Genomic DNA, 72089 nt, shown 5'->3' with positions numbered 1-72089 from the left:
GACATGGGACCAAGTCACACATGTGCAAGTCTCAAGTAAGTCTCAAGTCTTCACCTTCAAGTCCCAAGTAAGTCCCAAGTATTTTTTTCTTGGGCAAGTCAAGTCACAAGTCAAGTCCCGAGTCTTAGATTGCCAAGTCCAAGTCAAGTCACAAGTCATAAAAACAGCGACTCGAGTCGACTCGAGTCCAAGTCACTAAGTCTCAAGTCCCCATGTCTGCCGGCAACCAGTTTAGGGTATCCCCTGCCCACTGCTCGAAGTCAGCTGGGATGGGCTCCAACACCCCTGAGACCCTAGTGAGGATAAACGGATGGATGGCTGGAAAAAAACCCAGCAATTCGGACCAATCATTCTCAAGTGCATTCATTCACAGACGAGCTAATGAGTTCCGACAAGCAGACAAAGACAAATTGGCCTCGTCCGGGATTGGCCCCCGGATGCCCCCCGTCAGCAGCGATGAAAGATGAACTCTGACGCAAAGACAAAAGGGACAAAAAGAAACGTTTCATTCCACGGACGCGCGCCTTTTATAAGAGTAAAGCCAGGAGGAGCCTGGCAACACCAAAAGGAACTTGATGTCAACATGTGTGCCTGAAATAAGGAAAACAGTAAACCTTTAAAAAAATGGAGTATGCAATTTCAAAATTATAAAATGAGGGAGTTTTAAATGATATTGTCAAGTCGAAAATTTTTATATAAATCTAAAAATATTTTAGCTGCACATATTATTTTTACAAATTATTCAACAGGTGTTTTATTTCTGGAGGTATTGTTCCTGAAAACTATGCAAGAGTTGACTATCCATGTCTGTCTTAGAAATTGAAATAAATATGCGTACTTTTTAGGAATTTGATAAAAGTGAGGGTCTTACAAGTATGTTTATGTGTTAATGATATGACATTCTGCACCATTTCAATGTGGAATTTCCATTTTTAATTGTATGAATGGATATTTAAAATCATATGATTTATTGTGATGTCAAGTGATCAGCTAAAAATTTCAATCGTGTATGAATCTTGAATGAGAAATTTGACTTTGGGAAATTTTCAAATGGCAAATTTTCAAGACTAAATTCACGGACACGTGTTGTAAATGTGGAATTCCAAGTAAGAGATGTTTTGAGTATTAAATATCAATCCAACTACCGTATTTTCCGCACTATAGGGCGCACCGGGTTATAGGGCGCACCCCCAAAAAATAGTTTTTGGTCCTATATCTTCCATAGATAAGTCGCACCGGATTATAAGGCGCTACAATGGGAACGTCGACAAAACAGTCAGATGATTCAGTCAAACTGATTACCCCCTTAACATTCCCAAAGCTTGCAAAGAAGCAAATCCGTGTCGTAGACACGTGCGGATGCGGTGTCCGTACGATGTCACTCAAATGCATCGTTTCAAATATCATTCGGAAGGTTAAAGTCTTGGGATTCAAGAAATGCCAACCATTCCTTAGTTTCTATTTTCTTTTCCGCTCGCAACTTTACTGTGCATATGACAATCAACACTTGGAATTGAGTTTAATTCACTCAACTCATCACAGCAACATCAAGATCGTTCTAAAACAAGATACCGGGAAAATATAAAGCCGCATAGCTCACCTAAGTTCTCACGTTCAATAATGATACGCAATCATGGTCTTCTTACAACCGTGAGTGTAGTAAATCCAGGAGAGTAAAATATTTACAAATACAGACTAATGAAACATGTTTCTTTATGGCGTAGTTTAGCAAGCTTGCTATTCAGTCATCTTTTTCGGCCAATTGCAGGGTTTGTTTTGGCCCTCTAGCCAATCCGAGGCTCCGAATAACTTCAGCCAATAGCGATCGATTTAACGAATGATTGACACATCTTTTTCGGCCAATTGCAGGGTTTGTTTCGGCCCTCTAGCCTATCCGAGGCTCCGAATAACTTTAGCCAATAGCGATCGATTCAAATGATGATTGACACATTGGTTAGCCAATGAAACGCCGGTATATAAATCCCAGCATACACCGCGGACTACTCCACGTTCGGGGGAAAATCGAGTCGGCAGCTGTTGCGTAAGTTGCGAGACCTTGCGATTTAATATTGAGCCATATATAAGGCGCACTGTATTATAAGGCACATGGTCAGCTTTTGAAAAAAATTAAGACTTTTAGGTGCGCCTTATAGTGCGGAAAATACGGTACTTTAAATACAAGTCAAGGAAAACTTAGTGAAATTTGAAGTTCAAATCATGATGAAATGCCGGGTTTAGCGTCAACATTTGAACATTTTTCTTGTAAAATATATGTCTGATTATATTTTTATATTATGGTTCACAGCCAGGGTTGTCAGGGCACCACTTCCTGTGGTGTGTCTTGGGCAAGGACAGCCTGGCGGCGCCTATTTGTAGGTAGGCATTATTCCCCCAAATATAAAAAATCATAGCAGCAACACTTTGAATGGACCTTTTTTTTTAACTTAATATTTTCAACGGGGAACAGCACGGCGGCGCAGTGGTCAATGTGTGTGCAGCACAGTTCTGAGGTCATGAGATCGAACTTCCTATGTGGAGTTTGCTCGTTCTCCCCGTGCTTGCGTGGGTTTCCTCCGGGACTCCGGTATCCTCTCACATTCCAAAAACATGCATGTCAGGTTAATTGACCGCTCCAAATTGTCCCTAGGTGTTAATGAGCGAGTGAGTTGTCTGTCTCTGTGTGCCCTGCGACTAGCTTGGAACCAGCTCAGGGTGTCCCGTGCCCACTGCCCGAAGATAGCTGGGATGGGCTCCAGCACCCCCGCGACCTTACTGAGGATAAGCGATGCAGATAATGGATGGATGGATGGATTTTCGACGGGCAGTGAAGGTGCCATTAGGCCTATATTGTACCTTCACTGCCTGTCAAAAATATTATTTACCAAAAAAATTCCATTCAAAGTGTTGCACCCATGATTTTTTTTGTTTTGTCTTTTTGATTAATGCCTACCTATAAATGAGCACCTATATGTGCTTTTTTTTCCCTTTCATCAACACGACAAACAAAGAACGAAGGGGAGGGGGGGCGACAAAAGATTTGCCGCTAATGCTAATTACAGTGTTGGGTAAATGGTAAATGGTCTCCATTTATATAGCGCTTTTCAAGTCAATGAAGACCTCCCAAAGCGCTTTACAATGTGCTTCACACTTACCCATTCACACACACACTCACACACCAACAGCGGCCATGCAGCCATGCAAGGCACCAAATATATTGGGGAATATATTCCATGTTCAAATCATTCTTAAACGTTCAGTCTTCATTGTTTGTAGGTGGTGTCCTTGTTTTCCCTAAGAACTATCCATTTTTCCCGATGAATGGGAATTTTAATACCACGTGTGCATTTAATTATGAAAAATCAAAATTACCTGAAGTAAAATGATTATTTTTTGTATTTGTAACTCCGTAATGGAAAATAAACCTTTTTTCCTGTTTTTTGGTTGACACTTAACGTCACACTATTATTGGTGCATCTTCTACAAGACTTCTCTTTCCTGCTCCTCACACCAACGACGGATACCATGACACGTTTGTGCACGGCGAGTCGGAAAAGATTCTCAGCAATTCCCTGAGCAGATTAGCAGATGGCGTGTGTGTGTGTTAGCCCCCCAAAAGGGGACTTTTATTGCAATAATATCATCAGGTCACGTCACGGCGGTTCTCAGGCCCCACTGTGGAAAGCGTTGCGTAATAGTTCGATGGGAAGCACGCGCGCACACTCCTACATGTTACACACAAAACTATAACATTACTGGAAAAAAAAGGTCCCAAGGGGTGTGCAAATATGTAAACACATCAAACTCATAGACCTTTATGGCCAAACAAATGAATGGGAGGTCTGCAGCATTGAATTACAGCCTAGTGTGTTTGTGTGTTTTTGGTCCAATAATAGATCGTTTGAGTTTGTGGGTGTTGAAGAAGACAGCGTGGTGATAATAACGATAAATCGTGGTACACGTGTGCGGAAAAGCCATTAGCGCGGGGTTGAAGAGCCAAGTTTTCATGTATTCGGAATGACTGGTAACAAAAGACGATTCAGCAACTTTAAACACGACTGAAACTTATATAGGGTAAAGTCACAAATGCACATAAAAAAAAAACCAACAGCAATACAGCAGATCCCTAGGATACAACAGTGATCTGTTCTAAAGTGCGGGTAGAAAAGTAAAATCTCTGTATGGCGGGAGGAGATAGAAACCTTTGGTGACTCGCTTATGCCTTCCAAACCCCTAAAACTAAAAAAAAACATTTAAAAAGTACTACTTATGCTTATGTAATACAAGCAAAATTGCCCAGCATTACCAGGCCAGTAAAAGATTGGATTCGGCTGCTTGGAGAGGTCAGCGTTGTGAGCTGAAATACCTAAATCGACCACCAGAAGGCATTAAAGACCCCACAAAAGCAGCTGTTTATCAACTTTGTTTTTATTCATTCGGAGTGGTTTGAACACAATACCTACCTAAAGACACTCACAGAGACCTTAAGTACAATTGTGTAAAGTCGGTTCTGTCTTTTCAAAGCCTACAAGTCACAAACACACGTGCACACCACACACAAATGCACTCGCACAATTTAGAATTTATAAAGTAATTTATATTAGAGATATCATATGTCAATAACATTTATAAATATACATGTAAAAGGAAAAAAATACATTTTATTTTATTTTCAAGTGAACTAACTAGACCTTGTATAGTGGGAAAGCAGGTAATGAAGAGAGGGGAGGTGAAGACTTAAGAGACTTTGTTGCTCTAATTGCCAACTTATTCTTAATAATTATCTAAATTGTCATTTGGTTACAACCATATACCTTAGCGAGTGTAATAAGGGTAATGAGTGTGGCTTCTTTGTATTTCTTGATAATCACAGCCTTAATTTTCATGGTTACCATGTTTTTGCTTATCCCTTTAGCATCACTGCTCATATTCAGACCCATAGCTAATAAATACAGTACAAAAATACATAATTTTATCATATTAACTTGCAAAGTCTTTACAAAGTACACGAGAAAGGCGTCATGGGAGCGCGTTCAGCCAATTGCATATTGCCATCTTCATGATCCTGAGACTCAAATCAATTGCAAATCAGCATCTTAAATAACAACAACAAATAGGAGACAGGAATCATGGAAGGATATTTGGCCCGTAACTTGCACAGACAATACATTCTGTACCTTTGGTAACACCCGAAAGAATTAATCGTATGGTGGGGAAAATGGCCTAAGGAGTAGCCCCCCAATAAATTATGTTTCGCATGTAAAAATAGAGTGCACAATTAAATCTACTGCATCATAAGGTAGAGGCGCCTTAACTTGGAGGTTTACTGTAACAGAGTCAGTGAATTTTTAGAGCACATTGCTAAAGTGTATTTTTCTGCTGGACTGCGTAATGACTTTCGTATGAGGGAGTCAAACCTTTTCATTCTGGTCTTGTGTTTGTTATCCTGCTGCCCATCTGGCCACATTGTATAAGTGTAAGCTCCCCTTCTAGCCTTTAAAAGACATGAAAACAAACACAAGCGGCTTTTGTTAAGACAACTTGGACTTCGGCTAACAATCACAAAATCTTTCGATGATCGCCAGGAGCCATCATATCCATCAGCCCCTCAACTCATGTATGGGCCGTTTCATAAAGTCGTGGACAGAACTAGACCGACGAAAAACTGAGAAATATGAGAAACTTGCTCCAAGTATGGCTTGGTGGAACTTGAGTTTTTTTAATCTTTATAATTTATTCAACTCCCAGTTCCAACATCCACTTCAAGACAGAGCTTATTTTGCAAGATTTGCTGCCACATCCATCTTTAACACCGCAAAGTGGAATATTCTTATTTTTCGTAACGATCGTTATCCAGCTAGCGCATTAGAGCGTTTGTGAGGCGGCCAAAAAGGGATTCGCCGAGTCAGCAAAGAGTGCAGTTTGTCACTTAACAGGATCGAAATGACACACTGGGTGATTTTTGCTTGTCCTGAAAGCGACAAAAGGGGCATTGTGATTACTTGGCACGCGCAAGTTGGAAAATAGCTGCAAAACCCCCAAAAATAAAATATTTCAAGTCGAAAACTAAATTCAAGTCAAAGTTGTTTTGATTTGGAAATTCGAGAGTTGTCCCAGTCAAATTTGTAGGCAGGAAATGTCTTAACTTAAAACAACAACAACAAAAAACTTTGACCATGACATTTTGAGTGAAGACGCCCAATAAAATTCAGAAAAAAATAATCAAAAACCAAAATATGTTTGTGGGAAATACTTTTGAATTAGAGCTTCAAAGTTCCCCATTCATTTAAGTGATGTAGCAAAATACAAACTGTTTTGGACTTTACTCTTTGATTATCTGTTTTTGTATGCAAGAATAATTAAAACATGTGTTGTGACTAGTGTCAATGTCTTGTTAGTTTTTGCAGCAACCTTTTTTCTGTCAGTGGACATTTGGAAAATGTCATCATTATTCATTGCACTCACCTGCACCTGCCCATTTGGCACCAGCTGTTGTTGTTGACTGATTAATTCCCCTCCTATTTATACGCAGTGCGCCAGTCACTCCCTGTCAGTCCGTCAGCGAACCTCTGCATATGCAGGGCAAGCACTTTGACTCTGGCTCTCGTCGGTCCGGTTTTCACCCGTATACCACTCGTTTGTTCCTGATTCCCAATTTGGCTCCGGCTACGAACCGTTTTTGACCACCGACCACGCTCTGATCTTCCGCTCCGGCTAACGACCCGTTTTTGACAACCGACCACACTCTGATCTCCCGCTCCGGCTAACGACCCGTTTTTGACCACCGACCTCGCTCTGATCTCCAGCTCCGCCTATCGACACGTTTTGCCCATTTGACCACACTACGATCTCCTTCTCCGGGATATCCACTTCGCATTGCGATCACGCTCCGATCCCGTGAGCGGCATGCTTCCCTCGTCCAGCGAGCACCGGATCGCTGGCATTTGTTTTCCTCTATATCTCAAGAAACTTGTGAGTAAACGCTACGCATCTGGGTTCTCCTACTGTTCTAGTTATGACAGAAAACAAGACAAAGCTAAGATTTGAATTCGAAAAAACAGTCAATTCCAAGTAAAACCTTGTTTTATTTATAATGAGGGATTTTTTTTTTATGGGGTCTTTCAAAAAGAGTTACAAACAACCTTTTTTTTTAAACAAAAATATGTAAATGTCATGTGAAATTTCAATCCAGTAGACTCCCCCAAAAAACTAAATTTCAAACTTAAACTACCATCAATGGTGAACTCAAATGACAAATTAAAAGGGTAAGAATTCAAATTCAAGTGCTCTGTGATTAAGATAATTTTAGAAACACATTTTCAAACTTTTTAATGGGAATTGTGAAGTTATTTTCATAAGCAAATTTCTCCTGTTTGTCCTCTGTCAGTTTTTACTATTTTAGACAGTCATAGTTACACTATTAGGGCAGCACGGCGGCGCAGTGGTTAGCGCGTGTGCAGTTCGAAGGTCTTGGGAACTTCCTGTGTGGGTTCGAATCCAGCTACCGGACTTCCTGTGCGGAGTTTGTATGTTCTCCCCGTGCTTGCGTGGGTTTCCCCCGGGCACTCCGGTTTCCACCCACATTCCAAAGACATGCATTTCAGGTGGATTGGCCGGTCCAAATTGTCCCTAGGTGTGAATGAGCGAGCGAGTTGTCTGTCCCTGTGTGCCCTGCGATTGGCTGGCAACCAGTTCAGGGTGTCCCCTGCCCACTGCCCGATGATTGCTGGGATGGGCTCCAGCACCCCTGTGACTCTACTGAGGATAAGCGGTGCAGCTAATGAGATGAGTTCCACTATTAATATTTTGGGGTCTGTTTTTTCCACAGGAAAAATTAAAGTAAAGAAAATAAAGCGGAACAGACGGATTGACGGAGCATAAAATACACCAGAATTAATATAAGCAGCACCTTGATTACTCTCCTGTCAGTAACACACTATTTTGTAGTGTGTTTCCACATTACAGCTCAGATGTGCCAAACAAAGTTGGGTGTATTTTAATGACGTGTCTTGTGCTAGTGTATATTTTTGTGTTGTTGAGACAGACGTCTATTGACCTTTTGCACGGGACGTCTTGTTGCCCTCACTGGCAGAATAAGAGCCAAGACGTATCGCAAAAAGAACACAGCACTTGAATGAGCATTTGAGTTTAAACAAATACCAATAACTACGACTTTTTCCCATGGTGATTTATTGCTGTGCACACGGCAAGGTTCTAAGCTCGATTTGGAATTTTATCATATCAGTTTTGATGAAGACAAAAAAAGGGCAAATCACACAAAGGGACTCGCAGCCCTCAAATTATTCCAGAATTTGGAGCAAGCATTTTTTACAACGTACATTTAATGTATTTCCAATCTATTTTATGTGAAGTAGGTTCGAGTGTTGTGGTTAACTTTGACTCGCCTACAGACGAATCAAACTCCACATAACGTGAATGCACACTCGGTTTTGCCTATGCCTCTCAGCACTCCGTTTCCAACAGAACGAGTTTAGGAATCATACTCTTTATAATGTATTTATTAAGGCATATTGATTGGCGTGATCATACAAAGAAAAGAAAAAGTGCAAGCCCGCGTTAAGGAGAGTGAGATTCTGTTAAGAAGTGGAAATTAGCCACAACGAGTCACGCTAAATACACTCAATGTAGTTACTGTAGCTAGAATGAAATTGATAAACGATTTGAGCAGCTTTCGGTTACAGTCGATTTGAGATTTGACGGCACCCTGGATAAAACACATTAGCATACACAGCTAACGTAAGTGTCCTATGTATCTATCCATCTACCTTGGTCATATCCCTCAAGAGGGGTGACCGACAACAAGACAAACAATAACAAAAAAAAATAAAAGGGAAAAAAATAGCAAAAAACACACACAAAAATTTTTGGACCACGGCCAACCCAAATGCCCAAACACCCAAACAAGTTAGGCACCTCGGCACCTAAGTTGGTCATGCTTTCGTCTCTCCAGATGAAACGGGACACAAGAAAGCGGTTGGTCACTCGGGTCAGGGTGACACAACACACTCTTTTGTTCAACACCAGGGCCCTACAGCTTTCACTGGTTTACCCCTGCCACATCATACAGGTGCCCTGCCCATCCCTTAAAACGCGCCCAAACATCCCACTATCCTTTTACAACACCTCTCCACTCATTCCTATCACCAACAATAGCTCTAGCTTTCACTAGATTTAGACCTCTTTCCTTTAGTGCACTCATAACACCATCCATCCACGTCAATCGCGGCCTTCCTCTTGGTCTCCTTCCATTTACTTCTGCTCTGTAGATCCTCTTCAACATTCGCTCCTCATCCATCCGCTTCATGTGTCCAAACCAACCGAGTACTCTCTTATCCACACGCTTGCTCACTTCCACGACTACTCCAGTTCTGTCTCTCAAAATTTCATTCCTCAATCTATCCAATCTTGTCACTCCTAACATACTCCTCCAAACACTTCATCTCAAAAACATTTAAAAACATTAAATGTAATGTAAGTGTCCTACCTTTGCGATGATAAGGTGCCTCTCCGCATCAGTGAGCAACGCGTACCGGTAACATAACCAACTACTAACTGGTAAGCATCCAGACTTTTATAAGCTTTTACATCAGCACCGATGTATGGTGATACTCCATTTACAATATCGTGCCAAAGATCATGTGGACTTAAATTGGGTGCACTGAACAAGTTGTTTAGATGTGTGAATATGTCAGGAAGAAGACTGTATGGGTGTAGTTAGCTCTGCTAATGCTATCCTCTGTTTCTCTAAGCGCTCTTTGTGCTTTCTGACAAGGTTAGCTTCATCCGACAGCTGGACAACATTCGTTGGACTAGTCATTGCCAATGGTGTTGAATAGCATAGCTGTTTTGTTGTTGTTTTATGCTGTTTACTGGCCTAAACTACTGTTTACTACAGTATACTGCTGTCTGTCATGGTGTCGCCACATGGTAAGGTTTCATGTGTGCAATGGATCCATGCATTGGGAAAGTATTAATGAGTGAAGCGGATGACATTGTTAGGTTTACTCAAACTCAAAAGAAGGCGGGCCCACAAACCAATTTTCAACTAAATTTTGTACGACCTTCATGTGGAAATGCAAAAGCGTCTATAACTATTGTAATTTTGTTGCCAGGCCAGTGCAAAGTCACTCAATAAATGCCTTTTTTTAAAAAGGACTGTGTATATTATTTAGCTCTTCCTAATAAAAAACGCCATTTAAAAAATATTGATTGAAATCATGATCAAAAATTATGAATTATAATATAAAAATGCATTATTGTAGGTCAGGAAATTAGCATTTATTTTACATAACGTGAGGCTCACCTAAATGGGCTGACATAATTGTATGCCATCTTACTGCTACGGGTACACAAAAAGGCTGGGCAACAAAATGGGAAGTAAATAGTGCATTTTAGTCACTTTGAGTCTCTGTAGTTTGTATTCTTTCTTGGGCTTTTTAGCACTAGGTTTTGGTAGCACTACATCATACAGCTACATCTAGTGCACGGGTCAGGAACCTATGGCTCACGAGCCATATAGGGCCCTTTTTATGAGTACGTATGGCTCAAAGATAAAATTGGTTCCATGCGTTTATTTTCCATGTCTTCGAAATTTGAATATGCTAAGTCTAATTTAGAGCACACAAAGCATGCCAATGCTAATGTTGATGGTGGTAGGGTCCAGTATATATAGAACACAGTTTTAACTACACTTTACAGTCAAGGTGCAACATGAGAAAAACTCATTTTGGCTGTACATCGCTAATGAATCCTTTATATTGAAGCTCATTAAATAATCCATGTTCACTGTTGAGACACCTTTATAATAAAGAATTGTAGAGCAGGTTTAAAGGTTTTGTTGAATTTTGTCGAAGAATATTTGGCATGGCTCTTTTCCAAAATAAAATCAAAATATTGCGCGTTTATGGATCTTGAGTAAAAAAGGTTCCTAATCTATCCATCCATCCAGTATCTGCACCGCTTATCCTTAGTAGGGTCGCGGGACCCCTGATATAGTGGTAAAATAATACACATTGACCCTTTAACATCTGAAGTCTGAAACGTTTTTAATTTTTTATTTTTTTTTGCGGTTTTGGTCCTACGAGCATTTTAAAACAGTTTTATACTATTCATGCCAACTTAGAATGTGCAAAGAGTGATCGGTAATAACTCCACAACCTTCACGAACCAAAATATTTGGGCCCCCGAAAATAAAGGCTAAATGTATGTTTTTTTTTAGCTCAATGCACCTGGATTTGATATTGTGGTAAAAAGTCGTACCGCAATCAGGCATGCAAATTCAAATTCCACCTTGTACAAAGTACAAGGTCATAAAAGTAGATTTCACATAAATATTGATGACTATCTGCAAAAGCAGAGCAGTGAACCAACATTTCGAGCAGCTTTTCAGGGGAATTTCGAAAGATCTGTTCCTGATTTTCCTGGGACGATATTCGTGGTTTTCCAAGTTCCCCCTGCTTTAAAATTGCTTTAAATTATTAGAGTCAAGAGTTTCCCTTTCACCAGAGAAATAACTGCCCCGTCTCCCAGAGCGGCGTATGAATATCGATAATCCCGTTTTACTTGTAAAGTTACTATCCACGGGCTTCACCCAAGCTCAGGCCCAGGGAAGATCTTTTACTCTACTGTAATTGCAGTCAGTGCTTGAGAATTTAGCCGACACAATGACACTCGTTCTGGAGATATCTGGTATCTAGGGTAGCCTAGCGCTAAAGTTATCAGATCTCTGACAAACTGTAAAAAACTTCACAAACATTCCATTCCCCGCAAATATCAAGAAGCACTCCTGAGACAGAATCATTTGTTCACCTCAAAGATTCGGCAAAAAGACTAACACATCGCATGGTTGCATAATACTGGCCACTTGCAGCACTGATCAATCACAGGCGTTCAACGCAACTTGGAGAGCTTCCCTCGCAGGAAATTTAGGCATCGGACTGCAAGTCACTGACAAAAGTGATAGGAAATTAGCACTTTTTGGCCAAGCTCTGCTTGGCTGAGGAAACAACATACACATTTGTTTAAGAACTGACACAAACAGTTTATTACAGACTTTGACATTAAGTATCTGACTAAATAGTGACAAGAAACAATACAAAAAATGGTTGCTATTAGTAAAACCTAGAATTGCATGTTGGTGGAATAAAAAGACACATAATGCTATCTTTGTCAAGTCAAGTCATATTTTTTTGTAAAGCCCTTAATCACAAGGAGTCTCAAAGGTCTGCACAGACCACAGATTATTGCAAACCACAGACTATTATTACAGCAACTATTAAATTCAAGTTCTTAGCCTGTTTCAAACGGTATCCTTAGCTTTAAACCTATTTTGGAACGGACAGTACATTCAGTTTAGAAGCCTAACATAACATGGTGCTCAAACCCTAGTTCCTAGCCCTAACCCTGTTTCAAACCGTGACACGAGATCTAAACCTATTTTAGAAGCCTACATTTAGTTTAGAACCCTAACATGGAGCTCAAACTCTAGTTCCTAACCCTAAACCTACACCTAACTCAAGCTGTAAACCCTAGTCCCAACCCTATTTCAGCACCCCACATCGATTTTAACACGATATTAAGGAGGCTAAACCTTAGTTTCTTTCCCTAACTCCAATTCTTAATTGGAACCATTGAAAATGTTCAAAACCCTTATTTGAAGCCCAAATCCAAGGTCATCATCTAACCTAAGAAAGCTGCAAGAAAAACCAGTTCACCTAAAATTCAAGGAATTTTCAAACCTTGAAAACACAATATTAAAATTCAAACATTTTCCAGGATTTCAAGCATGTGTATGAACCCAGAACATGCCTTCTTTTTTCATGGAGAAAAAAAAGTGCAGTAATTCTGGAGCATGTTCAGGTATGTTGTCAGTGAGCCTCACATGGCGAAACCATCATCAGCACCACGGTTAAATACATGAGCAGATGTGGCCCCAGAACACGCTTCTCTTGGACTGGAATCGTGCCACAGCTTTCGCTTACACAGCCGCTTTATGACAATGAGCGGCTCATAAAGAATGTGATTAATAGATACGCAGAGTCGGGAGTCCACGACGTCGAGCAGCTCCTCTGATTATAATCAATAATTGTTGGCTAGTAAATCAGCCTGGAATTAATATAAAAAATGGACTTTTTAGTAGTTATTATATGTCAATCAGTACTTTACAGAAGGAAATAAAATCAGGTAATTTCCTCTTTTATGACTCGCAATTCTTGATAGTCTGAAGAAATCTCAAGAAGCAACAGAAAAGATTAGAATCCAGTAAATAGTCTGCCGGGTCAACGTTTGTGTAGGCCAACAAAAACTAATTTGTAAGCAAGTTCAAACCTGAAATCCAAACAAAGAAAAAATCTGTAGCCAGCAAAAAGCAGGATAGCTGTGCACAGGTAGCCTGGCTCCGAAAATTAATGCACTAAAAAAGACAGATACAGAACGTAAATGAAATATTTTGTTCCATATTTTCTGTGCAAGTACATTCCGGCCGGCCAACCTTCATAATTTCCGTCCGTTGCCACAAAGTCCATAAAACCGTCCAGCGATGAAAACCGATCTCACCGAGTTGTTAATTTACTGAACATCCGTCCATTTAAGACTCAAACGCAGAAAGTGGCTAGGTTACGATTTTTCCAAAATCCCAATCGACGATTTAACACTAATGTCCACCATTTCTCAACTTAAAGGATCATGACAATGGAAATTGTAGAACTTGGTTTAAAAAACATAGTCAAAATCGGTTTTACAGGAATGATTATGCTAAAGTAAATCTTCCATCACTAAAGATATGACATTTTTATCCTTTTGAGTTTCCAGGCCACACTGCAGCTTCTTCCTGCTTTTCCACTTAAAGCAAAGTAAATGTAAAATGATAGGAGGCGGGGCCGGAGGACTACAAAGGTAACTGGCTAACAGGCTGCACGGGTATGAAATAGCCGACAGATTGACAGTGAATAGCTTGGAAACTCAGGATGCATACTTTTGGCCTATTTCCTTCCGTGGGAGAGAGCAGTTATTTTTCTGAAAAAACTGGACTTCAGTGTTCTATAACCTGGAGTAGCATTTCTTATACAAGGTTATTTTATCTGTCGTTTTTAGGGAAAGATGTCCTTAGATTACAGCTAAATTGACAGTTGAGGTTAAGGGGAATGTGTATTTCCATTCCTAGCACTTTTGCTAAGCAGCCAAACAGGTAGTAGCCAAGTGCAAAGGACAGAAATGTTGGCTTTGTTTTTAAAAATCAAAAGGAAATTAGATCCAAGTGAAATATGTGTAGCTATGTTATTTGTATTACCATCAGTACAAGTAGTAGTCGTAGTACGAGAAACACTAATACAGGTACTACAGTCCTAATACCAGTTACTACATCACGACTGCAAGTAGCTCTACGACTACTACTAACAGTGCCCTCTAAGAGTTCTACAGGTACTGAAAAAATACAACAAATATTAGTAGGAGTAGTAAACATACTGTCAGCTCAAATACAAGCACCAGAGTACTAATGGCAATACTACAAATGCTGGGTGACAAACTCAAGTATTACAACTAGGAGTACTACAATTACTACTACTGGCCGTACATGGTAATAGTAAAAGTACATCCAACACTACTACAAGTACGAGAGTACATGTACCATTCATTCATTCATTCATTCATTTTCTGAACCGCTTAACCGCACTAAGCTCATCGGGGAGTTGGGACCAATTCCAGCTGACTTGGGTAGGAGACACCATAGACTAGGAGGACCACATTCTACAGAGAAATAATCTCACAGGGGCCGGACTATTAAATTAGAAAGAAGAGAAAGACAGAGAAGAGAGAGAGAAAAGAAAAAGAGAGAGAGAAGGAGAAAATGAAAGACAGAAGACAGAGAGCGAGATAAAAAGTGAGTACAAGAGAGACTGAGAAAGAGACAGAAAGAGAAATACCTGACCTGTTTTTGACCCCGACCACGTTTTGATCTACCGTCCCAGCTAACGACCCATTTTTTTGACCCCGACCACGTTCTGATCTCCCATCCCGGCTAACGACCTGTTTTTCCATCTAAGATCCACTTCCGCATTCGGAACATGATCCGATCTCGTGAGCGGCTTGCTTCCCGTATCCAGTAAACACCGGATCGCTGGCGCTGCCTTTCCTCTATATTTCAATAAACTTGTGAGTAACGTTACGCACCTGGGTCCTACTCCTGTTCTGGTCGTGACAACAATAAAGAGAGAAAGGAAGAAAAAGGGACAGAAAAAGAGAGAAAAAGAAAAGAAAGGGACTGAAAAAGAAAAAAAGAGTCAGAAAGATAAAAAAAAATGGGAGAAGAGAAAAAAACAGTTAGAGATAGAGAAAAAAAAGAGTGATCAAAGTGATTTACGAGTACCGTATTTTCCGCACTATAAGGCGCACCTAAAAGTCTTACCGTATTTTCCGCACTATAAGGCACACCTAAAAGCCTTTATTTTTTTCAAAAGCTGACCATGCGCCTTATAATACAGTGCGCCTTATTTATGGAACAATATTAATTCGCAAAGTCTTGCAACTAACTTGCAGCCGCCGACTAGATTTTCCCCCGAACGCCAAGTAGTCCGCGGTGTATGCTGGGATTTATTTCATTGGATAACCAATGTGTCAATCATCATTTGAATGGATCACTATTGGCTAAAGTTATTCGGAGGTCAAGGGGAGGATCCTTTTTATCATTTACAGGCTGGCATTGGCTTGAACGGCAAAACAAAGCCTGCAATTGGCCAAAAAAGACGTGTCAATCATCAGTTGAATCGATCACTATTGGCTAAAGTTATTCGGAGGTCAAGGGGCGGATCCTTTTTATCATTTACAGGCTGGCATTGGCTTAAACGTCAAAACAAGGCCTGCAATTGGCCGAAAAAGATGAATGCGTATAGCACGTGGCTGACGGCATACAGAAAGCATTTTTTTACTATTTTGTATTTGTAAATATTTTATTCTCCTGGATTTACTAATCTCACGGATATAATTGGACCACGGCTGCACATTATTATGAACACAACGACTTCGGTGAGCTACTCCGGCTATATATATTATCCCTGTATCTTGTTTCAGACTGAACTCGATGTTTCTGTGATAAGCGGTGCAGATAATGGATCGAATGGAGTGTCTATTTATAAATTGAACTAAATTCCAAGTGTTTATCGTCATATATACAGTAAAGTTGCGAGCGAAAAAGAAAATTGAAACTAAGGAATGGTTGGCATTTCTTGAATCCCAAGACTTTAACCTTCCGAATGATGGAACGATGCATTTGAGTGACATCGTACGGACACCGCATCCGCATCTGTTCTCGACACGTATTTGCGTCTTTGCAAGCTTTGGGAATGTTAAGGGGGTAATAAGTTTGACTGAACTATCTGACTGTTTTGTCGACATTCCCATTGTAGCGCCTTATAATCCGGTGCGTCTTATGTATGTCAAAAATAGGACCAAAAACTATTTTGTCGGGGTGCGCCCTATAACCCGGTGCGCCTTATAGTGCGGAAAATACGGTATTTTTTTTCAAAAGCTGACCATGCGCCTTATAATACAGTGCGCCTTATTTATGGATCAATATTAATTCGCAAAGTCTTCCAACTAACTTGCAGCCGCCGACTAGATTTTCCCCCGAACGCCAAGTAGTCCGCGGTGTATGCTGGGATTTATTTACCGGCGTTTCATTGGCTAACCAATGTGTCAATCATCAGTTGACTCGATCACTATTGGCTAAAGTTATTCGGAGGTCAAGGGGCGGATCCTTTTTATCATTTACAGGCTGGCATTGGCTGAAGCGGCAAAACAAAGCCTGCAATTGGCCGAAAAAGATGAATGCGTATAGCACATCGTTGACGGCATACAGAAAGCATTTTTTTACTATTCTGTATTTGTAAATATTTTATTCTCCTGGATTTACTAAACTCACGGATATAAGAGGACCATGGCTGCACATTGTTATTGAACACAACGACTTCGGTGAGCTACTTCGGCTTTATATTTTCCCTGTATCTTGTTTCAGACTGAACTCGATGTTTCTGTGATAAGCGGTGCAGATAATGGATGGAATGGAGTGTCTATTTTTAAATTAAACTCAATTCCAAGTGTTTATTGTCATATGCACAGTAAAGTTGCGAGCGAAAATAGAAACTAAGGAATGGTTGGCATTTCTTGAATCCCAAGACTTTAACCTTCCGAATGATGGAACGATGCATTTGAGTGACATCGTACGGACACCGCATCCGCACGTGTATTTGCGTCTTTGCAAGCTTTGGGAATGTTAAGGGGGTAATAAGTTTGACTGAACTATCTGACTGTTTTGTCGACGTTCCTATTGTAGCGCCTTATAATCCGGTGCGTCTTATGTATGCCAAATATAGGACCAAAAACTATTTTTTCGGGGTGCGCCCTATAACCCGGTGCGCCTTATAGTGCGGAAAATACGGTAGATGTAATTTCTTATATATTAATATCACAAGTACTTTTACTAGTACTTAAAGTACTGCAAGCAATATTACAAGTACTGAATACCAATATTTTTATGTCGGTGTTTTAATGCAAAGAAAGATTCGTTTTTAGAGGGATTAATTGAGAACCTCAAATTCTTCTGAATATGTCAGTAAATGCTCGTGAGCACATCCATGTCCGAAGCAAAGAGGACGCAACTTCCACTGCCCTTTTCCTGACAAAGCAGAACACACAGAGCCTGCTCGGAATGCTCCACCGGGCCAAGCGCAGGAAGAATACAATCGCTCCAGGATTAGCAGTTAACACTCGGGGCAGCTGGCGGGAAAGGATTGACGGGGCGAAAGGCAAGTTTCAGGCACCATTTTGTGCATGACGGGAGATGACACCGGAGGGCGCAAGTTCCTACAATCACAACAAAAAGTGCAAAGGATCTAACCTGCTTTTGACTGCAAACGATAATAAGCCAACGCCAGCCAAAGGCTAAGCCTTTTATTTGAAGACGTGACATCAAAGAGGTTGTGATCGCTTTGCAATTCTCAAACTACCGAGCTCAGCACATTTAAACGGAACTCCGTGGGAACGACCCCGTGGAAGTTTGGAGAAGACGTCCAACAGCGTCACGAGCCAAGTCACGCAGCATCAATAATGCATCGAATCAAATATTCGGATTTGCATGAGGTTTATTTGTCAGATCACTTTGGACCGACTGAAAACGGGCGCTACGGAAGCTTCATTTCCGTACATCCGATGATATCAGCTTCGGAGCAGCGGAGTGTTTTGCGTCACGGCGGCGTGATAAAAAGGAAATCAAGCAGCTGAAAAGATTTAGAACAATGACTTCATCTTGGAAGCGCGGCGCTATGGAGCTGCTGGCCAACTCAAAACCACTAAAGTATCCATTCGCTTTCCGCTTTTGTGAAGACGTTTATCGTGTAAGCTTGATGTTCTTGGATCGTGAAATGTCACTTCATTATAGAGTAGACCTCCGCCAAGGCCCTACGAGTCTTCAACTTAACAGTGAAATCGATAGGATTTTAGGATCAAATAAAATATTGATATTAAATATTAAATCGGCAGCACGGCGGCGCAGTGGTGTTAGCGTGTATGCGGCACAATTCTGAGGTCATGAGATCGAAACTCCTGTGTGGAGTTTGTATGTTCTCCCCGTGCTTGCGTAGGTTTCCTCCGGGCACTCCGGTTTCATCCCACATTCCAAAAACATACATGTCAGGTTAATTGGCTGGTCCAAATTGTCCCTAGGTGTGAATGAGGGAGCGAATTGGCTAGCATCCAGTTCAGGTTGTCCACTGCCAGAAGACAGCTGAGATGGGCTCCATCACCCCCGCAACCCTACTGCGGATAAGCGGTGCAGATAATAGATGGATGGTTATTAAATCAAGATCATCAGGACTGGCCAATATGGTTCTCCAGGGCAGAAGACTAGAAAAAAGTGGGCCAACAGCATCAAGGAATGGACTGGTGCGAACTTTGCCATGACCTAAAAAGGCCAGAAAGTTGTCTCAAGTTGTGTCCTCAGTGGTGCCTGACTAATAATTATTATAAAAAAGAAAAAAGAAACCATACCGGTAGCATAGTGTTGGTGTCAACGTGGGGCTGCTGCTAGGACACGTTTACTTCCAGGTTGTTTAATTTTTGTACACAGTTTTTTTTTAATTCCAAACAGTCAGGTTTATTTATTTTATATTATTTTTGGGTGTGAGTATTTTGGATATCGTATATTTTATGTTGATTTAATGAAGTGCTTTAATTTTATTTACTCGAGTTGTATTAAAGTATATAAAAAAACATCTACTTCCTGGTTGTGTTGCCTTCAGGATGAATCAAGTAGCATAGACAGTATGATTACCCAGTGATCCGTGAACTTTAGACAAATATTCACATTTTAAACACTTATGGCTGACAATGAGGCACTCTAAAGTGGGCAGGCAGGATGTCAAGTCAAAGTTAAAGTGATTTAGCAGTTGTTGTTTTGTGTGTCGTGCATGCACTCACAGCCCACCACAAAGCACTTTGATTACAGAATTTCTAATTTGGTTATATTAAACAAGTATTTACTATGTTTGCCTGAGAATTACGTTATCTGAAATGATAAAGAATGTGCAAAGGTTATCCATTACTTTCATTAATCTAATTGATGTTCAGATATTTGAGATAGGGCGCCCACAGATCCCAAATGCAAATCGTCAAGGTTCTTTTGCAACGCAACTGGAAAATCCCAGGGACTGTTAATTGTTTTACACCATTTGCCCAAGTTAAATATATATTGCATTATTTACTTTTTTAATTAATTTTAGATTTTCTAAATTTCCTCAACATTTTTCAGAAGCAAAATCTTTTAAAGTCAATGTTTTATTTTGTTGTTTGTTTAAAAATTCAAAGAATGTTTAGGCCCAAAACCAGGATAATGTTAAAAAAAACACCAGATTTTTCAGAATTTTACAAATTTACTTTTTGATTTTGGTAATAACTGACAATTTTAAGAATTATGCAAAAGATATAATTCTCAAGAAAAAAATTATAAAATATAACATAATTAGGATAAATCACTGCAATTATATTTTAAAATCAATAACTGAAAAAGGTCATGTATTTAATGCTAAGGTCCAGCTCATCTGTAAAGAGTGGGATGGTGCTTTACCCTAAAAATCAGAAGCAACCAGATGATGATAGTGCTGTATCTGAGTAAAATCTGGAGGCTAAGGGGATCTGGTGGCTCTGGGCACTGCCAGGATGTAGTAGCCAAAGACACACTACAGGAAGTGGTGCCAAAATGACCCAGTTGGTTAAAGAATCCATGAGCCATGATTTCAAAAAGACTATTTCTAACATGATATATGTATATATATATATATATATATATATATATATATATATATATATATATATATATATATATATATATATATATATTATATTATATTATATAGATCTTAGATCATTCTTTCAAAATGCATTCCTTATAAAGGCATGTTTAGAATCCTGAACACACACACATATATATATATATATATATATATATATATATATATATATATATATATATATATATATATATATATATATATATATATATATATATATATAATTTTTTTTTTCCCCTTATCTCTTAGATATTACAGATATATTTTGAATGTAACCCAGCAACATTGAAGGTTAGATTTTGGAATAAAAAAGGATTAACTTTGAAAATGATAAGTTGAAAAACATGAAATTAAAAAATATATATGTTTTTAATTTAAATGTATTTACTAATAGAGTGACTCAGTACTAAATTTTGCTTAATATCTCATCAAAATGCCACTTGCAGCTTCTCAAAAGTAAAAGCTTGAAACTGATTTTAACAGTGTATTAAAATCCTTGGTTTTGTTACATCCTGGTAACTATCAATTACAAGGGTGCAAAGTCTAATAGAAGAGTCACTATATGAGCAAATAGTTTCCACTAAAAGTCAGCATGGATTGCTGACTGACGATTATTGATCAGCTATTTCGAAACGTCCACGTAACGCGCCCATGAGGCTTATTGATTAGATAAGTGCTGTGAATCAGCAAACCTCCGGCCTATTTTAGCACCTTACAAGGTCAACGCGGCCTCACGCCACATGACATTCGTTCGTTTCTTGTCGCAGCAGAGTTCGATTGAACGTTTGTGTTAGTGGGCAAAACAACTTGGATTCGGAAAGAATAGTAAAAAAATAACAGAACTAAAGTATACAATGGAGCCTTCATGTATCCCATAATGCATTACTTTCCCTCAAAATACCCAATGGTACTTGACCACGGCACTGACCAAGGGGTATTTGTTCTTCCTGGGCCAAATATAAGAGTAGGTTAATAAAAGAGAGTTCTTAGCCAGTAACTAGTTTGACTGTGGGGATGTAAACATGACGCCTGTTTGAAACACTCAGGCCTTTCAGCAGGCCAGCTTCATAACAGCCTAATCAATTTCCACACGTGTGGACACTTTTACACAAGCCTGAACAGAACCACACACACTTAAAAAACTAGCTTTTGCTACTTCCCAAAAATGCAACTTCTCTATTCAAGTGAAATAGCCATTTCAGAGCATGTGTTTACTATAAATATATGCATGTTTGGCAAAGACTAACCACAAAAAATATGTAACACATAATCATTCTAATTGAGGTTGTCCAGGTCTGTTAAATAAATAGATCAAATAAATCAGTTTATATATTGCTTATTTTCCTTTTGTCCCCCATAAATTGCAAGTCTAGTATGGACCTTAATCACATTTTTTTCAAATTAAACGTTTGCTTTATTTTGATTTCGGCAGAATAGCCTATAAGAAGCCTGCATCGAATACCTTCCTGCTTTGGGACTTTCCCGAGTGTTATAAGGTTGTGCATCAGCATATCATTTTCCAAAGTAGATGCACAGAGAACACAGCATAAAATTGGATAAGTGGTTAGGAATCAGGCCAAAACCTCAGCCCCAGAAGAAAGATTCAAAAGAAGCTAACAAAATTTATGACGATACAAAACATAAAGGTACATTAAAAGCTTCGTGGAAAGAGGAGTTCACGTGGCTTGTAGCAGGCAACGCAACGCAAACATTACATGAATGAAAATGAGTACCTACAGGTACATACTGATGGCAGATGGAAAACAGTGATGTCATATACATGCAATGAATGTTATTAGATTTATGATAAACTTAATTTTAAAGTTTTGTTCTGTTAGAAGTTGTTCTGTTAGATTTTAAGGTTCTGTTGGTATTATACAAAATCATGCATGGACTTGCTCCCTCTTATCTTTCAGATTTATTTTCCCCCTATGTTCCGGTCCGGAGACTTTGCTCTGAAAACGCTGGTCTACTAGTAATCCCAAGAGCCAAGAAGAGATCCGCAGGTTCGAGAGCGTTCTCCATCCGGGCCCCGGTGCTGTGGAATGCTCTTCCCCCTGAGATTCAATCTGCAACCTCAGTGGAAATGTTTAAATCTAAGCTTAAAACACACTTCTACTCTACAGCATATGAATAACTTATATTTTATGTTGATAATATGTGTATTATTTGCCCTCATGTAGGTTTTAGATGAGGGGATGGTGTCATAATAGTCTGTAGTTTGCAATAGTCTCTGATCTGTGCAGCCCTTTGAGACTCTTTGTGATTAAGGGCTATACAAATAAACATGACTTGACTTGACTTGACTGTTATATATTCTGAGTATCAATCCTTAATACTTTGCAACAATGGGTTTTTTGCAATCAGTCGTCTTATTGTGTTTCAAGTTGTGAAAAATGGGACAGGCGACTTTATGGCTGGGCAGGCAGCTTTACAGAGTTGTCTGCCCTGGTGTCCGGTAACTTTTTGTCATGAGTTTCAGACACTGCTAATGTGGTTAAAACTTGCCTCTGATTGCCTTGCGTCGTTATAACCCGAACTGGTTGGCCAAACACCCCATCACTCACAAACATGAAACTATAAATCTGTGAAAAAACGCAGTGTCTTGGGATTCTACAATCGCACTGCATCACATCGCTATATCCATTAGATTCTGATTACTTGTGCAGCCCTAAGCTATAGTGTATATACTGTAAATAAGTCTGAAGTCTAGATTTAACACTGCACCGAGGCACAAATGGAGACTGTTTAAAAAAGTAATCGGTTATGCTTACTTACTACTTCTTCCAAAAAGAGTTAGTAACTGAATTACTCTATAGTAAAAGTAGCTATTTACTAGGGAAACTATTTCCATTACTTTAAAAAGAAGTTGTATGTCAAATAATTTGAAATTTCCTGAGCAAGCAGGATAATTCTGACTATGTTTAGAGAACCGGCTTTATCAGCTCGGCTCACTAAAAAGATAGATGATCTCTTAGGTCCCAAGCGGCTCTTTAGGTTGGTTTGTTGCTTTATTCCCGACATTACCAATTGTTATGTAACATTGTGCAAAAAGGGAGAAAAATAAAAGAAAAAAAGACAACAGCGAAAAATAGACAATATAAACACATTGCCACTGAAAAACAAAGGAAATAATTAAAATATTTTTAAGTCTACAAAAAGAAGATAAAATACGAAACGATTTTAAGCTTTTTAGGCTTAACAAATTTAAAGACAACAACACAGAATCCCCCAAAATGCATTTTGACCAATCATAAGAGAAAAAAGGCGTCTCAGAGGGACCCAGCTGTTGATTGGTAGGATCCCGGCTTCCGTTAACTTCCAGCGATGTTTCGTTCGCGACTGTCAAATCTCAGCCCTTATTCGCTTTTCCTTTCCGGTCTTAGTAAACACGATATTCATATTCACTATCCAACTATATGGTAGTCGCTATTTTGAATGGTGACATGATCCAAAAAGACACGGAGTCACGTAAAACAACTCTGAGAAGAGCGAAAAAAACTTGCCGCAGAACAGATTGGCGAGGGCACGCTGCCCTTGCCATTCAGCGGCCAAAGCAATGCATGGATTTTGATCGTCAATAACAGAAACCTCAGAGAAAATAAGATTACCCCGTTACCAAAGAAGATAACATTGTTACGTATCAGCGTTACTTATAACAGCGTTATTACCAACACTGGTCATCAGACCCGCAAATTTCTTCTTGACTCTTGGAGTCACAATGAGTCCAAGCAGGAATATTTGGCACAAATAAAATTCACCAAAGTTGTCCTAGTCTTAGGTTTTGCACCAGCTAAAAACTTGTAATGTGAGAGTTATAAGCTTATTCTGTTTATAATCTTGGACACCTGCAAAAGAGATAGCATGGAATGCCAGTTCCTTATTTGGACTTTTATGCACTATTTATACCATCACTATCGGCCAATATTGTTGCTGTTCTTTCAGGTGGTTCTGTTTTTTTGTAATCTCAGATCTAATAAAAAGAAAGGGCTCAGGGCTTTAAGACCAGAATTAGGCATTGTGAGGGTATTTTTGTACAGTCATCTTCCGTTCTCTTAACAAGTTCAAAATTCATTAATGTCTTAATTTTGAGGGTCTACTAAAATATAAACTTATCAGAGATAGGGAGACCAGAGAGCTAAACATTACATTTATCAAGACAAGACAATACATGTGTAACAAACACATGCAATGTAATCTCAGCTGACCTCAGTTTGAAGTAAAATCGGACAATGTCGTCTTATGTTATTGTATTTTCTCGTACTCATTTATGAAATTACATTTCTTACATTATTTTTCTCATTTTAAAGAACTATTGAATTTATTATTTTACCAAATTGTATCTGAATTATTATATTTATAACCCTTTGTCTTATTTTTTTGCTTGAAGCTCAAAACTGCATAGTTAAAAATGTGTTAGGGAGGGGGGCATGGTATTGTCACGTTTGCCATGGCGCCCAATTGGCCCCGCCGTGTGGCGCCAGCTTCCGTCACAGTTGCCAGGGCGCCCAATTGGCCCCGCCCATGGACACCAGCTGAAACTCATTGACGGATTGCTCCCTGTGACTACTTAGACGCTGTCCTGTGAGTCGCTTTTTGTCGGAGCGTCTGCGAAACTCTGTTTTGACACGCCAAGCCCTGAGAATCTCCGTTTTTCCTGTGTTTTCGCTCCTGTTTTGCTCCCGCCCCGACCTGTTTGATTTTGACCACTTCCGCTTTCTGAGCAATCTACTCCACGCAACCAACGATCTCCGGATCGAGTGTGCGCTCCTTTCTCTTCTCCCCAATAAACTGTGAGTAACGTTACGCGAGTGGGTTCTGCTTCCTGTCCTGGTACCTGACAGGTATAAGAGTGAATTGGATAAATATCAAGAATTGAAAATACCCTAAAATAACGAAAATCATCTGCCAATAGAACAATGGGAATATGCCGTTTACCCTCAATTGGGTTTTAGCATTAAGACAAGTGACTTTTCCTTGGGAGAAGTCTATCCATCCATTATCTGCGCCGCTTATCCTCAGTAGGGTCGCGGGAGTGCTGGAGCCCATCCCAGCGATCTTTAGGCAGTGGGCAGAGGACACCCTGAACTGGTTGCCTGAACTGGTTGCCAGCCAGTCGCAAGGCACACAGAGACAGACAACTCGCCCATTCACACCTAGGGACAATTTGGACAAGCCAATTTACCTGGCATGCATGTTTTTGGAATGTGGTAGGAAACCGGAGTGCCCGGGGAGAACATGCAAACTCCACACAGGAGGTTCGATCTCATGGCCTCAGAACTGTGCCACACACCCGCTAAACACTGCGCCGCCGTGCTGCCCCTTGGGAGAAGTCGAATGACTTAAATTATATCCATGGTTCTGTTCATATTGTTGATGTTCAGTCAGACACCTGAATTAAACGTTCTGGCATAAAAATTTGAAATCTGAGCTTTTAAAATGTTAAACAGTTTGTCTCTCTTTAACCCAAAATGCTGCATCAGTGTAAATGGAATGAATCATACAGACGCCTGAATACAATTTCAGGGTATCGCATCATGTAGCACAGCATGGATGCAAAGCCATAGGAAATGATCCGTTCTAGCATGAAAGCGGCCAGTCATTGAGCCCTCGTTTAGGTTGACACGAAAAAGGCTCCATACAGGATTCAGCTTTGAAAGCCGCCACGCTCCAATTAGCGCTTGTGTAATTTGTACAGTAGGAAAATGTCATGTGTCAGCGACACCTCCGCTAACGGAGGGGAAATGAGCTGTTATGGTTTCCGCCTGAACAATCAAATGCAAAAAGTGCATAAGGGAAAGCCTTCAAGTGTACGCCGGCACCCTACTTCGTCATTTAATGTTTCGCTTTACACAAAAAGTCATAGTTAAAGCCATTTAAGAGTAGGGCTGCAACTAAGGACTATTTTAATACTCGAAGAATTGGTTGATCTTTTTTTTTTTTTTCCGATTAATCGACGAATCAGATTCTACAAAAAAAAAAAAACATTTTTAATTTCTTTAATCTTTATTCTAATATTGATGTTTTGGACAGATAAACAAATAGAGCACAAAATAGCATATTGGATAATATACAGGTATATCAGAACCCACACAGACGGAGGACCCCGACGCATAACATTTTCACAGACGCTTTATTTTACTGGAATGGGGCAGTCATACGCGTGAACACAAACGCCAGAGATGCAGCGATTGCTGGGCGGAAGAAGTGAGACAAAAGTCAGAGGCAGACAAGATCGAGGCCGGACAGAACAGATGGGATTGATGCAGGACACACGGGTAGATACTGGACGGGAAGGACAGGATCGATACCGGACACTGGAGCAAGATACCGGACAGGAGGAGACAAACGGGATAGATACCGAAGGCTGGAGCAAGATACCAGACAGAATGAGTGGTTTGTATGTTTTTTCATCCCAGCGTGATGCACAATCCTAATAGCTTTCGTCTATAATCAAATTTGTGATTTTATGTTGATCTTTTATTTACTTCCCCAAATCTCTGTATAATAACTTGTGGCAAATTATGAACTGTACATTAAGTGAAGGTATTAGGTCAAATATATGTATTTGTCTACTCATCAATCCAATGTCTGAACCTTGTATATGGAAAGTTTTTATACAGAACCTTTAGTGAATATTTGGTATCTGAAAAGTGTTATATAAACACATTTTGATTTGGCACTGAATGACCTGGTGAACTTGTAAACTTGCATTTATTGCAGATTTGACCACAGCCATCTCCCCAGTGCCTTTGCCTGACATGCAGCCCCATTTATTAATTAAGGACTGTGGGAATTTTGATGTTTTCGTTTGGCGGTCTTCTTTGTAAATCTCACTGGAATGGAACTAAACAAACGTTCCATCATCATCACCTTGTCCAATGCAGATTCCTGACTCATCCCTGAAGAAACCTTCATCCAGTCATCCAAAGTCCATGATTGACTCTCGTTAGCCCATTGCAGTCTTGTACTTTTGTGTTTAAGCGTCAACGATGGTTTCCATTTAGCTTTTAGCGATTTTGCACAGTTCTGCCACATAAATTAAGTCCAACTTCCTCCCATTTCCTCTTCATTTGTCTTGTTGTGCATTTTCTGTTTTTAAAACATATGGCCTTGAGTTGTTTACCTTTATGTCTTTCTTGGCCTACAGGTGCACTTAACTTTAACAGGCTTCTCATGCCATTTGTATTTGGTCCAAATCTTTGATACAGCTGACTGTGAACACCCTACATCTTTGGCAACCATACGAGTAGTTACCTTCAAGAAGTTTGATGATCCTATTTTTGGTCTAAAGAGACATCTCTCTTTTTAGAGCCATAATTTTGCTAATTCACTGAGTCCAGGATCCCTCCAAGGTGTGATAACTGCCCTTTTTTTAACTGCTGACTAATAAGCAGACTTAGTCTGAAGGTACCCAAATCAAGAAAGGAAATCGACTGGGTGTGTCCTTATTTTCTACTCAAATTGCACTGTTTCTATTTTTTTCCACAGAATTGAGTATCTCCATTTATTTCCCTGCACTTGCTCTATAAAAGTAACATTTCCTGACCATTGCAATGTTTTTCGTACTTTTTTAGTGTTTCTGAATACCAATATGTTGTATTTTGGAATGACCTTACAATTGTTTCATGTTTGTGATCCGAGTTTTTTCAACAGAATAAAATGTGAGGGCTTGCCCAAGACTGGTGATTCCATACTTTTTGCCAGGGGTTGTACAAGCATTAACTGCATTGAAAAGACGTGCTTGAGACGACAGCGAACGAATCGATGATCCAAGTCGTTGCCAAAACTTTTAATAATTATTTTAATGAAATTTATCGATTTATTGTTGCAGCCCAATTTAAGAGTGCAACATTTTGTGACAAAGCCATTTTAGAAATGAATATTAAACTGGTGCCAGTGACAAAGATGAGCTCTTAGCTTCAAAAAGGTTGATGACCCCTGTCTTAAGGAGTCAATTACATTGATGTAAAACAATTCTGATTTAAAACCTGGTTTTGAAATGAAAATATCCGTCCGTCTCAAGAGCAACCACTCTGCTTGTCTGATATGACATCACGGCTTATTTGCGGTATCTGTTTTGATCTAAGGCACCTGCTTAGCAGTGTGACGTAAGACATCAAAAAGGCTGGATTTTGATTTGATTTCAAGTTGTTAAAAATAATATTGAATAGAATGTTATACATTTGTACTCGGCTTACAATTAAATGTAAAAATCATAATCTATAATGTTTAAAAACACAAAGTATTTACCTTTAAATATGTTGCAATAATGCTACCTTGTGGCAAAAAGGCAAACTCCAATTCCCAATAAGGTACAAATTATGTTTTATTAAATCTGTTCCATATCCAGTTAAAAAGTAAACAACAGTTATATAAACATTTCCACTATACGCACAAGTGTAGTGTGTGCATGAAAATGAAATTCATTCAAAAATCACATTAAATTTAACCAAGAGTGGTCTTGAGCACAAATTCTCTTGAAAGCAGTCATACATATTTCAAATTTTCACATAATCCACTTTAAATACTGATGGCGGCAAAATTGTCAATGTACAAAGAACAATTGTCTGAGACATTTCATTTGCTGATATTACAGGATACAGAATGATTGTGTTTAGGTTTGTGAAAAAAAAAATCCGAATTACATCAAAATAGACAATTATGTACAAAGTGTGGTTTTCCCATGTAAACGGTTTCCGTCACAGTGCCACTGAATTAGAGCTTTGCTTCTTGGATTATTGGGCGTGCACACAAACTCCCGTTCATGTTGCCTGATAGTCCCTGTAGATAAGGAAAATGTATATAACATGTTTAAACATAAATCTATATCCATCCATATTATATAATATAATTATACATATATGATTTATCAACACGTGCTATTAATCCATCAACATTTAATTAAAAAAAAATAAGTGTTCAGTCCAATGAACATTTCAAATAACTATGACAATGTTTAGCATGTTTGGGAAATTAAAATGTGCTTCTATTAGAATTAATATCTCAGATATTTAGCTTGAAGAATAACATTATGAAAATAATAACAGCAGTTATCAAGATATATACTTGAAAGAATCTCTCATTTTTATGTAAACAAAATAAATACAAAATGCAAGGACAACAAAACTTTTTTTTCTAAAAATGACATCACAGACACTGTATGGTGGCCATTATTCCTAAATTTAAACACAAGGGCTTTCACAGTGGAGCTTGATTTCATTTGTGCAACCCGTGATTGTTTCGAAAGCGCGAAAAAGCAGCAGCGGATAAAAAGCAAGAGGGATTGGTACATGATCATTACCTTTGCTTCAGCGGGTAGCGCCACGATTTGATGAAATTTGTTTATGGTATGTTTGCGCACAGAACACTTTATACTGTAGGAGGCATCTGCGTTGTGGAGATTAATGCCGTGGTGCCGTAGTCTCGTCCAGAAATCCTGGCCTCCGCCTAAAAATCACAAGCCCATCATTCCTTGCCATGGCAACCGAGCGACAGCTTGTGGCAAAGCGAGACACCTTATGAGTTGTTCCCAGTTCAATGAAATTAGTGGCAAAGAGGTCAAACACAGTCAATCAGACATTCTTGTGATGATTATAAAGAAAGCTTTGTCATATATGCATTGAAAAAGGGTAGTCAGTTGCACGTGCAGACAGGAAGCAAGCGACCAACTTTGGCATTAACTGGTAATTTTAGAAAAATGCATTTCAAGTATTGCAGATCTAAAGTCTACTACTCCAGACCAAACGATTTCAAAGTCAGCAGTACATTCAGTCCGAACTTTCTAAGGATTTCCCACAAAACTAAACTGCATCCAACCCAAATCAATGAATACTGTATAAAAAATGGTCTTAAATGCTCCAAATAATCCTAAATTGAATTGTGACTACGTTTTCTAAGGGGGCAATGGTTAAAAAAAAAAGCAACAAATCAGTTCGAAAAGAGTCCAATTTTTTTATATTTCTTTTAATGTGGACACATGTTTATGCATACCTGTCAACCTGTACGTTTTTGCTGTACAAAGCACTTATTATGCATTTTAAGACATGTACGACATACAAGAAAATCTGTACGGAAAAACGCAAATTTGTCAATCATGGGTACCATGCAGTATACACCGACTATCACGAAACGACAAATCAATCAAGTCAAACGCGTTCGCCGCGGTAGCCTCTATCTCGGTATGGTTTTTTCCATTGCAAACGAAGCAAGCGGTTTGATGCTACTGTGCACACGCTTCTGCCGCCTGGGGATTTCCCATCATGCATCATTACGATCACACGTAAACAAAGCGAAAGCATTACAACATAGTTTTGAATTTTCTTTGGATACAATCATCAAGTCGCAATGGCCAAACCTGAATTAAAACGCCGTAAGTTAAATGAAAGAGGCAAGCATCACAAAGAGTGGGAGCAAATGTCAGGACGATACGAGGGATTGATACACGCTTCGAAGAAAGGTGTGGAATATTCGTATTGAGTTGCTTGCAAAATAGACGTAAAAGTAGCTGCCTCCGGTTTCTATGATTTAAAGAGCATGTCAGAAGACACACTTGTTACCTACTTGCAGGTGAATATGAATTACCCAGGCAATTGTTGTGACCTTCAACCATCAAAAGATATACTCATGTCAGCAAGGAAGGCAACAGTGGCATACAATAGAGAACACTGTAGTAATTAAGCAACACTTGTAATTTCATCATTTATTAAGAATATGTACAGAATGATAAAACGAAACACGTGTACACTATACCATGTTAAACTACATAAACATGTTTGAAAAAAGAAATATGGTGTTAGATTATTTTGTATTTTTTAAGGGAAAATACGAGTTTGTAAGGGCATTGAGCCGTGGAGGTTGACAGGTATGGTTTATTTAACATCCTAAGCAAAACGGAGGGTTTCCGAATGTCATTTAAATAGAAAGGGCGCTCTCTAGCGGACTTAACTGTGAAAAGCAGAGTGAAAAATCTACAGAAATATCCCCACGCAGACTACATTGCACCACCTGACAGTCAAGTTCTGTCCGTTTGACACTTATTATTTAAATCATGCTTATAAGATCTTAATAATCTTATTGCATGTCGTTTCCGTCATATTCAAACATCTTGCCACAACAAATTTAAAGCTATTACAACAAATTAAAAATTAAAAATTTTTGAGGGTCAAAGTCATGTACAGCAGTTTCACTTATTCAGAAAATGCCATCGACAATCAAAGTCTTTATCTAAACCTTGCAAAAAACATCCATTCTATATAAAGGTTTATTATCAAACAAGGTGCCTCCACTCTTAAAAGATGGTTGAACTAGTAATCAAGAATTTTAGCATAACTCCATTTCTCCGGTTGATATTAGTAGGTAAATTGCATTAGTAAATTGCAATCAGTACTTACTCGCACTCAAGCCATTAAACAGTAATTGGAGATAATATTTTAACACAAAGCTCAGAGCTCTTACCAGGAACTTTTACACTTTGTGCTGAAACTTCATTTCAAGCATGAAATGAAATGTTTATTTTATTTGAAGGTATTGTTGTATTGTATAAGCTATTGTATTTGCATGGAAATGGGAAAAGACGGCATGCAGGAGTCATAGCAAAAACAACAAAAAATATTTTTAGAGAGGCGCGCATACGAGACGTCGACAGGAAGAGTGATCACGAGCAGTTTCCGCCTCCCGCACTTACTTCTGCTTTGGCCAATTCGTTTGCTTTCTGCCGCCGCAGATCCGACTTGATGAAGCCTGTCGGTTGTTCAAAGGTAGAGTCAAGTGGTGAGTTGGTTTAAGTGTAAAACTGCATTCAGATGTTAAAGCGAACCAGTCAACACATTCAATGCCCACAAAACGTTTTTTCATTATTAGATATAAAAAAAAAAAAAATAAAAAAAAAATATATATATATATATATATATATATTTTTTTTTTTTGTACATGTTTTTTTTGTACATAAAAGCAGTACATTTGATTGTGCACTCTATTTTTACATGAAAAACACAATCCATCTCCAAAATATTGAAAAACAACAACAGCATGTGCTTGTTTGAGCCTGGAACTGGTGAACTTCTACTAAAGAGACTAAAATACTAGTCGTGTCAATTTTTATCGTGAAATTGGAAACAGCAGTAAATTTTCTAAAAAGAACAATAAGCCTTTTTAAGAAACAAAAAGCGGTTGTCTAAATAGTCAAGCCATAGTGTTGTAAATGTGTTTAGAAAAGAAACCTTGTCATCAGTGATTATAATACATACGCAGGGTTACTAATGTAAGTTGAACGATAAAGCATCAAGGCTAATAATTTGGAGTTGACCATCTTATAATGATCAGGCCCGCCTGAAAACAGAAGGTCTGGATCGGACTTAGGGCCAAACTGAGTTTGACATCCCTGTCATAAAGCATATCAACAGTAAACAGATATTGATTGATGAACTTCAAGATAAAGGATTATTTAGGACGTACAGCCAAAACAGGGCCTGTTCGTGTAACACTGCTAGTGAAAACTGTAGTTGAAACTTTGCCTTTTGATATATATTTCGGACTGGATGAACTATTTTCTGCGTTGCTTCGGCTTTGCATTCACTAAAATAGGAAAGTCACAGAGAAGATTATTATGAACCCAATTCTATCTCCGGGCCACATGTACTCATGAACAAAGCCATATCTGGCTCAAAAAGCCATACATTCCCGACGACTGCCAAGATTCCTTTGCTACTTACAATTTTAAAGGATTGTAATTCATTACCTGGACGTGTAACATTTTATTTATCTAAACAACTAAAACCACAAAACTGGAAAGAAACAAACTTGGACAACTTCTTCAAACAAAACATACCGGTAGATTTAAAACAAATAAATAGAGGCCACTGCTAAATTCATAGCGTGAGCCAAAATATCTAATGGTCAAATGTCAAATACATCATTCATAACAACACATCCATAACTGAAAAAAATTCTAACGGAATTTCACAAAAACACATTGCTTTAAAACAACAAGTCATCCAAAGTACTTAGAACTGACTTGACTTGACTTGACTTGACTGATGTGTACATAAAAACACTTTCAGAGTCATCAACACAGCCCAGAAAATCATTGGCTGCTCTGCGCCCAGTCTGGATAACATTGCCGGCTTGAGATACTGCAACAAAGCAATCAATATCATAAAAGAATTCTTCTCCCCAGAGCTCCACTATTGCCCTCTGGTACTACAGGTCCCTTAAAACAAGGACTAAAAGGTGAAGGGAAAGTTTCTTCCCCAGGGCCATCCCCACCCTATCAAGAACATAAAACTGAAAAATATATATCTTGACAGGTGAGATTTTGTTGTTGTTGATGCTTCTAAATATTACACGACTTTACATTGCACTATTGTTACGATGCACTATTATCACAAGTTCGGCCAGTCCTACAGCCAACTTTTAAATATTTTTGGCCGTGTATCCTGACATTCCTTTATCTTATTTTTCTCATTTCAGTCTTTATTATGTGTTTATCCTGGAGTGCCAAGTCTAATCTTGTTGCAAAGGATGTGAGCTGATTTTTCATCCATGTATAAATAGACCTATTAAAATTCAAATATATATCTCGACATGTTTTACAGGGATTAAAAAGGTTAAAAAGGTTCAAGTCAATACTGATAAATAAGACAAACACAACATGATGTATTCCCCAAAAGGGGGAAAACATTGCGCAAATGGAAGATGCGCAAATCATTAACTCAAATTTGCACTTGGATGGCAACCTTTGTAACAAACTAAACAACTCACTGTATAGTGTATATGTGTGCATGAGACACCGCCTTTGGCTATTGGATTATGAAACAGAAGATCACAACAACCAAGAATGACTGCAAAACGTACCATTTCGGTCAAATAACACGCTTTCAAAATCAAGATATTGAAAAGTAACCATTAAAAAAAATTGAGAATAGCTTGATAGATTGAGAATCCATCCATCCATTATCTGCACCGCTTATCCTCAGTAGAGTCGCAGGGGTACTGGAGCCCATCCCAGCTATTTTCTGGTGGTGGGCAGGGGACACCCTGAACTGGTTGCTAGCCAATCGCAGGGCACACAGAGACAGACAATTCGCTCGCTTCTTCACACCTAGGGACCATTTGGAGTGGCCAATTAACCTGACATGCATGTTTTTGGAATGTGGGAGAAAACCAGAGCGCCCGGAGGAAGCCCACGCAAACACGGGGAGAACATGCTAACTCCACACAGGAGGTCCGATCTCATGACCTCAGAACTGTGCCGCACACGCGCTGCCGTGCTGCCCATGTTTAAAATCATATATTTAAATATCTAAATACAATTAATCAAATCAAATTTGTTAGAAATAGCATAGGAAATGTTTATAAGAGCCAGTTTCTGTTTCTTAACATTCAAACTCTTCGTGTGAAGCCACAACTCTCCCTCCACTTTAAGTACCGTATTTTCCGCACTATATGGCGCACCATGTTATAAGGCGCACCTTCAATGAATGATATATTTTAAAACTTATGCCATACATAAGACGCACCCCATTATAAGGCGCTATAAGTGCATGCTGGTTTAAGATCAGGTAATTGTGCAATTTTGTAATTGTAATCCTGTGCAGTCCTTCGAGACATTTTTGGGATTAAGGGCTATTTACGGTAAATAAATGTGACGACTTGACTACAGTAGAGAATGTAGTTACTTTATGCAACCTCTAGATGTTGCCACGCTCAAGGGAATGTCAACAAAATATTCAAAAAGGTCAAACTTTATTAACAAACAAGCTTTCCACAACTCCATTCACTCCCAAAATAAATAAACAGCCGTTTTATTATTTTCTCTGAGGTAAAGCATTTTCGTGACACATCTTTGAACAACATCGACATATCATTTTATTTTTTGTCCATTTAGTCAACACGCAAAGAAAAAAACGTCTGATACTGTTATTTTAAATGAAACGTTAGTGCAATCGCAATAAAGTGACACTCGTAATGTGCAAAAACAACGAGTGCAAAGCAATAACATAATAACTGTAAAATGTAAAACGTAAACACACAAAAGAAAAACAAAGATCACTCTATAAGCTCCTCATCGACGAATCCCTCGAATTCTTCTTCTGCTGTGTTCGAATTGACCATATCTCAGTGAATGGGCCATCCAACACGTCCGGTGTTTTTGTGCCAGCGCTGTTGCCTTCATACGTATAGTTATCGTACTGACACTTCTGCTTGCCGCTCTCTGTTGAACAACCCACTGTTCAAGTGTCTCCTCTAACTCTGGCCATCTTGCTTTATTGCCACGGAAACTTTGTTGAGTTTTCCTTACTTGGCGGAGCTTATCTTCATCCTTTCTCCACTTCCGTACCATCGATTCATTTAAGTTTAACTCTCTCGCTGCCGCTCTATTGCCGTGTTGTGCTGCGTGACTGATCGCTTTGAGTTTAAACTCGGCGTTGTACGCGTGTCTCTTAACAGGAGCCATTTTCTTATACAAATGCACGTATGAAAGAGAATCTCGCTCTCTCTCTCTCGCTCTCTCTCTCTCTCAAACGTGACATTCTGAATAATTCTGCGTTTGTTTAAGGTAAATTGTGCTTTACATCTTCACCAGTCATAACCCTGGATTCAGACAAATACTGTATTTGTTGAATATGAATTAAGCAGTTTAATGGGGTAGCCATTTTGCCACTTAGTAAACAAATACAACACGAGCCCCGGCAACTACCAATCGTTTAATATTTCCCAGTATGCACAGCGCGAAAAATGGAGTCGGCGGCTGTTTCTCGTAGTTGCGAGACCTTGCGAATTTAATATTGAGCCATATATAAGGCGCACTGTGTTATAAGGCGCATGGTCAGCTTTTGAAAAAAAACAAGACTTTTAGGTGCGCCTTATAGTGCGGAAAATACGGTACAAGAACATACATTATTACTGCAAAGTATTTTATAATATTATTATATAAAATTTTATAAAACATAATTGTCACCCCGACATCGTATGAGGTGAAAAATACCCACACGGGTCTTTTTAAGCGATATCAGCGCCGTTGACTGCCTTATTAAGTATCAGTGCTTGCAACGGTGGCCAGTTTAAGTTAGGGAAGCCCTCTAGTGGTCGTTATAAAAATGAAATGAAATGATCTGCATTTATATAGCGCTTTTCAAGTCAATGACTTCCCAAAGCGCTTTACAATGTGCTCCACGTTTCACAATAATATATTTAAAAATAGAGAAATTCTATCATTAAATTAATGACATTTCAATTAAAAAATGATGGCGCTTACTGATATGTATTTAAAGTTATTAGTATTTTGGCTATGGAAGTTTAGTTTGTTGCTCCTTGAGATCCGTAGCGGTCTGAAAGTAGTAATATCAAACATCCCTAGGTCATTTACACCTCCACAAGTTAGGTTGTTTTATGGCCTTGGGGAAGGTGAGCCATTGTGAGTGCTGACTAAAATAAGTGTCCTTGTTTAGAGGACTAAAAACAGGTGTGTTTTCACAATGCCAAAAGTGTGTCCCAAAGGTCCTCCTTGGGAGAATTGGAAAACCAACACTGTCAAGAAGGCCCGCTGGCATTTGTGTGTAAAACGTAATCCTCTCATTTAGCAGCATGTACGCTGCTTTGTGCTTACCCGTCATGACGGTGCCGACCAGCAAAAAGACACACAGGAAGATGTTTCCGTGCAGCGTGCCGAATTTGTCAATGATTTTGCCCTGGCAGATGGTGAAAATGATGCCGAAGATCTGTGCCGGCACATCATATAATGTATGAAACAATCATGCACTCACACGTTTACAAATGTGGACACATATTTTAATGCAAATAAAGAGAACCCTCACTACTCCGCGCTTCAGATATCGCTGGTTGACTCTTTTGCGGAGAAAAAAATGTGTACAAAATAAAATAAAAAGGACAAAATCGAATGTTTCCCCCACCACGAGGATCGTTTTGGGCAGCCAAGATTCAAGCCGATTGGCCAGCACCCCTTAAGTTGAGGTCTCAATGCCGATTGGCCAATTCGTATCATAGCATCATTCCTACTGTATTGGGACCTGACACTTGCTCTGCATTCTTTCTACAATTGGCTGAGCAGAGTTTTCGTCCCGCGCACTTTGTCATGCCGCATAATCTCTCTCTCTCTCTCTCTCTCTCTCTCTCTCTCTCTCTCTCTCTCTGGATTTTCACTTTTCGCAAGTGGTTCTGGTCCCCTTTCACCACAAAAACCGAAGGATCTCTGTACACTACGCAGACGCTCCCCTACTTACGAACATTCGGGTTAAGAAAAAAAATCGTAAATACGAACATTTTTTGGGGGGGATGTCGAAAAATATCCGGACATTGCTGTAAGTTAGATTTTGTATTGTGCACCTTGTACGGGACATTACTGTAGTGCTTCTTTCCGCCGCTACCGACGTGTGGCGCTCTGAGAGCGCACCCAGTATCCTATTCCGAAGAACAAATCCAGCTTTCTCTTCCTAGTTCGTGTGTAAACATACTGTACTGTACCTACGGCGTGCTAAGAACTTTTTTTTAATTGTTTATATATCTCGTGCTTCAATTCAATATGGTTGGAGTAAAGTGTAAAAAAAGAGGCAAAAGTGGAATAAGAAAGCTTGTGGTTGAGAAAATTGATGGATCACTTTTTTTCGGCCACTTTCTACCACGGAGGAGGAAGTAGCCTAACATCTTCCAAAAGTAAGTTAAACTTAACTTTATTCATCTTTACAGGGCAAATTATTTCATGAAATGTTTATTTTTTAGTACAAAACAATACAAGATACTTATACAAGCCTTAAACATACCAAATATAGCACTGAAGCAACTTACGAACAAATTTAACTTACAAATGATAGTTCGTAAGTAGGGGAGCGCCTGTACTGGTTTCTTATGGTTCAAGGAAAGTTAAAAATCGAGACTTTTTAACACTTTTTGATGCCTTTTGAAAAATATTTTAAGACCAAGTCGACAAAAGAAAAATTAAAACAATCAAAGCAGAAATAGACAAATATTTCTTGCACACAATACACGGAGCCTCGTACACATAAACCGTCACAGCTTTTAGTTGGACAGACACTTCTCATTAAATATCCAGTACACTTCCCCATGCTACAAAGTAAACGTCCAAAGTTGCTATGTGTGTTGTAGGTAGACCTAAAACATGTGTCTGCTCTAAAAGACCCGACTAAAACCAAACCACCGTGTTTTGGTGACGTCACTGTTGCCAACAAAGTAAATGGGTGAATTATTAAAAAAGAAAAAAAGATAAATGCTTCTTAAACTTTCTAGTTCAAACAAATATTATGTGTTTATATTTTCAAGACTTTTGAAAATTGGATTTAGGACATTTTAAAGCCAATTAAGGCCTTATTTTTAGAATAATAAATTGAATGCCTTTTAAAACTTCTCAAGCATCTGCGGGAACCCAAACTGTACATTTTTTACGGTATATAAGGCGCACTTTCAAATTTTGGGGAAATTTTACTCTTTAAATTGGTCTACCTGATAGTATGGGAAATTAAGTATTCTAATTTCCCCATAATTCAAAGTAATAACAAATTTATACACTATGTTTTCCTGTCTATAAAGCACACTTTCATAATTCTGCCAATTATTTGGTTTTTAGATGCGCCTTAAAGTACAGAAAATACGCTCTTCCCCCCCAATAATCTTGCTAAGGGATGAAGGAATTGTAGTACAAAGAACAAAATCACAAAATGGCCACACTTAATTGAAAATTGAAATGTCTGAATTGTGACAAAAAATAATTCAATTAACCAATTTACATCCAAACCCAATTACAGTGAAATCGAAGTTTCACTTATATCGTGTGTGTGTCATGTTACCTGAGCTGAGCAGTTAAGGAGTCCGGATGACGTTCCTTCCGATTCCGGGTAGGTGAGCTCCACGGCGTACTCAAAGCCGAGCGGCAGGTAGCCAGTCATGAAGAACCTGATGTTTTAAAAATTTGTCATAGTTTTTAACAGTCACTTGTAAAATGTATGCTTTTTTTTTTATTCAAAGAATGTGAGCGAATCATAAAAAATGTTTTATTTGCTAGGCAATGTCTGAGTAACGAGGGTAAACCTGATTATGTTATCGGGGAAGGGAGCGGGGGGCTGAATACCGCAAATTCCAAAACACAAGCATAAATTTACACAACCTCCCTTCCATGTATCAGGGCGTACCTATCACCTACTTTGTATGTTAGCATTTAGCTAGCTGCCTTAGGAGTTCAAACACTGCTCTGGCATGTTTATCGGCAACTTCAAATGGTGAAAAAAAAACAACTTGATGCAAGCACAGATGGCTCCTTATTTTGGGGGGAAAAACAGGCAAAAAATTAACAATTTATCTGTCATTATCCTAAAGAGTGATAAAGCTTTTTTTTCTCAATATACACTGAAGTTTAAAAGTAGTTTTCCAATGTGTTCTTTTAACCCGATGAATCTCTTTTGTTTACCAGTTTCAGAAATGTTTTTTTCTTTGCCACACTGCTTTGGAGGGCAGAATTTCTGATTCGCCTCTTCACTATAGATGTTGACACTGGTGTTTTGTGGGTACTATTTAACCAAAATGCCAACTGAGGACCTGTAATGTGTCTATTTCTCAAACTAAAGACTCCAACGTACTTGTCCTCTTGCTTGGTTGTGCAGCGAGGCCTCCCCCTTCTCTTTCTACTCTGTGCTGTTCTCTAAGGGGAGTAGTACAGACCCGTTGTAGGATATTTTCCGTTTCTTGGTAATTTCTTGCACAGAATAGCCTTTCTTCAAACAAGAATACCCTTTGGGTTACAGATAAAAGTTATTTTTCTCTCTTCATTCAAAAAGATAAATCATACCCAGCATCATAATTGTTATGCTCCGGGTTGAACTGTATATGGCTCTTTTCATGAGTACATATGGCTCACAGATAAAATTGGACCACAGCACATTTCTCTATGGCATTCCAAAGTTGGGGGAATGGATCACCATTTTGGTTCATGAAAAGCCAACCAAAACTGAAAAGTAGTGGTTCAGTCCAGTATATATAAGATACGTTTTCAACTACAGTTTAAAGTCAGTTTCACACCAACATACCCTGTTTTGGAAGTAGGTTGCTATGAATTTTTTTAATTGGAAGCTCATTAAACTATGTACTGTCACTGTTGATACAATTTATTATGAAAACCGACAAACGAACTGCCATCAGGGGAAAATACCCACAAACCACTGAGAGCAATTTGATTGGGTGAGCATTAGAGGTGAGCAGACTTCTGCATACAGCGCAAGGCGCTCCTTTCGTTGTCTCGGTCAGTGCAGTCTGTAAATACGACAATATCCTTCACGTTTACTGTATTCTGTGACACTTTTCAAAAGAACTTTGCTTGCACTTTGTTTTGAAATCATTATTTGGGACCAAAATGACGGCCAAAATGAGCTTAAACACTCTTAAGTAACTGAGGGAGGGAGACAAATTTTAAGTGGTATATTATTGATATGGGACACAGGTTCAAGTCAAGTCAAGTCATTTTTATTTGTATAGCCCTTAATCACAATAAGTCTCTAAGGGCTTCACAGATTAGTACACTATGTTACACAGACTATTTTTCAGCCGACAAGAAGAGTAGGTTATTATTCATATGCAATGGAGTAGAAGTGAGTTTTAAGTTTAGATTTAAACATTTCCACTGAGGTTGCAGATCGGATCTCAGGGGGAAGAGCATTCCACAGCACCGGTGCCCGAATGGAGAACGCTCTCGAACCAGCAGAACACTTCTTTGCTCTGTAATTATTATTATATCCTAGATTTGATCAAATCATCAAATGTCACACAGTGAAATAAAATGTGCTGAAGAATCAGCTTTTGTCTGGCGGTTTTGTTAAATTTTGTCTTAAAATCAAAATCTCTCTCAATTGAAAAAAATATTTTTTCGCTTGTACCGTATTTTCCGCACTATAAGGCGCACCTAAAAGTCTTGTTTTTTTTCAAAAGCTGACCATGCGCCTTATAACACAGTGCGCCTTATATATGGCTCAATATTAAATTCGCAAGGTCTTGCAACTACGAGAAACAGCCGCCGACTCCATTTTTCGCGCTGTGCATACTGGGAAATATTAAACGATTGGTAGTTGCCGGGGCTCGTGTTGTATTTGTTTACTAAGTGGCAAAATGGCTACCCCATTAAACTGCTTAATTCATATTCAACAAATACAGTATTTGTCTGAATCCAGGGTTATGACTGGTGAAGATGTAAAGCACAATTTACCTTAAACAAACGCAGAATTATTCAGAATGTCACGTTTGAGAGAGAGAGAGAGCGAGAGAGAGAGAGAGAGCGAGATTCTCTTTCATACGTGCATTTGTATAAGAAAATGGCTCCTGTTAAGAGACACGCGTACAACGCCGAGTTTAAACTCAAAGCGATCAGTCACGCAGCACAACACGGCAATAGAGCGGCAGCGAGAGAGTTAAACTTAAATGAATCGATGGTACGGAAGTGGAGAAAGGATGAAGATAAGCTCCGCCAAGTAAGGAAAACTCAACAAAGTTTCCGTGGCAATAAAGCAAGATGGCCAGAGTTAGAGGAGACACTTGAACAGTGGGTTGTTCAACAGAGAGCGGCAAGCAGAAGTGTCAGTACGATAACTATACGTATGAAGGCAACAGCGCTGGCACAAAAACACCGGACGTGTTGGATGGCCCATTCACTGAGATATGGTCAATTCGAACACAGCAGAAGAAGAATTCGAGGGATTCGTCGATGAGGAGCTTATAGAGTGATCTTTGTTTTTCTTTTGTGTGTTTACGTTTTACATTTTACAGTTATTATGTTATTGCTTTGCACTCGTTGTTTTTGCACATTAGGAGTGTCACTTTATTGCGATTGCACTAACGTTTCATTTAAAATAACAGTATCAGACGTTTTTTTCTTTGCGTGTTGACTAAATGGACAAAAAATAAAATGATATGTCGATGTTGTTCAAAGATGTGTCACGAAAATGCTTTACCTCAGAGAAAATAATAAAACGGCTGTTTATTTATTTTGGGAGTGAATGGAGTTGTGGAAAGCTTGTTTGTTAATAATGTTTGACCTTTTTGAATATTTTGTTGACATTCCCTTGAGCGTGGCAACATCTAGAGGTTGCATAAAGTAACTACATTCTCTACTGTAGTCAAGTCGTCACATTTATTTACCGTAAATAGCCCTTAATCCCAAAAATGTCTCGAAGGACTGCACAGGATTACAATTACAAAATTGCACAATTACCTGATCTTAAACCAGCATGCACTTATAGCGCCTTATAATGGGGTGCGTCTTATGTATGGCATAAGTTTTAAAATATATCATTCATTGAAGGTGCGCCTTATAACATGGTGCGCCATATAGTGCGGAAAATACGGTACTTGGCTAACTTAAAAGGTCCGTTTTAGAGTTTCTCTTACCAGTTAAACAAGTGTATTTCAATTATCTATTAACCTTCTAATGCAACTAGCTAACACAATGTACTATTAGAACACTAGTTTGCAGGTCTATGGAAATGGGCCTCAATACACTTATGTAGGTATTGCAATAAAAAACAGACATATGCAGCTAAAATGTTCATTTACCACATTAACAAGGTACTGGTTGTATTTCTCATTATTTACATTTTATCTGTATTAAAAATAAACAGTGCTTTTCCTTCCATAATTTGGACATTAATAAACGACCCCAAACTTTTAATCCGTACATCTGTCTATAAAATCAGGTGTTTTTCTATCCGGTTCCAAATGATCACTTTCAAGACAGTACCCAAGAACTCCAGCGGTAATGAAGACTACCCAAAGGTGGCCAAGGTCGAGCGTGGCAGTGTAAATGATCATCCCCACCAGAGTCATCAAGTACACGGCAAGGGTGGTCTGCCTGAAAAAGACCACAAGACGCACACTTCAAAAAGGTCCTTTCTGTTGTCATTGGAAGCCACGACGCAACAAACATAAACTTCAGAAACAAAGTCTCGACATTCCACCATTTGCTGGACAATACTGTTGGAAATAAATAACAACAGGGGTGCCAATCAGGTCGCCTCAACCCCCCGGAAATCTAAAGGGAGAGCAAAAGATCGCACCGGGTCAGCATGAAAGCGACACCTGGATAAACAGCTCAAGATTCTTACTTGAGTAAAAAACATAGAAAACAAGTGAGGAGTGCAAATGTCAAATGCATGTGACGGTCCAGTGTTGAGGGGGGGACTGCACCTGATTGGAGCCCCCGTTTGCGACACTTACTTGTAGGTTTTGGTCCGGTCCAACCAAATTCCGCAGATGAGGGAGCCCACCATGCCAGCGATGACGATAGTCAGGCCGATTCTGCCGGCGTTCACCTCTTCGCCCTGGAAGGGATGGAGCCAATTTTGTTTACAGACAAATGGCATCCTAGATAAGATTCTGAGAACATAAACGCTTCCTTATGAAGTGGATGAACTTGCCTTTACATATTTGGGATATGGAACAGCTTACAACAGCGGCCGTTGATTGAACTCTTGCATTTTTTTCCCTAGCCAGCAACAATTTTCAAAGCAGAGTTCTACACATTGCTATTTTGATTCAGATTTGTTCCAGTGTAGTGTTTATTTTGTCAATTGAATTGCGCAGAGTACGCATTGTTTTATAAGGGTAATGTCAATATTTCAAAAATTTTGCAATATACTGTTCTGTGTGTGTTATTCAATGAATAAAACACTTAAGGTCTTGCGGACGGACAATAAAATCTAATTAGATTTTTTTCATGAGGCAAATATTGAATATATTGTCTTTTAGAGAATATCTCCATCTCCCCAGACTGAGCTTCTGCTTCCTTCATTTACTGTGCACACAAAAGAGAGATAAAGCAAAGGGGAGGCCGCTTCCATTTGTTTGCTCATTCGTCCATAGCCGGAAATGAGGAAGTGAACTGTTCCGAATGCTGACGTTCTAAAATTGACACAGGCCATCACCTCACTTTAAAAGAATAGAGATTTATAAACATTTGAATTTGAAAATATTTTGATAGGTGGCAGCTACTTTACTTTCGACAATTCAAGAAGAACATCAATTTACTTTCGTTTTAAAGTCAGACTCTGTGATTTGCGCGTTTACATGACTGACCGGGTAGTGTTCGATGATCATGCGGTTGAGCAAGGTGCCAACAGCGTAGAAACAGCCTACGTTCAAGCCTAGAAAATGAGAACAGAAATTATTGGAATTATTGGAAAATGCATGCTACTCTATGTTTAACGGACACTCTGGGTAAAAGAGGAAGGAAAAAAACTGCTTTTTTAGAGCGCCAACAAAGGATCAGCATGAACACCTTGCAGGAAGCTGTGACTGTCAAAGCCTTTAAAGGATTTCCTGGGTGTATTTTTATTGGCCAATTATCCCCCCCAAAAAATGTTTTCCTGTTCCAAGGAATTTAACAATGGCTGGCGTAGATCTGAAATGCTTGTGTTCCATCAAAAACAAAAAATATTTAAAGTGTTTCAAAATAAAGGTGAACAAGGATCAAAAAGCAGAGTAGCTGTTTGATATCTAAATACTTTAACTCTGAGTTGGCCAAACATTATTTCTGACAGCCACATGTAATTCTGTCTAAATCCAAAGTACTTTAGAAATCCTGATTTGTGTGTGTTTGTATGCAACTTATCCAATCAAAATCGAACCCAGCTTTAATCTAATCCAAAATACCTTATGAATCCCAATGTGTGTGTGTGGGTGTGTTTGTATGTGACTTAAAGGCTTCAAGACGGCAGACCCGATTTTCGTGAAAATTTACACACACCCACCTTCGCAGGCCTTTGCATATTTCTCTAGCTCGCTTACGTGTCAATGCACCCGCAATAAATACCATAATAATGAAGATCTGCTTTTGGCTACTGCAGCTCCCAAGCGCGGTCTACTCAAAGGTTTCAAATCCAATCTTCTATTGGAAGCAACACATTGATTTTTTTCAATTGTTTCTTAAGCACACATTTCAACCAATCACAGCCCGCAATGTTGTTCTGCTTGTAAAGGATAATTGAAGAATACAAAGAAACTATGTCTTTTAAACAGCAATATAGCAAGCACAGCTTAGTGTTTTTGTTTTACCTTGTTTGAAAACAGAAACCTCAATATCTTTCTAAATAGTTAACTTATACTTTTATGACAATTTCCCACAGAAACAAAATGTCTAGTTACTTTGGATTTTTGAACATTAAAAAAAAAACACACACAAAAACAGTGTATGCAACACTGCAGGAAAATGTTTTTTGTATATTTTGTGACCACTGAAAAATGATTGGCGAACCAAAAATGCCCCCTGGGCTGTAGTTTGGATACCAGGCTGTTACTAATCCCAACGTTGACGCTGACACCTTATCATTTTAAAACAACCACATAGCTTTGCCTGAAGTAAGCCAGCTTAGCTTCATGCTAACAAGCAAAATGTCAATTACAAGCTCATGGATAGCATCGATAATCACTGTTTTAAAAGTCACCATTGTTCAAACACAAAAAATTATTAGTGCCTATTAACTCATGAACTAGCATTAGCCGCAGATTTCTCAACAAAATGTTATGAAGTTAAGGGTGTTAGTAGATTAAATTAAGAACAGAACCATCAAATACATAATATGTTTACAAAGGTTCAATTGGAGGTCAAAGGTGTAGAAAGTACCGGTGACTAAGAATAGTCACGCGAGTGGCTGTGTGTCACATTCAAGGCGACACGGGTTCAAGTTCAAACCAAGTGAAAAGTCCTGCCAAGGCAAAAACCTGGGAGCTACTAATAAAAGCCGGGCTCACGACAAGTTAATCATTGGCAGAATGTAAACAAACCTTAGACCCCACCAATGCCAACTGGCTCCCATTATCTAATCATGTCTCACTACCAGTCGAAGATTTTTATGAGATTTCCTGCCAGGATATAAACTTTGGGGGTATGAGGAGATTTAATGGCATATGCGTTTTCACAGAATTTACAACTACCGTAGGTGATGATGAGGAGGATAAAGGGCCTGTTGCGGAGGAGTCGCAGTATAGAGGCAGTGTAGGAATACTCTTCGGGCGGGATTCTTCGAGCTGTGGCCTGGGCCTGGGTCGGGGGGAGCTTAGGTCGCTCCTGGAAGACTTGAGAGAAACATGGAGAACAATATTAAACTAAATTACTGAAATCGTTAACCAAGGACCTTTAAAAATGAGAATTTTGATACGAGTTGGAAAAAAAATGTCCTGTAAAATGTTTGTATGTATGTTCATTTAAAGTTACAGTAACTTTAATTTTTAGAGTAGAGTAAGTGCTTATGTCTAAATGTTTGGAATTACTCACAGAAAGCCAGACTATGTAGAATACATCCTCAATATTAATCTACAACGACATTGTCATCTGCTACCAGCGACCGAGACAATTTGGTTTAGAGACAAAATAGGCAAGAGGAAGTTGTTTTTTTTCACCCCTGATGAATGATGTTGTACGGCATGCACAATTTGAAATTATCCAAAAAAACGTATAAAACATGGGGAAAACGTATAGGTTGACAGGTATGGGATCTCCATCACTCCTCCTTGTAAACACCTACCCTTGCTCAACACCACATGCTCACCTTTGTTACAGCGACTGCCTCCATGGCAAGTGCTCATAATAAACTTGCATTTTGTTTCATTCATATCTTATTCATCTTGTGATTTATTTTTTCATGTTTAATTACTATTTGAAGAGTTTTTATAGTGATCAGGATGATGTTTTTATAGGTATTTAGGGTTCAAATAATTTTTGGGAGGATGATCTTGGAATGAATTAAGCTCTTATGAAGAGGTACCACTGTATTAAAGAAACAAAAATCTACAGCCACGGAATTTGGTTTGAAGCTAGTTAAACTAAAAATGTGCTTATCCCCCTCTGAGCTTAACTTCTACACAAGTAATCATCCTCAAATTTCACCAGAATACACAAGAAACATCTAATGAGAGGAGCGTTCAGCTCTCTTAAGAAAGACAGAACAAAACAAATTGACTAACAGTTGGATGTTTACATGGACAATCCAAAATTGAACTTGACATCCACATGGTTACCCTCAGCCCTGTTAGCCTTCATTTAACTTTACAGATGAAATGAAATGATCTGCATTTATATAGCGCTTTTCAAGTCAATGACTTCCCAAAGCGCTTTACATTGTGCTTCACATTTCCCAATAGCGGCCGTGATCTGTGCAGCCATGTAAGGCGCTAACCTGCTTATTGGGGGTAATTAGGGGTTCAATGTCTTACCCAAGGACACTTCGACATGTAACATGGACAAGCCGGGATTCGAACTGGGATCCCTTAATCCTAAGACGATCGCTCTACCTCCTGAGCTACTGCCTCCCCCAAATGATGGCGTGAAAGGGGGGAAAAAAATCCTCACATGAGTCGCTATGTGAGATAACGGCACACAATATGAAAACGAGTCAGAACATGAACGTAGAGGAAGGATGACGTGATAAAAGATAGCCGAAGGAGATTGTTGTGTGTTTTGACAACAACTACATAAAATCACAAGCATCCGACCTAGGTGATAACTCTACTCACATTATGAAAGTAGAAAAAAATCAGTACCACTTAAAAGCCATAGTCTCTAACTTGTGCTGTTTTAAATATTGCTTTCAGAAGTTAAAGCTTCAACTCTGTCTGAATGTCTGAAATACTTAAACCTGTTTAACTCTGAGATAAAAGCTTTAAACCTGCTTTAACCCGGAGTTATTAAAGCAGGTTCAACACCTTAACGGAGTTAAAGCTTTAACCGACCGCACTATTTTAAAGTGGCGTGTCTGAATTAATGCACGAGAAATGTATGACATATTATCCAAAGTAACTTTTTCTTATAATTAAAGATGTCCAACATGCTAGCTAGCTAGCCCCGGTGGGCATGCGTTGTTCTCATAAGGATTAAATGTAGCATCTTTTAAAGGACAATAGTTACATATTTAAAACAATTAACATGTGATATCTGTTATCCAAATTCAATGGAAAAAAAACCTAGCTACGTACAGTACTAGATTTTTATTAGCTTAAGCCCCTCAGTTGTGATTCTTCCAAACAAGGAAGTAAACTTTAACAGATTGAACGCGTTCAGAAAAGCTCTTCTTTTTAACTGTTTAAACTCGTGGATTTTAGCTTGAATCAACTCGTTTCCTTCTCAGTCCTCTGAAGAAAGTTTGACCGTTTAACAATCAAACTGTATATCCTGACAGCTATAGGCGTCAACGGCAGTGAATGAGTTGAGCCCAGCTGCGAGAAATTGAGAATGTGGAAAGAATGGTGCCACTGTGCACCAAAGCCCTTCACAGATGTCCTTTTGTGTAGTTGAATACTAACAGGCATTACTCTCATTTACAGTCTACGCTCGTGCAGCAACTCTGCAATATGACTAGTTGACGTGGAAGTGTACTTCTTGCAATATGAATCATGGTATTTCAGGCTGGAACACGCTATATAAATCCTAAATATATTTCATGACATCAGTTTAGTTTACGTTTCTTCAAGTTTATAATTGCACTCATAGGGAACGTGCTGATCAACACTTGCGTGATAAATATGTGGATATTTAGGATACAGAATGCTTACTGATGACGACCAGAATGAAAAGCAAAGTGGCCACTCCTGCTGTGATGTAGAACATGATGCTGATGTGGTGGGCCAGTTCATCCATGTCATCCACATTGGGCACCAGGATGGGCGGTACCAGGAACCCGATGGCGATACCAAGCTGCGGCATTGACACATGTTTTTCAACAACAGTACAGAGCTGAAATATTTCAGTCATAAAATCAAGCCCCAAAACTAAAAGCAGTGCCATTTTCAAATTTGGCTTTTTATTTATGACACAGTTAATGAGCGAATAGAATCATTTCCCTATCCCAATCAGGAGATGATAATTTTGCTTTCAAAGAGAAAAGCATCACATATATTTTAACTGAAAACCAAACACCTTAACAATAATGAATGCATGGAACATTTTGTTCTCTTGAGCAAGCGTAAAGGAATCCTTTACTCTAGAAAAAACACTTGTTACACATTGTACAAGTGAGTGCCGCCACTCTGAGGGAGTCGGTGAACACCTTAACCCTAATTTATATATATATATATATATATATATATATATATATAACATTTTTTAAAAAGCCTGATCCTTGGTCTATTTGTGTATTACACAAATGAACACCAGTCCCCTAAATAGGCAGATGGTACTAAATGGAGAGAATTAAAATCTGAACAAGTATAAATTCCAGAGGCCTGTACCATACTTCACAGATATTGCATCTCTAGGAAGGAGAAAATAAATATTACACCTTACTCCTAATAAACACTTTGCATTCATTGAAAAAAAAAACAATCGTCTTACCGCTGATATATACCCTAGTCCTCACTGTACAATGAACAAAGGAATAAGATTTAAAAATACAATTGATAGAAAAACTAATACAATTTGAATAGCATACACTAACGTAGCTGACCCGTTGCACAGTTAAAATTGGACGGATTAAATATGCTTAGTATGGGAGCGGACAGAAGAAAAAAAAAATCAAGACAGCCCAAAGAATTATTTTATTGGCTGCTCTCTTCCCAGTCTGGAAGACTTTGCCTGCTTGAAATACCACAGCAGAGCCATAAATGTTATAACAGACTTATTTCCACCTTTTTGACTTGTTTCCCTCTGGTAGGCCCTATAGGTCCGTTTAAACAAGGACTAACAGGCTCTGAGACAAGTTTCTTGCCAGGGCCATCACCCTAAACAAGTGTACAAAACAGAAACATTTAAAACTTGCAACTTATTTGAGAATTATTGTTGCTGCTAAATGTTGCACCACTTTTCATTGCACTGCTGCTATGACGCACTAATTTTACTGCACGATTATTTCAACTCCATCCATCCATTATCTGCACCGCTTATCCTCAGTAGGGTTCCGGGGGTGCTGGAGCCCATCCCAGCTATATTCGGGCAGTGGGCAGGGGACATCTTGAACTGGTTGCCAGCCAGTCGCAGGGCACACAGACAGACAACTCACTCGCTCATTCACACCTAGAGACAATTTGAAACGACCAATTAACCTGACATGCATGTTTTTGGAATGTGGGAGGAAACCGGAGTTCCCAGAGGAACGGGGAGAACATGCAAACTCCACACAGCAAGGTTTGATCTCATGACCTCAGAACTGTGTCGCACACACGCTAACCACTGCGCCGCCGTGCTGCCCTTATTACAACTCAACCTCTATATTGTTTATATTTTTATATTCACTATGTTGTCATCAATGACAATAAAGATAATTCAATAGTTCTCAGTGAAGAAATGGGCACCTTGTTTCCATCGGATGAAAAGAATGTTTAACACAAAAGGGTAGCCCATTTCCCACTTTAAGAACTGTCTTCACTCTTCTGAAGAGAAAAACTACCCTCTCTCTAATAGAGGACTTATACCAGGTGTGTCAAACATACGGTTTGCGTGTCAGATCATGCCCGTTGGATGATTTGATCCAGCCTGCCATAAATTTCAGTATTTAAAAAAAGAAGTAAGTCTGAGGGTTAATTATATCAAAATTCACATTTTTTTTTTTAATAAATGCAAACCAAATGCTCTCTCCGGACAATAGAGGGCAATGTTGTTTGTTTCATGTGGTGAGTTGGGTGTTGCGTAAAACTGCATTCACTCAACTGTTAAACCAGTTAAAACATACAATGCCAAATTTTTAAATATTGTTTCCTCGTTGTTTGTGAATAAATGTGTAGTGTTTAAAAAATATACCTTGTTATCGGTGATTATAATATGTAGGGTAGTGTTCTAATGTAGGCCGAATGATAGAGCATAAGACTGTACTGAAAAACAAAGCTACCTATTTGGAGTTGACATTCTTTTACTGACCGGGCCTGCCTGAGAACAGAAAGTCTGAATCCTGGAACCGGCCCCAGAGCCAAACAGACAAGAGAGTTTCTTCCCCAGGGTCTTTCACATCTCTAAACAAGCTTGCAAAACTGAAAAATATATAACTTATTTGGGGAATTTCCATTTCTGCTAAATGTTGCACTTCTTTTTATGGCACTTTTGCTACGATACACTGTTTTTCATGGCATCAATATTACAACATATCAATGACAGTAAAGACAATTCAATAGAACAGTATTCAGTGAAGAAATAGGAAAAAAAAATGTCTAACTCAAAGAATTAGCCTTTTGCTCACTTTACAACTGTCTTCACTCTTCTGATAAGAAAAAAAACGATCTCTAATAAAGGATACTCAGCACAATCGATTAAACAAAGAGCCCTGTACTCCAGGAATTGTAGTTTACGGTTTGCACATTCTGCAGCAGCTCTACAGACAATAGCACCCATGTGAGATACAAAACAAAGTCACAGTGTTCTTCACACGTAGACACTAAAATGTGACTGTGAAATCTATCCGGGCCCATTTTGCCTAAAAATCTCATGAAGACAGCTTTGCCAACCTGATTCCCGAGAACTCCGATGGAACAGGCCGTGGAAACCTCCGACTCCCCAAACCACACGGATGCCAGGTAGGACGGGAACCCCAGGACAAAGACACAAGCCACCGAACACAAAGACTGTCCAAAAAACGCCAATAGCAATAGATCTGGCCGGGCGCTGGCTGCTTTAATCCAGGCACCGATGCAGTTAAAGGCAGAGCCCACAAGTAGAACTTCACGGATGCCGCGCCAGTCCAGCAACCAAAGCACAGGCAGGACTAGCAGTACATAGGCCAGCAAGTAGACCATCGCCAGCCAGTCAATGGCAACCTCTGCAACACCGTAAAACTTCATGAAGATGTCGCTGATGATGCCATATTGGAGCCACATGAAGGCGTTGCTGCCCGAGACGGCAGAAAACAAGAACAACATGACCCAGCGCCGACAGTATAGTCTGCTCTCTGTATTTCCAGTCTTTTCTTCTTGATCCTCAAGCAAGCACAAGGGATTGCCGGTAGACCACTGCAAGGAAAGGATGCATGGTGCAGAAGTTGTGCCAGCCAGTTTCTTCTTTTCATCGCACTTCGAAGTTGAATTTTCACGCTTGTTTTGGAAAAGACTGTATCCAGACATGACAAAACCATGGAAGGTGAAATTCCCGAGCGTGAAGGCTGCGGAGCCGGCAGCGTGTCAAATGTTTGTCATAGTAATGAGGACGAATTCATGGAAGCTGGTCACAGCTTGGTTTTAAGTCACGTGTTGCTCAAATTGCAACCGCAGCATTTCTGGATACAATGTAAAATTCCAATAGCTCATTGTCAATCACCATATTGATCATGAGGGGATTCTTGGGTCAATGTTCATTGAGACCAAGTTAGAACAAGGCCACTGTGATACTGATAATGACTTTCTTATCCATTGTTGCCAAAAAAACTTGACTTTGTCATGCAACACCGGGACAGACTCAGCTAAAACATTTGAGAGCTCTTAGAAAACCTCTACAGCTACATTTTAACTGTTGTTCAGAGAGTAACTATTAGAAACAAATGAACAAAAACTCCTGTTAAATGGATAACTTTGCCAAGTAATTATAATTTCCAAACATCCCCCTTTTTTACTTAAATGTAGCATTGTATTTTTCACATTTTACTGATAACCATTTTTATTATTATGTATCATTTCTCAACATAAATCATGAAGAGAATATTTAAAAGCAGTAAAATTATCTGGCAACAGAACAGGATATTTTACTTTACTATAAAAAGACTAAAAATAGTTTTTAAAATGAAAAAAGAAATATTGTCACAAAATATCCTAAATTAAAATAAAATACAGGTAAAAAAATATTTAAAATGAGAAATAATGTTAGAAAGTTTTAATTTTCAGAAAGTGGTTAAGAACGCTTAGACTCTAGGACTCCATGGCCCTCGCTGCAGAGTATATACCACCGCATAGTTCACAGGAGGGCTGCCTCCATCATTAAGGACCCCACCCACAACACGGACTGTTTACACTCCTACCCTCAGGACGGAGGTAAAGGAGAGTGAAATGCAGGAAAACCCGTCTAAAGAACTCTTTTTACCCCTCCGCTATCGGACTCTTAAACGGCTGATGATCGAACAATACACCACAGACACGTTCAGGACATTACAGACACTTTAAACTGGACCATACTTGGACTATTTTTGCACTACAGTCACTGTCAACTGTGTTTTAGCTTAATATCTTAACTTATCTCGAGTCAATCTTGCATTTTTATCTTTTAATATTCAAAATATTCTTTTATGTATACATGTATATAGTTTCTTAGATTTATTACGCTGGCAACTGTGTGGACAGCAAAGTATTAATTTTATTGTGCAGGGAATTGTAGTTCTTTACTGTGCATATGACAATAAACACTTGAATCTTTTACAAGGTTATATGTTTAAAAACACACACATAAAGCAACAATTGAAATAAGTCAAAAAAAAAGTTTCCCCCTTTGAATGCTATGTGAAGGAACAGTTTTTAACTGGGCAAAAAGTGAATACATTCAATAGATTTTCCATATTGATAAAATTATAATTGCACAAAATATCTTTGTTTTTACTACGGCTCACTGTTAAACTAGGCATTTGCTCGAGTTCACAAGACATTCAGGGAATTGTTGAATAACAAAATACTGTTCAGGGCTTTGAAAACATTTATCGGATTATGCTACGCGCCATTTGATTGTGTAATTAAGTAGATAAACACTGTTGTTGGACATTAGTGACCTTGCACAACCGCAACAATAAATCAACATTTACGACCTTTGCAAACATTGACATAAATTCCTCAGTGGGACATCCAGCTTGATATTGCATTGAGGCTGGCTGACCCAAGTGAAGAATTTTACATTCCTGGGCAATTTCATAATATTCTTAACATACCACCCAAAACAGGTTTTTGGTTGCAAAGATCTACATATTCAATTACCCCTAACCAGCAGAAAGTCTACTTTGTGTGTGATTTTTACAAACATTTAAAAACAAATGAAAACATATGTATAAAAAATAAAGTATGAAAACACTAAGGTAAAATATTAATGCAAATTAGGTAGAACTGTCAATACACTGCTTTGATATTTTCATGTTGTAGAAAAAGAACCCATTAGTTTGTTTGTCTCGTTACAAAAACAACAACAATGTTTGAGGGGTTAGGGGTTAAAAAAGAACAAACAAACCCAATGAGTGGAAAGGTACACTATAGACTCAAAGTGTTTATGAATACTGTATTTATTAGATTAAGTTTTCCCGTAATAACTATATTTTAACTGGCGGCACGGCGGCTGGGTGGTTAGCTCGGAGCCCCATGGTGCAAAGGTTAGGTGTGCAAGTCCTCCGGGCACTCCAGTTTCCTTCCACATTCCAAAAAGATGTATGTCAGGTTAATTGGCCAGTCCAACTTGTCCCTACCCCCTCGGATGGGTCTGGCCTTGATGCGGCGAGGGGGCTTGCGTGTTCCAGTGACCCTGGAGAGCGATACCGTCGGGAGCTTGCTCCTGGTAGGGTCACCCATGGCGGGCCGGTCTCCGGGGTAGGTTCCAGACAAACAAAGACCCAAGCGTGTCGGTACGCTGTGAGGTGGCAGCCCCACCAACCGACTATCCTGCGGAGGGCTAACAACTCACCCAGGAGAAACACACTTTGTTACGAAACTGACCAGAGAAAGAAGCCGGACTGACCAACACGGTAACGGACCCCAGCCTGCCCCCGACCAACGAGTACGGATCGATCTTCGTCATAAGACCCGTGTCGCCACCTGGAATGTCCAGACACTCCTTCGCCCCGGAGCTGCCACCCTGCTGTCCCGAGAGCTCTGTCGCTATAACATCACCATGGCAGGGCTCTGTGAAGTACGATGGCAAGGCAATGGTGAAACAACAGCTGGCAACCATTGCTACATCTGGAGTGGCCCCGAGAGTCGGACCGGCCTTTACGGTGTGGCTCTTGCCATTCCAAAAGCCCTCCGGAGGTCCCTCATCAGCTGGACACCAATAAGCGACAGACTACTGTCTGCTCGATTCCTCCACCATCACGGCAAGATGACAGTGATCGTCGCCTACGCCCCCACCGATGTCGCTGATGAGGATGCGAAGGACGCGTTCTTTGACCAACTCCACCAGGCTGTCAACCAAGCCCCACCACACGACGTCACCATCATCCTCACTGATGCCAACGCCACTCTATCCAGCAATGATCGGTCCCCCGGCTCACCTGTCGGCACCACCTTCGTTGACAGCACAACAAACGACAATGGCAACCGCCTCCTCCTCCTCTGCCACCAAAACAACCTTTGTGTTGCTGACACCTGGTTTCCCCGGAAATGCATCCATCACTGGACGTGGTACAGCCCAGATGGCAGAACCAGGAAGGCATTGGACCACATCCTGATATCACGACGCTGGAAGTCGTTTGTAACCAACTGCCGGGTGTTCAGAGGAGCACAGCTTGGCAACACAGACCATCGTCTGCTGGTGGCCCAGCTCAAGCTAAAGCTCCGAGCCAACCAGCACAAGACTCTGCCTCGCCCCGACTCCTCCCGACTCAGCGACCCCAACATCGCCAGAGACTTCAGTTGCTCTATCCGCCGCTCTCTTGATACCCTGGCTCCTGACAAGCTGACAGACTGGGCGGCCTTCAAGGAAAGTGTCCTCCAGTCTGCTCACAATGTCCTCGGACGCCCGCGATCCTCCCCGAGAAAGCCCTGGATATCAGAGAGGACACTAAACATCATAGACCAGCGGCGTGAGGCCCGACTCCGAGGCGACCTCACAGAGTATCGGAGACTGAATCGCCTGCGCAATGTGGCCATTGCTGAAGATAGGGAGAGGTTTTGGCAGGCAGAAGCCCAACAGCTTGAGTCCGCGGCCAACAACAACAACATGAGCCGCGTATTCAGTCTACTACGCCAAGCCCGTAGCGGCCCACACATAAAGACAGCCCTGGTAAAGGACTCAGACGGCAACCTCATCGTGACAGAAGCCAACTGCCTCGAGCGCTGGAAGGAGCACTTTAGCCTCCTCTTGCAGCACAGCACCATCCCGGCTGATCCCACCCTCCTAGGGGCTGCGAGCACAGCACCTCCTAACGACACCTGCTGCACAGACCCTGTAACACCCGAGGAAGTGAGAGCTGCTCTGAAGAAGCTGAACACCAAGAAAGCCCCCGGCATCTGTGCCATTACCGGCGAGATGCTCAAGGCCGGCGGTGATGGCATGGTGGAGTGGCTAACCCGCCTATTCAACCAGGTGTGGGAATCGGAGCAGCTGCCCACCGACTGGATCAGAGGAGTCATCTTGCCCTTCTGGAAATGCAAGGGCGACAGGCTTGTCTGTGGAAACCACAGAGGCATAACCTTACTCTCCATCCCGGGCAAGGTCTTTACCAGGATCTTGCTCAGCCGTGCCCTTCCAGCAATCAGAAGCTGCCGCCGTCCCCAGCAGGCTGGCTTTATGCCCAACCGCTCCACAACGGACCACATCTCTGCCGTCCGTTTGCTGATAGAAAAGACCCGTGAATTCCGTAAAGATCGCCATCTATATATCGGATTCATTGATCTGAAGGCCGCCTTTGACACCGTCTGCCACTCTTCACTGTGGAACATCCTCCAAGCTCTCAGAGCACCACCCAAGATCATAGCCCTGTTCAAGCTGCTCTACAGCAACACAGAGAGCTGTGTCCGTATCAACGGCATTGACTCCGACTGGTTTGCTATCTCCAGCGGCGTTCGCCAAGGCTGTGTGGCTGCTCCCGACCTTTTTAATTGCATCATCGACCATCTGATGTTCAGGGTTAGTGAGCGCATCCCCGGAGTGTCTTTCGGCAACTACCACCTGACTGACCTGGAGTATGCTGACGACACCATCATTCTCAGCACTTCCTACAGCCAGCTGAGAGACGCTCTGGGCATTTACAGCGAAAAGGCAGCGCGGCTTGGCCTGCAAGTGAGTTGGACGAAAACCAAGTTCATGTATGTCGGTGATGGACCAGATCCACCTCCCATCCAAATTGGTAGCGACATCGTAGAGCCTGTCAGGAGCTTTGTATATCTGGGGTCCATGGTGACAGACAATGGGGACCTAAAACCAGAGATTCTCCGCAGAAGAGCCCTGGCAGCATCTGCTCTGCAGTCTCTCTGGAAACCACTCTGGCGGCACCAGACCATCGCACGCAAGACGAAGCTCCGCATTTACAACCTCGCCGTACTCCCTATCCTGCTTTATGGCTCAGAAACATGGCCCCTGAACGACACCCTGGCCACAAGAATCGATGGTTTTGATAGCAGGGCTCTCAGAACCATCGAGAACATCAGGTGGCCCCAGCGAGTCTCCAATAAAGAGCTCAGAGCCCGCACGTGCCAGCCCCAAGCATCTTCCTTGGTCGCACAACGCCGCACCCGCTGGTTTGGCCATGTCCTTCGTCTACCACCAGACCATCCGACACGAGCCATTCTCCAGTTTGACCCAAAGGCCGCAGGCTGGAGACGACCACGAGGGAAACCCCGCACTCGATGGCTCGACGTCGTTGCGGGCGACCTCCAACAACACGGAGTTGCCGTAGAGGATGCAGAACAGCTGGCACAAGACCGCCAGCATTGGAAAAACCTGGTTCATCTGGTCGGCTCAACGCACAGGGACGGGACCCCCCGACCTTCGCTGGAGCAATAAGTAAGTAAGTAAGTAACTTGTCCCTAAGTGTGAATGAGTGAGCGTGTTGTCTGTCTCTGTGTGCCCTGCAACTGGCTGGCAACCACTTCAGGGTGTCCCCTGCCCACTGCCCATTGATAGCTGGGATGAACTCCAGCGGCCCCGCGACCCTACTGAGGATGAACGGTCTGTATAATGGATAGATGGATGTTTAAACTAGGCTTGGAATATACATCAAAAGAATTCCATTACTGGCAGCACAGCGGGGCAGTGGTTAGCGCTTGTGCGGCACAGTTCATGTCATGGGAACCTCCTGCGTGGGTTCAAATCCAGCTCCTGTGCGGAGTTTGTATGTTCTCCCCGTGGTTGCGTGGGTTTCCTCCGGGCACTCCGGTTTCCTCCCACGAAAACATGTATTTCAGGTGAATTGGCCGGTCCAAATTGTCCCTAGGTGTGAATGAGCGAATGAGTTGTCTGTCCCTGTGTGCCCTGCGATTGGCTGGCAACCAGTTGAGGGTGTCCTCTGCCCATTGCCCGGAGATGGCTGGGATGGGCTCCAGCCCCCCCGCGACCCTAATGAGGATAAGCGGTACGGCTAATGAGATGAGATGAGAATTCCATTACCTCTCCATTTTAAGAATCAACTATTTGAAATTTGTGAAACTTATTTTTTTAAAGTGGTTCTGATGTGGCTTGTGCTGATGTGACAAAATACTTGATGGACTGGTTTACAGGCTGCATTTGAAATAAATGAAGAGTTAGACACAGAAGATTAAAAAGCTGTTTTTTAGTCACATGCCATGAATGTTTTTTTGTAAAACCCATCAGTTGTTTTTGGCAAACAGATTTAAGAAAGTGTAGATTATAAAATTGATTGCAATAGTAATTGCCAAGAATTTATATAAAATTCAAGATTGTAATTTTGAGTCTTATCACCTATTTTTAAATAATTATTATTTATTTCTAAATATATTTTCAAATCTTTCTTATCGCCTTCAGTGCTTTGACAACAGGTTGGGTAAACCTACCAGGAGCAAAATTGCTATATAAGGGGAACAGAACCAGCATATAAGTGGGTTTTTCAGCAAGTGAGTAGTCAAGGTCCCTAGCTTCTCCCCCATCAGTGACATGCAGTCAAGGGAGGCAGCTGAGGCACAGCTGTCATAATGGGAATAAAAAATGCAGAGTTTGGCAGACAATCCTCTTGGTTCATGGCAAAGGACAATAGTGAGATCAAGGATTCTGATTTTGCGCAAACTTCAGCACATAACACTAGGTGCCTACAGTTTAATGTAAGTTCGTCAAGTCAAGTCATTTTTATTTGTATAGGCCTTAATCAGTCTCAAAGGGCTGCACGGGTTATTGCAAACCACAGACTATTATTACAGACTATTATTACATCATCCCCTGGTCTAAAACCTACATGAGGGCAAGGAAAAACTCAAAAACCTCAACATGAGGAAAATGAAGAAACCTTGAGAAGGGACCGCACATGAGGTAATCCCCTTCCAGGACGACCAGGCTGCAATGGATTTTGCAATAACAAATAATACACAGATATTGTCAACAAAAAATATAGGTTATTCATATGCTATAGAGTAGAAAAGTTAAATTAAACATTTGAAGTTTTTTAATGCCTTCTGAAATAAAATTTAAGACCAAGTAAACAAAAAAACAATTGGGAAAAAAAAAGAAAAAAAAAAAAAAAAAAAAAGGAATATCGCTTGCACACAATACATAATGCCTCATACACATTACCTGGCACAGCGTTTAGCCATTGCAAAAAAATATTTGTTGGACAGCCACTTCTCATTAAATTTAAACTTTAAAAAAGGCCTGACTGACACCAAACCACCGTTTTGATAGTTCCGTTATTGTTGCCACAAAAGTAAATAGATGAACTAATAAAAAAGACAATCAATAAATGTTACTAAATCTTTGTAGTTCTAACAAGTATAAATCTTATTTTGGGTTCACATGTTAAAGACTTTCAAAAATTGGATTTAATATTTAAACTTGGCTTCATTTTTAGAATAATAAAATTAATGCGTAATGAGACTAAGGATCTGAGGGAACCCTGCAAACAATATAATTAGGGTTTGTATTAGCAGGCTATCAGCAAGTCAAAGATCCAGTCATTTTTTTATTGGTGGTATGGCCTTACTATCGTAATGGAAGACTACCCATCTATTGATGCTTTTGTTCAAAAGGAACAGCACATATACTTCGTTCATAAGTTAAGTAAGACAATAAAACATTTTATTCTATGCTTATGGTTTAGTTATTGCTTTCTTGCTCTGTCGATCAAATGGTATATAAAATGAAGGTCCGTTATACTTTATGAATGCATACCTGTCACCTCCACGCCCTTACAAAATGTCGTATTTTCCCTTACAAAATACAAAATAATCTTACACCGTATTTTTTTTCAAACGTGTTTGTTTATGTAGTTTAACATGTTATATTGTACTAGTGTTTCGTTATATCATATATATTGTTAATTAACATTTTGTTGTGAGATACTGAGTTGCTCGACATGAATGAGGTTTATTATAAAAAAAAAGTTGAAAATTAAGTAGCTAGGACGTTCACTGTAGAAGGAAAAAATACATGCAAATATAATTAAGTAGAATAATACATTTTCTTATTCAAATTATGAATTCATTTTCTGCATTAAATTATTATTGGTAATATACTGATTAAAGGGATAACCACAAACCAGTCTTTTTTCATTTTCTCATTTTATACTTCCTTTTCTTCTTAACTTCTTTATACAACAATAATGATTCGTAATATAATGCATCAAAGCAAGCGAGCCGTTTGAGAGCCGGCTCTCTTTAATGAGTTGAGCCGAAAAAGCAGATTCTCCAAAGAGACGGACTTCCTTTCACTACAAAACTACCACTAGAAATCCGAGGCGGCAGATGCATGCGCACACTAGCATCAGACCGCTCACTTCGTTTGCAACGGAAAAAACGATACAGAGATAGAGGCTACCGCGGCCAACTCATTTATCTTGATTGATTTGCCGTTTCGTGATAGTCGGTGTATACCTGATGCTACCCATAATTGACAAATTTGTGTTTTTCCGTGCAAATTTCATCGTACGTCGCACACGTCTTAAAATGCAAAATAAAGGTACTTTGTTCGGCAGAAACGTACAGGTTGACAGGTATGTGAATGAGACTACCTCACCAGACACAAACCTCACCCTAATTCACTACAGTCTCACCTGGTTTCCGAAGACGCCGATGGAGCAGGCAGTGGACACCTCATTTGACCCGAACCAGACGGATGCGATCCTGGACGGCATCCCCAGGATGAAGACCTGCGCCAGGGAGCAGCAGAACTGCCCCGCGAAGGTAACGGCGAACAGGTGCCTCTGGACGCTGCCCACCTTGAACCACGTCCCGGCGCAGTTGAGCGCCGTGGCGGCCAGGGCGACCACCCGGAGACCCTTCTTGTCCAGCAGCCACGTCACCGGGAATATGAAAGGGATGTAGGTCAGCATGTAGATCATGGACATCCAGTCGATGGTGAAAGCGTCCACTTGGTAGTACTTCATGAAGATGTTGCTAATGATGCCGTATTGGATCCACTGGTAGGAGTTGCACAGCGAGTAAGAACTGAAGAGGAAAACCATAACCCATCGGCGTTTGTACAAACGCGTCGCCCAGACTTTATCCACTGAAGCGGGTTCGTTTGGACTCTCGTGGCGGTGGGACTTATCCGGTTCTCCCGCTGCGTCCGGTACGGCGCACTTGTCCGACTCAGGCGTCTCCTCGCCAGGCTTCTTCTCGTCCGAATCCCCGCTCATGGCAAGTTTGTAAGTCAGCGCGCGAGTTGATCAAAACGCGCAGAAAATATCATAGAAAGTTTGACTAAGGCGCTAAAGTGGTCGAATTATCATGAAAAGTGACTTTTGAAGGTCAAGTCGACCCCCAGAGTTGCGTGGAACTTTTAGGTGAATGGAGGTCGTAGTCGTCGCCAGGGAGCTGAAAATTAGGCTCGTGTTTCCTTTATTTTGTGAGTCAGATAAAGTCTCACGCCGCCCCTTTATTGGCTCTTCCTTCCCTGAATATCAACACGTGGAGTTGGTCAACCGTCATGGCAGAACTTTATTTAAGCGGTTCTGTTATTCGAACCGGTATCGGCTGAGTTAGGAGAGGAACTGGTAATGGGACGCACGTGCGTCATTGTTTTTTGTATTCCGGACGCGTGCCACTCTATTTTGGAGCGCTGCAAATCTATATGGACATCCGGGCACTGACAGCCTTTACATCCGGGTGGGTATGTTCCATTGCGTGCAGACCTAAAGAGAGGCTATTCAAGCAAGTGCGGTTTTTGCCCCATCTAGAGGGCGTTTTGTGTGCTGCAATGTGTTTTTCATTGACACAAAAAGGATAATAATAATAATAATAATAATAATAATTTCCTTGTATTGTCATTCTGTGTAACAATGTACACAGAACGAAATGTCGATTGCACCTGACCCGTTGTAGCGAGCCGATGCAGCCGCAGCCAACAGAGGGCGCCGCCGACCACTTTTTAAGTCTTAGGAATGACTCGGCCGGGGCGCGAACCACCGACCTCCCAGTCTCAAAGATAAGAGTACAAAAAAAGATTAGGGGCCATGGGCGTACCGAACCTGAACACCTACAAAAAATATAGCATTAAAAAAAACTCTATTCCTTAATAAGGGACAGGATAGTATTAAATATAATGAAAAACACTAGATTGTTTTTTTTTTAATGTTAAAAAAATGTGAACAAGGTAGCATCGGGAATATTCCACTGCCTTATAATGGCGCAACTATTTTTGTCATGATTGCTGATTTGGGACACCTGCGACTGCCCCGTTGACACCAACAGTCCTGGTCGCTGATTGGCTCCCTGACTCTTTTTAAACTCCCGTCTTCCGATATGAGGCTGTCAGATCGTTCTGCGAACCTGTGCTTTCAGCTAAGCAAGCTCTGTACTATCTGACATTCTCCTGCCCTGTTTTCTCCAGCCTGATACCTGCTGCCGACCTGTTTCTGGACCCGTCCCTGCCTTGCTCCTCCGTCCCGGCCATCGATCTGTTTTCCCGCTGCCTAAGACTACCGTTGCTCGACACGGGAGTGCCACTTCCACGTTCCTGGCATCATCTACGCGTGTCGGATGATTGGATCGTGGAAGCAAGCACTGCTCTCTTTCTCAATAAAACTGAGGAAAACGAAGGCTATTGGGTCCTGTCTCCGTTTCTGGCTTGTGACAATTTTAGCACCCAATATCCTTCACTTTGTTATCATCAACAGATATAAGTCGTCATTTTAACTCCATTGAATCAGAGTAATAGTGTTTCTGCTAACCACAAAGTGTTATGGAATGTTCACAAATGGATAGTGACATTCATGAACAACATTGTTGAATGCTACCAGGGAGAGTAATTATGTCAGTTACGTTAAAAATAAATTGTTGTATGTCAAAGAATATGACATTTCCTGAGCAAAAACAATACACCTCGGGGACGTCATTTAGCGGAGTTTACTTATAGAGATGGGAATTCCTATTACTATTTTTAGAAAAGTAATGTTTATTTGTATAACCCTTTATCACAAGGAATCTCAAAGGGATACACAGACTATTGCAAACTACAGACTATTATTACACCATCCCCTGATCTAAAACCTACATGAGGGCAAGGAAAAACTCAAAACCTCAACATGCAGTAAATTAAGAACCCTTGAGAATAGACCGCATATAATGTCCCTCTTCCAGGATGACCAGGCTGCAATAGATGTTGCAATAACAAATAATACACAGATATTGTCAACATGAAATATAGGTCATTTATAATTGTTAGAAGAGAAGTGTGTTTTAAGCCTAGATTTGAACAGTTCCACTCAGATTTCAGATAGAATCTCAGTAGGCAGAGCATTCCACAGTGCTGGGGCCCGAATGGAGAATGCTCTCGGACCTGCGGATCTCCTTTTGGCTCTTGGGATCAGTAGTAGACCAGCATTTTTGGAGCAAAGGCTCTGGAGTGGAACTGCCTCTTTTTGCTCGGCTCACTAAAAAAAGCTATTTCGGGTTGTTTTTGTTGCTTTAATCCTTAAATTACCAATATTTATGTATCGGTATCCATATAATTGTTTAAAAAAGGAAACACAAAGAAAATGGCCAAGTCACAATAAAAAAAGGAAAAAATAAATAAAAGAAGAAAAAATAATCAACTTTATTTTTTTGGTATATACAAATAAACACTCAAAAAGACAGGAAACATCGATCCATTATCTGCACCGCTTATCCTCTGTAGGGTCTTTGGAGCCTATCCCAGCTATTCCTGGGCAGTAGGCAGGGGACACCCTGAACTGGTTGCCAGCCAGTTGCAGGGCACACAGAGACAGACAACTCACTCGCTCATTCACACCTAGGGACAATTTGGAGTCACAATTTACAGTATCTGCCACGCATGTTTTTGGAAATCTAGAGGAAACCCACGCAAGCATGCAAACTCCAGGTACCTTGGACGCGCTAACCACTCAACTGCCGTGCCACAGGAAATACAATAAAAACATTTATAAATATAACCCCCCCAAAAAGATACAGTAAGAAACAATTTTCACCTTCTTTTAAACTCAACAGTTTTAAAGTCAACAACACAGAATCATTGAAATTAGTAAATTCTATACCCATAATCGCTAACTACATGGTAGCAGCTATTTTGAATGGTGACATTATCCGAAAATATGTGATGTTAACAACTTTGAGGAAAATGGGAACCTGCGCCGCAGAAAACAGTGTCAGGAGTACTGGGACACGTCACTGTTGGCAAAGTAATACAAAGCTTTTGACCGCCAGTAATGGTAACAGCAAAAAATAATAATTTATTGAGATTACCCCGTTACTGAAAAAAAAAAAACAACACCGTTATGTTATTCCCAACATCAATAATATTTATACATCTAACATTTATATATCTAATGTGAACGAAAACCAATGCCACTCAAGCACAGCTGACCAGCAAGATGCCAGACAAATATAGCGGTGACTACCAGGTATTGATTCCACTATTTAAAATAAATACTAATTTCCCGACCCATAAATAATCAACATTGGCATGACAGTCCATTTATTTTTTCCCTCTTATTCAAATCAATGTTTTTTTTCTTAATTTTCATTTTGAGTTACCTCATTTAGGCCACGTACGACACCCTACAAAGTCCAAGCATTCTGAGGCAGTGGTGTGGCTCTGAGGAGAACTGCCAGCTCTGCAACGCCCAAAACACAATCCTCTGACATGTGCTTGTCATGATTGTCCTATTTGGAACACCTGTGGCAGCTTGATTGGCGCCAACAGTCCTGACAAGCTGATTGGTGGCCACACCCTTCTTAAGCCCCTGTCTCCAGGTCAAACTTTGTCAGATCGTTGCGACCTGTTGTGTTTTCACTCAGTGAGCACATCCCCTCTGATCTCCAGCCCTGGTCTAACGACGTGCCATTCCCGCCTGCCTTCTTCCGACACGGAAGTGTCACCCCCGCCTTGCTCGATAGCAATCAAGCAAGCCTAAATCTCACTCTCTTTCAATAAAACCTGAGAAACGCATGCAATTGAGTCCTGTCCGTTCCGGTCTGTGACAGAACGATCTGACCAAAATCATGGACTCAGCACGCGATTCTCCGAGTGAAGATCAAAGTAACGCTGAGCCTTCTTCCGCTTTGAAGCGATTACAATGGGCTGAAGGCCCCATGCAACAAACCACGAGTACCGTCACCGCTCTGCTATAACAAGTTCAGGAACAACAACAAATGCTAGATCAGCAACAACATCTCCTGCTTCGACAGCAACACCAAGTAGCGAGTCTGTCAGAACAGTTGTCAAGGCGACTGATGTCATCAGCTCCGCCTTCCGACACTCCGTCCCCGAGCACCCGATCCCGACACCGGTAATGCTACTTCCTACCTCTGACGTCGTCGGATCTGCAGAACCGCGAGTGGGCGCAACTGAAAAGTTTTGTGGAGATCCGGCGCAAGTTCGTGTATTTCTGGTGAACTGCCGTCTCATTTTCAACTTGCAACCTGGTAACTTCGCGTCCGAAGTGGCAAAAGTGGCTTTCACAATCAATCACCTGACCGGAAGAGCTCGACTCTGGGGAACCGCCGAGTTCGAGCGTGGCTCAGTGACGTGTTCTTCATACGATCGCTTGGCCCAGGAGATCGTAAAGGTGTTTGACACAGGATCTTCAGCGGCCAATGCATCCCGTTCCCTGCTGAACATCCGCCAGGGTAAACGCACAACTGCCAACTACTCCATAGATTTTCTAACCCTGGCCAGCCAGAGTCACTGGAACGCCGAGGCGCTGGTCAACGCTTACCTCCACAGTCTGGCAGATTATTTGAAAGACGAGTTGGTGTCCCATGTCCCTCCAACTACCCTCGACAAAGGCATCGCTTTGACGGCTTTAATCGACCGGCGAGTCCAGGCACGACGACAGGAGCGGAGCCAGCCGAGACGATTCCCTACCAACTCGCCAAAAGAGCCAGGTGGTTTCCGAACTTCACAACCTATGATTTTGAGTACCCACGAAGCCATGGAGGTGCCAAGGGCTTTTCCTATACTGTGGCGGCGAGGGACATCGAATCTCATCGTGCCTGTTAAAAAAGAAGAGCTCGTCGGACGGCGGAGGGATCCGATTGAGCTCAGCCATTATCCCAAATTCCAGAACCCCAAGAACTGTCCTCGAGGCCCGTCTCTTGATTTCCGGTATTCCCCAGTCTCTACCTGCATTGGTCGATTCCGGTGCAGAAGCAACCATTTTAGACATCACCCTCGCACGCAAATTACGAATACCATTGGTTCCTCTCTCGTCCCCTATCACTGCCTGAGCGTTAGACGGGCGCCTGTTGGGTAAAGTCACGCAAGTTACCGAACCGGTGGAGATGAAATTATCAGGCAACCACCAAGAGAGGATTCGGTTCCACCTGCTCCCATCCCCCGGTCAGCCACTCGTTTTGGGTCATCCTTGGCTCATACGGCACAACCCCTTACTTCGATTGGCGTTCTGGAACCGTGATGGAATGGGGCGTCGAGTGCCATCGAACCTGTCTGCGCGCCGCATCTCACCCCGACCGACTAGTTGCTTCCAAGCCTCCCCCTGATCTGTCCAAGGTTCCTGCCTGCTACCACCACCTACGAGAGGTATATAGCAAAGCCAAGGCTACTTCACTACCTCCACATCGCGCCTACAACTGTGCTATCGACCTCTTGGCTCTACTCCCCCTAAGGGTCGACTCTATTCTCTCTCAGCACCCGAGAGACAAGCGATGGAGGAGTATATTTCCGATGCGCTGGCGGCCGGCATTATACGACCATCCTCCTCGTCGGCGCGTGCCAGGTTCTTCTTGGGAAAGAAGGATGGGTCCTTACGGCCGTGCATCTACTACTGGGGGATCAACAACATTACAGTGAAGAATCGGTACCCCTTACCATTGCTCTCCTCCGCCTTCGAGCTTCTTCAAGGGGCCACGGTCTTCACGAAGTTGGATCTCCGGAACGCCTATCACCTGGTCCGTGTCCGGGAGGGAGATGAGTGGAAGACGGCTTTCAATATGCCCACGGGACACTATGATTACCTGGTCATGCCTTTTGGATTAACCAATGCCCCCGCTGTCTTCCAGTCCCTCATTAATGACGTGTTGCATGATGTGCTCAACCGGTTCGTTTTCGTTTACCTGGATAATATATTAATTTTTTCCAAGTCCCAGGAAGAACACACGCAGCACGTCCAACTCGTCCTTCGCCGACTGCTTGAGAACTCCCTCTTTGTGAAGGCTGAGAAGTGTGACTTCCATGCTCAGACCGTATCCTTTCTGGAATATATTGTGGCGGAGGGGAAGCTACAGAAGTATCCCACGAATGTGTCAGCGGTTACCTCCTGGCTCGTTCCCCATGACCGGAAGAAGCTTCAACAGTTTCTGGGTTTCGCCAACTTCTACCGCCGCTTCATTCGGGGATACAGCACGGTAGCAGCGCCCCTCACGGCACTCACCAGTCCAAAAGGTGCGTTCTGATGGTCTGCAGCGGCCGACAATGCTTTTGCCACCCTTTTTGACGGCTCCTGTCCTGCAAGTGCCTGATCCGGAACGTCAACTGGTGGTTGAGGTGGATGCCTTCGACGTGGGAGTCGGGGCGGTCCTTTCCCAGAGGTCGGCTAATGATGACAAGATGCAACCCTGCGCCTTCTTCTCGCGACGTCTATCCCCTGCTGAGCGTAATTATGTTGTGGGGGATCGCAAACTGTTAGCCATCAAACTGGCACTAGTGGAATGGCATCACTGGCTGGAGGGGGTGGCAGTTCCATTTTTGGTGTGGACCGACCATAAAAATTTGGAGTACATCCGCTCTCCAAAACGTTTAAACCCAAGACAGTCCCGCTGGTCCCTCTTTTTCGCCAGGTTTAATTTCACCCTCTCCTATTGCCTTGGTTCTCGTAACGTTAAGCTTGATGCTCTCTCTCGTCAGTTTCAAAAGGAGGAGAACCAATCCCGGGGGCCGACGTCCGTCCTTCCTGCTTCCCGGGTGGTGGCCAAGATCACCTGGGACATTGAGGATCGCGTCCGAGAGGCTCTCCAGGACCAAGCAGGCCCCAGTACATGTCCGGAGGATCGTCTTTTTGTCCCGGAGGGATTACGTCCCGAGGTCCTCCAATGGGGGCACGACTCCCGCCTTTCCTGCCACCCGGGAGCAGCCCGCACCAGCAACTTCCTGTTCCGACGTTTTTGGTGGCCCTCCTTGGCTAAGGACGTTCGGGAGTACGTCGGAGCTTGCCAGACCTATGCCAGGAACAAGGCGTCTAATCGACCTCCTGCTGGTCTGCTTCAACCCCTACCGGTTCCCAATCGCCCCTGGTCCCACATCTCACTGGACTTTGTAACTTGACTGCCTGCCTCGGACGGGATGACGACAGTCCTGACGATCATGGATCGCTTTAGTAAAATGGCTCATTTTGTGGTGCTCCCCAAGCTACCTTCCTCCAAGGAAACTGCACAGGCGGTCCAGTTACACATATTCCGGCTGCCTGGGATACCTATGGACATTGTTTTCGACCGGGGTCCCCAATTTGCCTCTAGCTTTTGGAAAGAGATCTGCCGTCTTCTGGGGGCCTCAGTCAGCCTCTCCTACGGCTTCCGCCCGCAGTCCAATGGTCAGTCCGAGTGGCTGAATCAAGAATTAGAAACAGCGCTTTGTTGTATGGTCTCCAGGGAGCCCCTCTCTTGGGCACGGCAGCTGGTGTGGGTGGAGTATACCCATAACTCCCCGATCAGCTCGTCCACTGGTATGTCCCCCTTCCAGTGCGTATATGGTTACCAACCACCTCTGTTCCCCAGCCAGGAGGGTGAGGTCTCCTGCCCTTCGGCGTTTGCCAACGCCCGACGTTGTCGCCGCACCTGGGCCCAGGCACGTGCCAATCTTCTGCAGGCGGTCGACACCTACTCTAATGGGGCCAGCGGTAGGAGGGTTCCGGCGCCGACGTACCAGGTGGGCCAGCAAGTATCATTGTCTTCCAGGGACCTTCCGCTGTGGGTGGAATCTAATAAATTGGCTCCACGATTCCTGGGTCCCTTACCGGTGAAGAAGGTCATCAGTCCTGCTGCGGTCAGACTTCGCCTGCCTGGTACCATGAGCGTCCACCCTACCTTGCACGGGTCCAGGATCAAGCCTGTCTGCCAGAGTCTGCTAGTTCCTGAGACACCTTCTCCTCCGACCCCACGCTTTCTGGATGGTGACCCCATCTATATGGTACGTCGCCTTCTCCGCTGACGTCGTAGGGGAAGGGGATTCCAGTACCTGGTAGACTGGGAGGGATACGGCCCGGAGGAGCGCTCGTGGATCCCCGCTCGACAAATTCTGGACCGGTCTCTCATCACGGAGTTCCATCGTCAGCATCCGGACCAGCCTGCTCCTCGCCGAGGTCATCCTAGGGGTGCCCGTTTGTCGTCTCCGTCTCCGCCTTGTCCCTCTTCCGCCTCGCCTCCTGTTAATGACGATGGGGCTTCAGTCCGTTTTCGAGGGGTTCTGATGTTTTGGTACCTGCCTGTTGGATTACTTTTGACCTGTTGGATTACCTGCCTGTTGGATTACCTGCCTGTTGGATTTTTTTTTTTTTTTTTGGTCTGTGGGATTTTTTATTTATTTATTTTTTGTTCCTGTCTGTTGGATTACTTTTCCTTTTTTTTCATTGGGACTTCTGGAGCCGTCCCTTGAGGGGGGGTTCTGTCATGATTGTCCTATTTGGAACACGTGTGCCAGCTTGTTGGCGCCATCAGCCCGGACAAGCTGATTGGTGGCCACACCCTTCTTAAGCCCCTGTCTCCAGTTCAAACTTTGTCAGATCGTTGCGACCTTTTGTGTTTTCACACAGTGAGTGTTTCCGTCCAACTCCATCCCTGTTAAACCTGTTTTCAGTCTGATCCCTGTTTTCAACCCATTTCTGAACCTGACTACATCGCTTCTGATCTCCAGCCCTGGTCTAACGACGTGCCATTCCCGCCTGCCTTCTTCCGACACGGAAGTGTCACCCCCGCCTTGCTCGATTGTGCTCTTCGCCAGTCCTCGGATCAAGCAATCAAGCAAGCCTAAATCTCACTCTCTTTCAATAAAACCTGAGAAACGCATGCAATTGAGTCCTGTCCGTTCTGGTCTGTGACAGTTCTGTCCAATTGCAAGACAGCGCTGGTGCAGGGTAGGTATAGTGGGCTGCACTCAGGTTTTGCAGAAGATTGCAGAAGTACCCAAAGAGCAGAGAATGGAAGCTTCCAAAGACCATCCTTCCAAGACGCAAAAACTGATCTGCTTCATTAGACAGGAGGCCGGAGCTCAGAACATCATCCACAGGGAGAGGCCACGACCTTTAACACCAGGATGTGACTGGAACTTACGGGTGGACTTAGGTCAGCAGCTCAAGTCCCCAACAGAGATAACATCACATCTCTGAGGGCATACGTCATCCTGTGGTCCCCTGAAAGCAAGACACCAATCCTCGGAGAGTTAACCATCCCCTGGAAGGGAGGACTAGAGGCTGCATACGAAAGAGAGACAAATACACAGAGGTGGTACCAGGAGAGGTTGGGTTTGATGGAACAAAATCCAACGCCTCCTCAGGAATATTGGAGTGAGTAGGGCGAAAATAAAGAAGGCAATCAGGGACCTGGCAGAAGAGGCGGAAAGAGCCAGCTTCTGGCTGTGGCTAAGCAGGAAGGACAGTTAATGAGGGAAAGAAGGATCCTAGGTGTGGCGCCAGGGGACAGCAGGGATACGTCCCTGCTGTTGTTCCTGCACCATGAGATATTCTGGGATGAAAGGAGTGATACATCAATGAAGGGTGGCTCCCGGCTGATGAACCTGCTGCTACCCCTCCCATTTGGCATTGGGGGAGGTGTGTCAAGCGGATACACCATGCAGGTAGGTAGTTCTTACCCTGTGCTCTAATCTTTTATGAATGATGTTTTTTTTGTACCAACAGATATTACACACTGTCCCTTTAAAGTCAGGCTATAGGAAAACTAAGAAAATGTTATAATCTTGCCTTTTTTTGTATGATTTAAGAAAACAACAACAACATAGACAGTCTGCACAGGGCCAACGGTGCAACTTTTCACGGTTTTGTAATCCGAACTTTAAAAAAAAATGTCATAAAGGTCATCAGTGGGACTTTTCTTGAAATTTAGACTTAAACTTAATGTTCAATTTAGTACACAACATTATAAGCATAAACCCCAAAAGTCAGAATTCAGACTTTTTTCTTGGAATTATCTTTTCTTTCTATTGAGACCTGACCTTTTCTCAGAATTCTCACTTTTAAATTCATAATTGGGTTTCTGGATCCAGAATGTAACTTTTAAGTGTTACTTGGGATTTAAAATAAAATCAGAAATAATTTTTTTGATTTTTCTTCTCAGATTTTCACTATAAAGGTCAGCTTTTTTTGCAAAGTTTGAGGAATAAAAAATATGTATTTCAATTTCAAAGTGAGACTCCTGAGAGAAAGCGCAGCACGGCGGATGAGTGGTTAATGCCTCCACGGCACAGTTCATGGGATCGAATCCTCCTGTGCGGAGTTTGCATATACTCCGGTGCTTGCATGAGTGTACTCCAGTTTCCTCCCACATTCC

The 72089-nt window shown here is 41.2% G+C and overlaps 1 protein-coding gene across 1 annotated transcript; it reads right to left on the bottom strand.

The window, feature by feature from the left end:
* Positions 1-28665: 28665 nt before the first annotated feature.
* On the bottom strand, positions 28666-62195 carry flvcr2b (FLVCR choline and putative heme transporter 2b). The gene is made up of 11 exons (XM_088325572.1): positions 61169-62195; positions 48909-49050; positions 46296-46436; positions 44439-44506; positions 43581-43684; positions 43105-43215; positions 39176-39281; positions 36964-37075; positions 32041-32096; positions 29659-29804; positions 28666-29138 (listed from the first exon to the last, which is right to left on the bottom strand). Exons 1-10 carry the CDS (start codon positions 61751-61753, stop codon positions 29727-29729), a joined length of 1503 nt encoding a protein of 500 aa, XP_088181698.1. The 5' UTR covers positions 61754-62195; the 3' UTR covers positions 28666-29138; positions 29659-29726.
* Between the last annotated feature and the right edge of the window lie 9894 nt (positions 62196-72089).

The sequence above is a fragment of the Urocampus carinirostris genome, chromosome 20 (assembly GCF_059441175.1).
Source record: "Urocampus carinirostris isolate Australia breed hairy pipefish chromosome 20, RoL_Ucar_1.0, whole genome shotgun sequence".
Lineage (NCBI taxonomy): Eukaryota > Metazoa > Chordata > Actinopteri > Syngnathiformes > Syngnathidae > Urocampus > Urocampus carinirostris.
Note: the sequence above shows the minus strand (reverse complement) of the source record. Positions and strands in the feature narration are given on the sequence as shown.

What these genes read in the sequence shown, in the direction of transcription:
- flvcr2b (XM_088325572.1), bottom strand. Translation starts at nt 61,753, where the DNA reads ATGAGCGGGGATTCGGACGAGAAGAAGCCTGGCGAGGAGACGCCTGAG. An exon ending in TCGGCGTCTTCGGAAACCAG is followed by an intron (nt 49,051 to 61,168) that starts GTGAGACTGTAG and finishes TCAATGCCGCAG; the next exon opens with CTTGGTATCGCCATCGGGTT. An exon ending in GGTCGGCACCGTCATGACGG is followed by an intron (nt 32,097 to 36,963) that starts GTAAGCACAAAG and finishes AACAACCGACAG; the next exon opens with GCTTCATCAAGTCGGATCTG.